Here is a 72,089-nt window from a genome sequence, read left to right as displayed (position 1 = left end):
CTTCCAACAATCAAAATTATATTTTTTCAATGGTTGATCGATTAAATTTTTCTTATTAAAAGAATAAGTAAAAAGTAAAAAAATACTTACAAAAATAGTTTTATACGACAACTTATTATATTAGTTATAAATCATCCGATAAAATCAGTGATGTGCTAACATATCTATAAATAATATAAAAATTTCTATGTTAATTATCACTAGAACCCACATAAAATTTGACTAACCATAATTTAAATTTTACTTTTTTATATTTATTTAAATTTTATTTTAAAATTTATAAAATATATTTTTTAAATATTTATGAATATATGCAAATGTCGGAAGATTTTAAAATATGTATAAATATTTTTTAAATTCGTATCCGGTATCTGAATAATAAATTTATAACAAGTAAATTTTTTTTATTAAGAATCAAATAGTAAACACTGTTGGCATTGGATCTGACATGCTCTCATTTCTATTTCCACCACCTCCTTAATAATATTTTGTGTGCGGAGTAATATTTTCCATTACCACTTCACATAATAATTTCCCTAAAACACAATCATAACTATCCTCGCTTCTAGGTTTGTTCCACACACCTATCCATGCATTTATGATATAAACAGGAAATTAGGAATATGAAATAAATCTCCAACCTCTCATCAAATCATCCAACTCAAACTCAATAGAAAAATAAGTATAACCTCAAACATTAGATAATTGTGACATCAAAGGCACTGGCAAAGGAAGATGAGAAAAAATGAACTTAAATAATGAATTAGCATCAACAAGAACACCATGGAAATCATGAGATAGCAGAGTAAAGCAATAATACATACTAAAAGTAAAGTAGAATAATAAAAACTTATGCTTTTGGTTAATCGAAAAGCTAAAATAACGGTTCACATAACTAGTTCTGGGTAGCATTCACCTTGAATAAATTATCATATTGACTTTATTAGAAATTTCATAAAGTCTCTATGCAGATTTAGTTTCTGCTACAATATTGAGACTCTACCTATATGGAAAAAAAGCTCTATAATCAATCACATCAAAGGGTTTCAGAATACTTCATACTGATTTTTTTTTCATAACTTTTTCTCTGCACGCGTGACCCTACGCTTTTCACCCAATGCGCGTGACAAGATATTAGCATTTCATTTCCAAATAGGTAGCAGAACAAGATTTGTTGAAGTTTATTTAACACAGCTATAGAACACTTTCATTTTGCCAAATAAATAAATAAATAAATAAATAAAAAGAGCACACATTTGTAGTTACCCTTTCAGACAGCAAAAATATGGATCCATTTAATTTTCGTTTTGTTTTTCCTTTTTAATTTTTTTTTCAGATTAGATTCGTTTCGTTCCCGAGTCTTCAGCTCACTGGGCATTGTCTCTACCGTGTGCATCCACTTCCCACTCGTCAAATCTTCTTCTTCTTCTTCCTTCTTTCTTTCGTCTTAAGTAAATTCACTGAACAGTTCCCACCTCAAATCACCCAAATCCACATCAGAACCCAGTTTTCTCACACCCAGAATCTTTCTTGGTCTTTTTCTTGAATTCAAGCACAAAGTTTGGGTCTTTTTCAGCTCTGGTTGAATCCCCATTGAAGGGCAGGCGTCTGGGTGTTAGTCTGCATGCCAGTTTTCGCCCAAGTTTGAAGCTTTTCCCCATTCTGCTGCGACCCAATTGATGGGACTCTAATGGGTTCCTTGGAATCTGGGATCCCATTGAAGAAGGGGAGCTTGTTTGGTACTCAGTTTACTAGAAAAGAGAAGAATCCTTTTTCTCACAGGTTCAGATCGAGCTTTTCGAGGTTGCTCTTTAAGAAGCTCGATTACTTGCAATGGATTTGTACGGTGGTGGTGTTTCTGTGCTTGGTCGTTGTGTTCCAAATGTTTCTGCCAGGGTCGGTTGTGGAAAACTCCGATGATGAGTCCTTGAAAGCTGTGAGAATGCGGTCTGATAATTTGTTCCATTATGGAGAAATTCAGAAGGTTGTGTTGGACATTGGGGAGGATGCCCTTCTTTTGCCAATGATTTTGGAGAAATTTAGGAGAGGTGGTGGTGAGGGCATGGATGCGGGTTTGTTTAACCACACAGCGCAACATTTTGGATACAGGAAGCCTCAGCTTGCATTGGTTAGTTTAACCATTTTCAAATACTTTTTTATCCATTGGTGTTTTTAGGTTGTGCATGTGGTTCACTTCAGCATGGTTTTTATTAATGGGGGTAGGTTTACATCAATTTGGAACTGTTGAAGTTAGAGTCAAGTTTGTTGTTAAGTAATTTTTAGTGCTGTATGAGTTTTTCGTTATGGTTGATCTATGAAAATTTATTTCTCTATTGATGTGATTTTGATTTCTTTTGAAGGTGTTTGGAGAACTGTTGGTTGATTCTCACCAATTACTTATGGTAACAGTTGCAACTGCTTTGCAAGAGATTGGCTATGAAATCCAGGTACTCCGTTTACAGTTTGTTCTCGGCATTTTATATTGTAAAATTGTTTAGGGAAATTACAATGAATGGGGAGCCAGCTAAATCATCAATGTCTCTCTGAGTGCACTAGTGCTGGATGAATGTGGTGCTTTGTTTCTGGAAGAGCTAGAGAGTATGTCGAATTATAGGAAAAGTGTTAGTTTGTTGTATCTGTGTTTACTTGACTATTGGCTTCAACTTTCAAATGCCTCATAGAATCTTGGCAATCACGTATGTGAAAATCGAAGCAGGCTTACGGGTTTAAAAATGTAGATTGACGTCCTTAAGAGAATTGTGACTAGTCAAAGTGAGGCTAAATTATTAAGATGTTTTGCCGACATCATTTTTAACATTTATTTTCAATCAATTTTATGTTTATTTTAGCCCAGGTACTCTCTATGTTTTGCAGGTCTTTTCACTTGAAGATGGACCAGGGCATAATGTGTGGAGAAAGTTAGGAGTTCCCATTTCTATCGTCAGAACTTGTGATAAGCGAAACAACACTGTGGACTGGCTAAAGTATGATTGTTCTTCTAATTTTACTTCTGGACTAAGCGATTTGTATGCTGATAACAAAAAAGAATTTTGAATAGTTTAATAATTGAAATGTGTGGAAATCCGAATCAAATAGCAACTTAGGCTGATAAAATAACTGTTTCTTTAATCTTTTTGATGTTTGTATATCTTGTCAACATTGAAGCTAATGTCTGTTTCCTCCCAGCTATGATGGTATAATTGTGAGCTCTCTGGAAGCCAAAGGTGCCTTTTCATGGTATGATACTTGATTGTTGTTTCCTGAATCCCTTGCTGCCTTTGCATCCATGAATTGTATTTGAGGTTTCTGGCACGGATATCCTTTCAAGTAACACGAATGATTTTATTTTGTACAGCTTTTTGCAGGAACCTTTCAAGTCCATCCCTCTTATATGGATTGTTCATGAAAATGCTCTTGCTTATCGATCAAGGCAATATACCACTAATGGGCAGATAGAATTTTTGAACGATTGGGGAAGAGTTTTCAATCGTTCAACAGTTGTTGTCTTTCCAAACTATGCTTTGCCGGTAATATGTATGGCCAAATTATTTATTTAATGTTTGATACACTGAAATCATACCTGTGACATATGATTATTTTGTAATTCCACAGATGATTTACTCCACATTTGATGCTGGAAATTTTTTCGTTATTCCTGGTTCCCCTGCTGAAGCATTAGAAGCAGAAGCATTTATGGCCTTACATAAAGATAATATGCGTGTCAATATGGGCTATGACCCCGAAGATGTGATTATTGCAATTGTGAGCAGTCAATTTCTGTACAAGGGCATGTGGTTGGGGCATGCCATTGTTTTAAGGGCTTTAGAACCACTTGTGACAGATTTCCCTATTAACAAAGATAATGCCAGTGCAAGACTACGAATCATTGTTCATAGTAGAGAATTAACAAATAATTACAGTGTGGCTCTTGAGGTATATACCCACCTTATCTTTGATTTTTGGCTAAATAATTTGAAGTTTTCTCATCTTGTACTCTGTTACACTAGACCATGGCGCATAGCTTGAAATACCCAAGAGGTATTATAGAGCACATGGCTGGAGATTTGAATGCCGATTCCGTACTTGGCATAGCAGATGTAGTGGTATATGGATCCCTTCTTGAAGAACATTGTTTTCCAGAGATTTTGATCAAGGCTATGTCCTTTGAGAAACCAATTATTGCTCCAGATGTTCCCATGATCAGAAAATATGTAAGTTTGCACTCTAATCTTTTTACGTTAGCCATATCATGGGTCTAGATTGCTGGTTGTTACTTTTATCAATCTTTAATTTGAAGTGTCCTCCAATAATCCAGACTAGTTATTTCTTTTTTACTTTTACAATAACTCCCCTGCATCTAAAATGAAGAGTTAAAGTTTCTCATATCTTGTATTTCTGTGGAGAGTGCTGACTATCTTGTTGACATTAACTAGGTTGATGACAGGGTGAATGGCTATCTTTTCCCAAGGGATAATATCAGAGCTCTGAGACAAATTTTATTGGAAGCGATCTCAAATGGGAAAATCTCACCCTTGGCTCGTAACATTGCCTCTATAGGGAGGAACACTGCAAAGAATCTTATGGTTTCAGAAGCAATTGATGGATATGCATCTTTACTTCAGAATATTCTCAGGCTTCCATCAGAGGTTACTCCACCCAAGGCTGTTTCAGATATTCCCCCCAATGTTAAAGAACAGTGGCAATGGCATTTATTTGAAGCTGTTCCGAATATGACATATAGTCATAGGACATTAAGAAGTAGCATGTTTTTGGATAAATATGAGGGCCAGTGGAATCATTCTCATAAAAATAGATCAACTACGACAGTTGCAGCAAATGATATATTTGTATATAGCATATGGGAAGAAGAAAGATATACTCAACTGGCTCTTACCAAAAAAAGAAGGGAGGATGAAGAGGTGAGATCAAGGAATGCTCTAATTTATAGAAGAGAAATGCTATTTCTTTCTAAAACATCAAATAACTTTCCTAGTACTCGTTATCAATGAAACACCAAGTGTTCAAATTTCTTAAGGAGGATTATTTGGAAGAATGATTAGGGGAATTTAGGATTATTCTTTATAAAATTTGGGTATTAAATCTTTGATGACTTTCATTTCTGGTGAGTTAAGCTTTTAACTCGTGTCGAGTTTTAATGCAGTTGAAGGATAGAACAGAGCAGTTTCATGGAACATGGGAGGATGTATATAAAAGTGCTAAGAGGGCTGATAGAGCAAAGAATGATTTACATGAAAGAGATGATGGAGAGCTTGAGCGTACAGGACAACCACTATGCATTTATGAACCCTATTTTGGGGAAGGATCCTGGTCTTTTCTACATAAGAAAACTCTTTATCGAGGAGTTGGCCTAGTAAGTTGGGTGTTTTTGTATTATATTGTATTCTCATATTAGTCCACTTTTACCAGTGATTATAACACTTGATTTTCTGGTCTTGTGTATGGAAAAAGGCTTTATTTGGAGAAACCTTAAGAGGGATCTTTAGACACCCCTTGTATTCATATGCAATGATAATAATGCCCCAAATATTCTGTAATAGTACTTAGTGCTTTCTCTTCTGAAAAATATAGTGATTGGCTTCTTATTTCAATCTGATGCTATGATTGTGCTGGATGTTTGCAGTCCGGTAAAGGTCGTAGACCAGGGAAAGATGATGTTGACGCTCCTTCTCGTCTTCCACTGCTTAATAATGGTTACTATCGCGATTTACTCGGCGAACATGGAGCCTTCTTTGCAATTGCAAACAGGATTGACCGGTTACACAGAAATGCTTGGATTGGATTTCAGTCTTGGAGAGCAACAGCAAAGAAGGTATAAATGATTGTTTTTTTTCCATATCTCATTTCTTTGGGCATATGCCTCTTGATATCCTTTTCCATCTGTCAATATATTTGTCTATTTAGAGGAATGTGTGTAAGGCTGAAAGATCGAAAGGTGACTTGAATGGAAATGATAAATTGGATTTCTCAAATCTGTCTCTTGTTCTTGCTTCTTGACATCTATTGTGGGGTTTTAACAGGCATCTTTGTCCGAAACTGCTGAAAATTCATTATTGAATGCCATCCAATCCAAAAGGTATGGGGATGCATTATACTTTTGGGTTCGCATGGATATGGATTCACGAAACCCTTTGCAAAAGGACTTTTGGTCATTTTGTGACGCCATTAATGCAGGAAATTGCAAGTATGGTCTCTTAAATCCATTCTGTTTTATCTTGACTACATGAAAGCTTGAGTCTTTAGACCCTTGCTTTCATTTTCTTTTACATTTTTAAAGATGTTGCTTGATTTTCTATACATTTGTGTTTGAGCGAAGGTTTGCTTTCTCAAAAGCCATGAGGAGAATGTATGGGTTAAAAGACGATGTGGATTCTTTGCCACCAATGTCCGTAGATGGTGATACATGGTCTGTCATGCAGAGTTGGGCTCTGCCCACTAGATCCTTTTTGGAGTTTGTAATGTTCTCCAGGTATAAACTAAGTTCATTTCGCAAAATAAGAAAATTGATCTTTGTAACTTGTTTGAGAGTTAGATAACTGATGTAAACCACAATTTGTGCAGAATGTTTGTGGATGCAATGGATGCACAGATGTATGATGAACACCATTCAACAGGACACTGTCCTTTGAGTTTGTCAAAAGTAATTTTCTTCCTCAAAGGATCAAGTATATTATATCGTTGCTACTTATTTTTGCCCCCACTTGTGTAAAAACATGGATGAAATAAAATTGCAGGATAAGCATTGTTATTCACGGCTTCTGGAGCTTCTTGTGAATGTGTGGGCATACCACAGTGCAAGGAGAATGGTGTATGTGGACCCTGAGACTGGTCTAATGCAGGAACAACACAAGTTCAAGAGCCGCAGGGGTCAGATGTGGATCAAATGGTTCTCATACAGCACCCTTAAGAGCATGGATGAGGACTTGGCAGAACTATCAGATTCTGAGGATCCTAAGAGGCATTGGTTGTGGCCTTCAACGGGTGAAGTATTCTGGCAAGGTGTATACGAGAGAGAGAGAAGTTTAAGGCACAAAGAGAAGGAAAAGAAAAAGCAAAAGAGCATAGAAAAACAGAACAGAATGAGGAAACGTCATCGCCAACAAGTGATAGGGAAATATATCAAGCCCCCACCAGACGAGGAAAGCTCCAATTCATCCATGCTTGCAGCAACAGCATGATGATCATTTTAAAACCATTGTTTTGAGCAGTGTTACTCGTAAAAAAAAATCATTTTTTTTTTCTTCTTTTTGTAATATTTATTTGATTTTGCTTAACATAACTATGGTTTTGGTTCAGAAAGGATGCATATTTCTGTTAAGGGTGTTGAGGGTACGCGAGAGTATGCATCCTTCTGCTCATTCCTACTTATAAATAGCTAATGTGTAAAGTAAGTATCTTTTGTTTTTTGACTTACTCTGTAATTCTATTCTTTCATGATGATAAATTCTTTTAGAGAGGTGTGGCAAAATTGTAATGTTGGTGGCTCTTACAATCTAAATGAATAATTAACTCAGTGTTCTTACTTCACTTTTTTCCATGCACTGAGGGGGCAATAGTAGCTGCATCTAGCTCTGCAGAAATAGAACGAAACAGAATTGAATTAATATTAAACTGAATCGAACTTTTTTTAAAACGATTTAATTAATATTTTTCTTTAATTAAAATGAATTATTTTTTAAGAGCATTATTTAAAAGTTTTATTATTATTATTACTAGTGAAAATATATATGCCCATTTACTTTGTGTACTTACTTTTATTTTGTTATGATAAGAAACAATAATAAAGTGTAGTTAAATTTTGTTATAGATAATTTTTGTTTAGATTATAGATAATTATTTTAATTCAAAAAAATAGTTAAATTTAAAATTAAACAATTAAATTGAAAAAAATAGTGAAAATAAAATAGAGTTACTTTAAAAGGGTAAAGTTGATTTAAAAAATGTTATTTAAAAATTAAAATAGGAAATAAAATGTGGACATCAAGAAAGAAACAATTCTTTTTATATAATAGTATGGATATAATGGTGAAACTATCAAAATGATCTAAATATTTACTTATTATATTCAGAAGCATTGTATTTGACAAAATAATATTATCTTTGTGGTTTTCTTAACTTGTTGTCTGAGTCTAATTGGAATAAATGTCTATCTCATTCTTATAACAGTATTTGTGATTTAATGGTATTGATTCTGTTTTCTTTGTAAGCTTTTCTTTTGGATATGTTTTATTTTCCCTATGGTCATTCTTCTAGATAGCCTTTTAGTCTATATCCTTTTCCTTTTCTGTTTTAGTGTTCAATTTTAGTAATTTATATTTTTTATTTTGTTATGTTATTTATCAAAAGAAAAACATTAAATACGAAAATAAAATTAAACTATTAGAATAACACCAACATTTTTGAAAAAGAAAACCAAATCAAACAATATTTTTAACAATCTCTCCCAAACTAATGGAGTTGAATCCCCTGTTAATACATCATAAGTTACTTAAATATTCACTTTTAAGATATTACACTTTTATAAAGAGTGATAGAATTTAAATTTATCTAAGTTGCACACAAACAATTAATCTTCCAACAGCGCCATATTTATCTGGATCCTACCCTGAAATAGTTAATTAAGGTTGTCAAATAACAATATAGATACACTTGAAATAAAATACACAGTCTATAAAATATTATGCATTCCATATTATCAACAAATTAATAAAAAATGAAAACAAATATCTCCTATCTAATTTTGCTATCTATAAATCAAATTTAACTTAAGAAAAAGTATGTGTAACATCCCAAAAATACAGCAATATATTATATGATAGAATAATTATAATTAATAATATTTCAGTTCAGTCTTACACTAAGAGAATGTACGCGCATGGCCGAACGGCCTTACAGAAAGAGTTGTTATAATTAAACAATACGCAAGTACAAGTTTGACCGAACGGTTTACAAAAAAACCAAGTACCGTACGGTCATACATACAAAGATGAGAAAATGGCGAAAGACCGTCTCATTACAAAAACTACTCTACTGACCGAACGTCCTAAGGTTCAGTCTTAACTTCAACTTCGACCAAATTTTCTTCTTCCAGTGTATCTTCCAACAGTGCGTCCCCTTTTGCTCACATCCACACGGATGATCATTGCAACGACAAGACGAACGCACAAGACAAGACAACACAAGAAAAACACAGGGTAAACTTATGTAATTTAATTCGTACGTACACATACATTTCAAATAATCCAACACACAAGATAAATTTCATCATACGAATCATACAAAGCCTATCACTAGACTGACTATCTGGACTGTATGAAATCTGTGTAGCTACAGGCGTTCGTGCACCCGGGTGATGTAGTAACTGGGATGCCCTCAACAGCTACCACCCGAGGTTAGCCCTATCTGTCCAAAGTACCCCTAAGGACTAGGATCTCCTGCCGTTCCCACACATGACCTACCCTCCTCTACGTGAAGACGAGTACTCACGAAACATCAGAATGAACAACCAGCTTAGCATACCCACAGTCATACTTTACAAATTCCAATATTCATACATGAGTTGTTCCTCCCTGGAACGCTCATCCATAATTCACAACATTTCCATATCACATTTTCTTCATCTTTTATTAATAACCATCTCATTTAATCACCTCGTGCAAAGATTCATGAGGATTCCAAATAATGAACGTTTAACTCAAACTCAAAACTAGACCGAACACGTAGAGCGAGACCGAGAGATCTCAAATTTGAGAGTAGATTAAGACCAAGGGTTGATATCGGGTTTAAGAAAGATAACGAGTGAAATCTTCTAACACCAGAAACAAATAGAATGAACGTCAGTTACAACATTGAGCCAATTGAAGGAACTGACTCTTGAGAATTTTATCTGAACATCAAAAGACCTGACCAAGAACGAGGACTCTAGAGTGAAACCAATGAATAAGAATATTTCAAGGCATTCAAAACTAATACTTAGAATAATTCAAATGAAGAAACCGAACACTTGTGAATACTTAGTTTAATTGAATTTAATATCAAGAAATCCAAATGCCAGTCACATACTGAACACTATAGTGAGCGAACCCTAGAGGGCTTGAACGAACGCTCGTATTAGAAAATTTAGCTTACGGAGATAGAACGAGTGCCTGGTGTAAGACCAAACACTTGATTAGGACCAACACTTGGTATAAGACCAGGTGCTACTAACTTATAGAAAAGAGGCTTGATAATTATGCTAAGATACTATTGGAGTTGTATTTTTAAGAATAACTAAATATACAATTTCATATATATATACTTAAATTTATACCAGGATATCAAGACAAAACTATGCTTGGCCGAACGCTCAAACACAGTATTTCGAAGTGTAGACGCTCGTCCTCAACTAGGATTCTTCCTAAATGAAAGAATACACCACTAATCCAAATTCACTAGAAAACCGAACAGTCAAGGACCGTTCAGTAACGTACGTACACTTTCTTAGGGGAATTTCATACCAGAATCATTATTATTCAAACTCAGTTCTTAACATATAGTTTCACAACTTTATACATTCATACCATAATCAATTTTCATATTTCATACCATTCAAACATAGAATTTCATATTTTTCATACATCATAACATAGCACAATCATTTTTCATATCCAATCAAGTCAACGAACGTTCATGCAACACATAATCATATAAATTAAATTAATAAGCTTCCCTTACCTCGATACGTAGACGAACGCTCAAACGAACCAGAATAAAACTTCTCTCTACCACAGAGTTAACGTTCAACAATCATGTTGTTAAGAATACTGAACTATAGAGAAAAACCAGAAACACCAAGACTACTACCACCCACTCAGACGACGAGAACCAAGGAGTTGCATGCAAGACGTAACCGAACGTACTAGCAAAAAGAGACTCACCAGTTCATAATCATAAACCAATCGGTTTAAACGGAAGCCCTTGACGCCGGAAGTGATTCTACGGTGCCTGAACGGAGGTCGGAGAAAAAAAGATGAGTGCTTCTTTAGAGAGAAGATGACGAAGATGTAGTGAGAAGGAAGAGAAAAAAAGATTTTCAAAGTCTGGGAAGAAGGGTGCATGCAGAAGAGAGTAGGACGAAAGTTTCAGAAAATCATTTTTCTTCCCACGTCAAAACGAGCGTCCGCTCTTCTACTGACACCTGCATCCCACTATCTCATTTATGATCCTTGTTGCTTGACACCTAGGGGTGGGCAAATCAAACTAAACTGCACTGCACTACTAAAAACTGTATTGAACTAAAAACTAGTTCAGAAAAACTAAACTGCACTAAAAAATAGTTCAGAAAAACTGAACTGAACTGCTTTTGTTTTATTAAACTGTACTGAACTGAACTATACTTAACTGTACTATACTACACTATAAACTGAACTGAACTACTAACTATACTAATTTTGAACTGAATTATACTAATTTTAACCAAGAACTGCACTAACTATACAACACTAATAACTACAACACTAACTAGTAAATTTGAACCAGAAATATGATTCGAGGAGAGATTAAGGTTCTTGAGGGAGCTTAAGCTCCAAAAATCTGAAGGCAAGCCAGTGATATTGTTGTGGCTAAGATCTAGAGTTTGAAGTTTGCCTAGCTTGCCTATGGTGTTATCAGGTACAGTGCCAGAGAGGTTCATACCAGAAAAGACTAAGCCAACAACATGTTCTCTATTGGCATCACAAGAAACCCCTTGCCATGAACAGACAGAAGCAGAGAAATTGTAGGCTTGTGAGGATGCTAAACTCGTATGCTTCAAGAACGCAGATACAAAAAACTCATCAGTATTTGGTTGCTAAGATTCCAAATGCTTGAAAAAAAGTACCAAAACTAGAACAAAACCAAACACTCCCAACCCCATCAAGGAGTGATGTCGGCTACTTGCAAGAGATGCAAGCCAACAGAGGAAAATGCTCCCTCAGAACTTCAAAACATATCATCAAGCATGGATTTTACAGTAAGAAAAATCTCAGCCAGGGAAACAACTTTTTTACCGCACAAAACAGTGAAAGAAAAACATGAAATGTTGTTCTGTAGCATCATATAATATATTATACTATGCTATAAATGATGATGTTCCAATTCAGTAAATGTGGTGGCTGTACCCATAATTCAAGTAGAACTTTAACTTATATGGTGATTATTACCATTAGAAAATGTAGAATCTGAGTCAAAACATGAAATACTGGAATCATCCAAACGACAAAGGGGAAAGCTTACTTCATTTCATGTTTACAAATGTTACCTTTCTCAGGCACACATAGTATAACTTTCCCACACACATCTCTACTGCAATTCCAATATTTATATTAGACTTTTCTCTAGAAAAAAGGTAATCATTGAAGACTTGAAGCAGCCACACCATGAAAATTTTCCAGAATGTTCCTTATTTTTTATCTAACAATTTAAAATAAAAACTCGGGGATAAAAAGGCACCCTTCTTTGTATTCCTTTGAAAAGAATGCATTACCAACCATATAATCACCATAGATCAAAGAACATATTTAATTTACTCCACTTTTTCTCTAAGGAAAATAATAAACATGGCAGGAACAGAACAACAAAAGTAGATAACAGTTATCATCGTTTGTGTTGATGTGATGAAAATGAAGCTAAAAAAACTGTCACTAACTTTATAAGTATTAAATTATTCAACCCTATTAGAGATCTTATATAATCTTGAATAACCACACACTGTATCTCACTGGGAATAAACCCTCCAATCTCCTCCATTACCTCAATAAGGTCCTCACTCACACCCAACTCCTTGAAACTTCTAACAAATACAAAGATCAATATGTCTCTTCTACTGTAAAATAAGCAAGCACATAATTTCTACCACTCTAGTAAAGGCCAAACTCACAAAATCAACTCCGATGGTGCTTATGTAGCTTTCAATGTATGAATCATCCTGTAGCAAAGCATTGAAAAACAATATTAAGCATTTGTGTACTATTTCCAAGACAAAACAACATGAAAAACAAAGCATTAAGGTTATTGTCTTACGCACATGTACTTTAGATAACTAACAAATTGTGGCAAAACTTCAATCATCCAAATTAATAGCAGCACTTGAAGGTCCCACTTCATCTTGAGAGGTTATCTCTACAAAAATAAAATAAAATATTTCATAATTTTTTAACACTTAAAATATAAATTAAAAAGTATATAAATTTGTCATATAATCTCACCTTGCTCAAATTTATCAAGTTCTTTAGGATCCTCATCAAAAAGTATAGAGAAAGGTGTTCCTTTTAACCAATCTTGTGTGCAAACAAGCACTTCCACTATTTTAGGCGTTAGGCAACTACGATAAGGACTAACCACTCTTCCTCCTGTACTGAATGCACACTCTGATGCTACGGTAGAGATAGGAATGGCTAACACCTCTCGAGCCATGTTCGCAAGGATCGGAAATCTAGTCGAGTTGACTTTCCACCAATGTAAAATATCAAGCTCAACTGACTTCATATAAGGTTCAGGATCCTCTCTCAAGTATTTATCAAGCTCTGATATATAATCAAATCTACGTCCTGTAGCTCTTAGGTAGAAACTCATGCCGTGAGGATCATCATCATCATCATCTAGTTGAGATTCTTGTTGGCTACTTTGAGAACCCTCCTCAATACCTTGATATTGTTCATAAAGTGTTTTTAAAGATGACAATAATTTTGATTTCAATTCACTAGCCATACTAGATTCAAAGAGGTAGTCAATGAAGTAATTAACAAAATCCAACTTACTCCTAGGGTCAAGCACAACAGCAATCAATAATAAGATATTAATTCCATTAGGATTTCCCCAATATTTTTCATACTTGCCCTTCATCCTCATTGCCATCAATTTTATGCTCACATCACTACTCTCAGAATATTGTCGAATCCTTTTACCAATTCCAAACACCTCCTTCATATACATATGACTCGTGACATAAGATGAACCAGAAATGCGTAGGGTAGAGTCATAAAATATCTTTAAAAATGGTAGAATAGACCTCGCATATTCCCAATCTTCTTCTAATGGCACACCATCATTACTTTTGGCCATTTCAACCCCAAATTTCTTATCTTGCATATCTAGCAAGACAAAGGCATCTTTATACTTCAAGCTTGCCTCTAACATTAAGTAAGTTGAATTCCACCTAGTTTCAACATCAAGACAAACAATACCTTTGTAAGAAATCCCCTCTTGTTCAACACATGCCTTGAATCTAGCAAATCTAGCCGGAGAAGATTTCACATATTTAACTGCACTCCGGATTTTTGAAATTGAATCTTTTATCTCTTTTAAGCCATCCTTCACAATCAAACCTAATATATGAGCACAACAACGCATATGAACATATTCTCCCTTCAAAACAAGACAATTCCATGATAACATCCTTCTTTTAAGGTACTGGACCCCAACATCATTTGCGCTAGCATTATCCACTGTGATGCTAAGGACTCGCTTCAACTCCCAGTTATTCAAACAAGCCTCAACATGTTTAGCAAAGAGCTCTCCTGAATGTCCCGTTGTTTGAGAAAAATTCAAAATTTTCTTTTGAAGTTTCCAATCATTATCAATAAAATGGGCTGTTAAACTCATGTAATTTAGGTTTTGGATTGATGTCCATGTGTCTGTAGTTAAACAAACCCTCTCACACTGCTTTGATAGAAACATTTTCAACTTTGCTTTTTCCTCTTCATAGAGTTCCCATATTTCACGCCTCAATGTAGTGCGGGATGGGACTTCAAATCGTGGTTGCAAGGACCATACAAAGTCACGGAAGTCCTCATTTTCCGCAAATCGAAAAAGGAAGCTCAGACTTCACAAACATCTTCACCAACTTCATTCGAGATGCATTTTGGTCAAATTTAGAAATAGTTGGTGAAGGGCTAACACTAACTTCTGCAATTGATGATGAAAGCTTTTTCCTTTTGAATGCTTCTCTATTAGGACTTTCTTTACATCTCGCCAAATGATTCCTTATCCCACTTGTTCCAGCCAAATATTTAATCAAATCACCACAATAATTGCATTTGGCCTTCTTCTCAGAATGTGGTTTTTGTTTAGTAAAATGTCCCCACACATCTGATCGACCCTTACTATTCTCAGTTGACGATGAATCGATACAAGGAGGTAAATAATCCATTCTAGAAGTATTTGGTGTGAGGGTTTCTACCGTTTCTGACATTCACGTCACTACATTAATTAAGAGTTCAATCAAACAAAAGGCAAATTTATCTAAATGATGATGATGATATAGGATATGAAAAAATCTAAATGATGATGATATAGCTTTGTAACATGTTATGTAACCTAAACAACAACAATGATGTTCTTAATTCAAAGTAACTGCAGTGAAGTAACTGCAGAATCCTAAACTGATCCTACATTCAAAGTTCAAAGCGGTTTAACACATTTTTTCTTTTCTTTATTAAAAGAAACGAAGGATATGCATGACAATGGCATCCTCATTATCATAGCTGAGTTCTACAAGCAAAACATTTGAATTCTCGACCGATACATCCTATGTTACGATAAAACAAAACAAAACAAAACTCGTCACCTTTTCTACCATTACAAAAACTGCACACACATTTTTTATTTATTTAATTTATATATAATTATACAAAACTCCTCTATGCTGATATTGGCTAACATCATCCCCATATTGAAGCAGGGTTGTGATGTGAATCCAAGATGAAGGGGAAAACCTTGGCATCACAGTTCTCACACATTCACCACAAAAAGTCCTTCCTCCAATTAACCTCATCATTGCTGAAATAGAACCCATCCTGAGTGACCATATTATTAGCTAAAAAAATAGTACAGGGGCTATTAGCTATTATTAGTTTTTCAATTAAATTACTGATAACAGATGCATGATGGTTCAGTGCAGATAAGTTTAGCTCTTAAAAATTTGAGTTTTACCTTACTGAATCCAAAAAACTAGTTCTTAAAGTAAGAGGAGTACATCATTTATATATTCCATTGCTCATATGCTAATGAATGCATGATTTTTAACACTAACCATAGAATCTAAATCCCTATAGTGAGTTATGCAGTTATGACATGGTTCAAGAAGATAATACCCATCCCTGCTGTAGTGACTACATACATATTCTGTTTAAGGAAAAATAAGGACTCAACTTCCAAAAATAATAAGATCAAAATTTTGGTAACCAAGATATATAATATTCACAGCAATTAAAATTAAGTCCAAAATGCACGACATAGTTACCTGGCAATAACCAAGATCAAAGTTGTAAAATGAATAGGTCAACAGTATATCTGTAGAATATTTGAAAGGATCGATCTATCAGTTCTCACCTTCAAAAGCACAAGATAATTAAAACTGCATTAGCATCTTTTATTTGTTCATTTATAGTCATTCAAATTTAAAATCTATTCCACTAGCTTACCACATCTTTCTCAATAAGCCCTTTCCTTTCCCTGAATTTTGTGAATCTTTTAGCCTGTGCAGAGGATATACTCTACAGAGAAAAAAAAAACATTACAAAATTATAAGATTCTAAAAACTATGACAAATAGAATAGTCCTTTTGGTCGTCTGTCACCTCAATGATGATACATTTAGTGCAATAGCCAATTTGCAGTTGGTGACTCCTACCTACTGATTATCCAGCCACTTAATACCATGCTGTTGAGAGGGTCGCACCTCTCACAAAAGTTGTGCATAAAAGAATGCAGTATAGACTAGGAAGTGACTCCTAGGTCGTCTCTCAAGGACCAAATTGTGGTTCGAGTCTCAGATCAAACACGAAGTGGGGGGGGGGGGAGGGTTGTGAAAGGTTTGTGACTGTAATTGAACTTAAATTGAAACCGAAAATTAAACAAAACCAAATATAACTGAAAGCATCAAAATGCATGAAAACATTAAAGTAAACAATGCAATAGGTAAATATCCAAACGCAATTAAAGCTATCAAAATACAAACAATCAAATGCACACAGCTGGAATAAAACTTCAAAGCAAAAGTGTATGAACTAAATGAAAATGTAACTTTTAGCTAAAAATTTAAAAGGTAAATACGTGAAGAACACTTAAAATTAAATGCTTGAAGGAGTAAGTCGGACGTGGCAGCTGCTGGAATAGAAACCGTGCACCCACCTTTCTTCTCAAAAGCAAAAAAAAAAAAAAAAATTCATTTTCTTCTTCCAAAATGAAGATCACCGTATACCTCTTTGACGTGGCTTCCCCCTAATGAGCGTGCTTACTTCCCTTTTCTTTTTCATTACCGTGACTTACCTTTATTTCAAGCCTAAATAATTCTCCTCTGTTCATTCCATCACCGCCCAGCACAATCCATGTAAAAGTATGTTTGCTTAAAAGTGTGTTTGCTGACACTCCAAACCAACATAGACTAAGAGAAACAAGAATAAAAGTTAAAGAAAAATAAAATACAGCATATAAAATATTTAAATCTTCTATACTTTTTTTACTTTTATCTTTTAAATAATTATTTTTTCTTTTAAATAATTATTTTTAAAATTTATATAATTATTTTATCATTAAGTAATTTAAAAAATATATTTATTTGTTTGTTTTATTGTTTTATTAAATTTAACATTTTTTTAACTAAAATAATTACTTTCAATAAAATTATGAAAAATTATTTATGTTTATTTTTATAATTACAATAACAATAATTTTAATTTAAAAAAATAAACACATATACATAATTAGTGTGACATCCCAATTATATAGAAAACATATATAATAAAGATGTCCACATACATAATATAGGAAAGCAATTGAGAGTAAATAGAATTCCAGTCATCCTCAAAGTACTTCAGAATATAAGCTTAAACCCTAAAGATATCTAAAATGTAAGCAAAAAGGGAAATAATATTTCATACTACAAGATCAACCAATAACATCCTAGGAGACTAGGCAGCAGCATTGTCCTCAACTTCCAAAGCTGTCTCCAAAGGAACCTCCTCGCCATCTGCTCCCATCCAAGTGGATGATCATCGCAAGAAGAAACATACACAAGCAATACAAACAAGCAAGGGTGAGCTAGATATCAAAATCATGTTATTCAATCACACACGACATGTAAAAGCCACTCAAACATGATACATTGACTTCACAAGACTCATTGTTTTATAGACCGACTCGTCCGGACCAGAATGATTGCCGAGCTATGGCGGGTTATGCACTGGTGGTGGCCTCTACTGCTTTGCAAAGCCGTTGCCAATGGGTTCCACCCTACCACACTCACGAGGTTAATCCGTTCCGCGCCCTGGAGCATACTGGAAGCCTCCAAGACTAGGACCTCCTGCTACTCCTCACCACATGGATTAATCCTCTCTACTTGAGAATGAAAGACCATTGGAGCGTCAGAAAAACCCCCAAAACTGAGCTATCATGCAATCATTCTACACTAAGGATCTCACCGAGAGATTTAGTACTTTGAAACATGTTTCCGTTACTCAATAATCACATACTTATACAACCACAATTAACCAACCTCTTCATAGAAACATACACTCCAGTCATACTTCTCAAACCAAGTAACTCACTAATACTCACCGACATACCCGAGTAATCACACTGCAACTTTTATTTTATAACACAACCCACATACTTCATTTAGTATTTTCTCTTTAAAAAAAACATTTTAAATTACAACTAAAATATAATAAAAACTATTAAAGACAATGTGACAGTACGTTCCATTTTATTCAACCTATAAGTAAATTCATACTTTATTAATATAATATAATAATATAGGTACATAAATCCCTGCACGAAAACCATTAAAAGAAAAAAAACCTTTCTTTTCTATTTCTAGCCTGCACATGAACTTCTTAATAAAGGTCACCTTATCTTTATTTAATATTAATTTTCCTTCATAAAATCTTGCGGGACCCACCATTCTTTAATATAAAAACACACCAACAAAGTCTCTAAGCCCTTTTCTTCTTTCTACTTTCCAACACCAAGTCCAAGGCGGGACCTACAAGGTCTTTTTGTTCTAAAACGAACACCAACAACTCTCAATCTCCCCAATTTCCTATTTTAAGCAAAATAAAAGCAAATCAAAGAAGCAAGGAAATTCCCACCTTCTGGACTTAACAATCCCGCGCCACTCGCAAGGTGTTTCAGAACTTAAAAAGGCCAAATTACCAAGTCTTATAACCAAGGCAATACCCAACTAAAAGAAGCCAAAATCTCCTTCTCTGTCACAATGCTACACACCACTTTCATACTCACGAAATCCTTTTCTTCCTTTTTATATTTCTCAAACAAAAAAGTTCTTACAGTACCCATACTTATATAATAAATATGCAGAAAACTCCATTCCTCTTCTCTTCACTAAACCCATCTATATTTTAGCAATCAATTCCATCATAACAACTTACAACAAATACATTTTTACATACACAATTTTCAGCATCATAACACAAGTTAATTTATACTCAACAGGTACATAACAATTTAAATCCACACATCAATTCAGGATTCAACATGCATATATCTCATAAATTAATTTCAAACAAAAATAACTAGCTCCCCTTACCTTAAAGTTGAGTAGTACAGCCAGCTATAGTGCCCTAACAGTGCCTTCACAATGAAGACCCAAACAGTGCCCTAAAACCACCTAAATGGTGATGAAAACAGCTCTCAGAGCTAGGATAGACAAAGAATCAAAATAGAGTACCATACAACCAATAAAGTTGTATGCCCTAAGTTCAAGAAAAGTGGAGAAGTCTACTTACCCGTCCAAACAGAAATCTAATCGGATGGAATGGAAGCTCTCAACTCCGTGAGCGAAAGAATACCACCTAATCGGAAATGCAACGGTTCAGGTGAACGTAATGGTAGAGAGAAGGCAGAGAAGAAAGAGGAAACTGAGTTTAGAGAGAGAAAAGAGAAGCTGAAAAATGAAATCAGAGCTGGAAACTGAAGGAATCCCTTCTAAGGTCAAGGTGCCTTTGGCCCTTTGGGCCTGGCTGCCTCAGAAAATAAGGCCACACAACCCATAAACTTTCAGGACCTTACAATTAGTGTCTTTTCACTATTTTATTTATATATATATATATATGTATATATATATATATATATTTACAAATAAATATTTATAAATATAATTACAAACAAATATTTAAGAAAGATACTAAAATCTAAATTTTAAGATAAATTTTGAATAAGTTTAATATCAACTTTTAAAGTCAAACACGTAGATGATTAAGCGCGCACGAGAACAGTAGTACGCATTGTTTACTCATTAGAGGCTTTTGACCAATTGATTAATAAAAAATAATTTATTTATTGAATATTATAATAAGACAAAAAAAACTATATAAATAATTAATTCCAGCATGTTTTTAAAACAATAGTTTTCAAACTATTAATTTTGACAGCCTAAATCGAATCAAAATTCTTTTATAAAACGGAACAGTGATGTTTTAACACTAATAAATTTTTACTATTTTTCTTTTTATTTTTTTATAACTATACAAGTTTTTTTTATAAGATAATGATAGTTTGAATTTTTTTTATAATGTTAAGTTTAGCCATAAAAAGGATATTACAAGAGGGAAACCAACAGAAAAAAAAAAGTTTGATTTCAATTCAGATATTAAACAGTAACTGGTTTTCAATTGTAAAATTGTGCTTCAATCATGTCACACAAATGGTACCGCCTCGGTACCTACCGCCTCCTTCTCTAACATCGTGATGATTATTCTTGCCTTTTTGTTCAAACCTCTCAGAATTTATTACAATTTTTACAGAGCCACCAACATTACAATTTTGCCACACATCTAAGAACTTATCATCATGAAGGAATATAATTTCAGAATAGGTATGGTTTTTTAATTTTATTCCAGTTTTTTTTTAAATTGTTATTGACCTTTTTTTGATTTAGTCTTTTAATTTTTTTTAAAATATTTAATTTGATCCTTTTTACAGTTGCCAAGAATGAGAATTTTCTGTAGAAATTTGACTATTTGTGTAGAGAAAACTAAATTAGTAAAAATATGTGAAATATACGTAGAGAACTCCCGTTCTTGACAAACGTAAGTAAAAAAAATTAAATTAGATATTTTTAAAAAGAAAAAAATCAAATTAAATATTTTTAAAAACTAAATAATTAAATTGGAAAAACCAAAAGCTAGAAGTTTTTTTCAAAATTTAAATAAAATTAAAAGACAAAATTAAGAATCAAGCCAACATAATAATAATTAAAAACAAAAAACAAAATACATACTATCAGAATCATTAAAAACGCATCCAAAAAACCCTCTGCGCGGACGCTAGGTGTCAATAGGGCTGGGCAGAATTAACTTAAAATACTTAAACTATAGTTAATCCATACTTTTTTAAACTTAAAAAACTAATAATACAGTTAACTAAAAACTAATTAACTAATTAATAGTACAGTTTAAAAATACTAAACTATTTTATATTAAGTACAGTTAACTGCAGTGCAGTTTAGGTTTATACATCCTTTCCCAATCACAGCTTCATTTTGCTTTCTGTCTTACATCTCACTCGATGCTGCTGATGAAGGTTGCCGTTGTTGAAGGCTGCCGTCGAGGTTAACGTTGTTGAAGGTTCGCTGCCGTCGAAGGTTCGTCATCGTCGAAGGTTCGTCGCCGTCGAAGGTTCGCCGCCGTCGAAGGTTCGCCGTCGTCGGAGGCTCACCGCTGTCGAAGGTTTTGCCGCACTCTACCGTCGTCGAACTGTCGAAGGTTCTTCTACATACCCTTTCGGAGTTCCTTTCCACTCTCTGGGTAAAAGAGTGGATTGCTCAACCTCCCTGTTCCCCCTCCACGTGGAACTCTCTACAATTTCTGTGTCCCCTCGTTCTACTTCGAAGGTATCTATCTCATTCGCAATTGTCTCGTTTCATGAATTGCAGAAGACACAATTCACCTGAATTTCAGTCCGTGCTTATGTGAGAGTACTAGGATTTGTCTTGTTAGTTGTCTTTGTTAACTCTTCTAACATGGTGAATTATTCCGTTGATTAATCAAATCTGGTTTCCGGAGGGAATAGAGATGCTACGGAAAATAGAGAAAGAGAATCTATGCAGAATAAAGTTCGCACTGTTGATTTATGTCTTTTATACAAAAGTGTTTAACTCTGGGAACTGGGTAGTTTGTATGTTTTCTAGTTCTATAAAAGCATTCTTTGTGCAAATGGGATAGTTTAGGTGACTTGATATGGTGTTTAACAAAGGGACATTGAGGTAATTATGTGTTTGATGGCATTTGGAGTGACAATAACAGCATGAAGAGGAGGGAAGCAGAGAGGAATGGAGGGGGCTAAAATCTCCTTTCACTTAGTTTATCTCCCTTCTGAAAATTGAGGAATTTGAAGGAGAGAAAAAAACTTTTAATTAATTAGCCCAAGCAATCTTCAATTTAAAGTTTTATTTCGCTAATGTAAGTATATGAATTATGTTTTATGATACGACTCAATGGTCTTTTAGTTCTCATAACTGGGAAATTGGGATCACATGGACAATTTAATTTGGCATGTGATGAGTCGTTATTTCTTGAATTATATTTAGTTTATTGCACTTAAATAAACCAGGGAATTGTGTTTAATTGTTTGTTATTTCCCCGTTTTCCGAATTCTGCTTAATTTGGTCGGAAATTTGTAATTGTGCTAATTTGGGTTTTCTGAGCTGATTAAGTGCATTTTTGAAGTGCAGGAAAATTTCGGAAATACATTTTGGGACATCAGGAAGAATGCCAAATAAATCCAAGACTCTCCATACAGACATTTTTGAATTAATTAAATTGTAATTCAGTAGTTTAGAATTTTTGAATCAACTCTTATATTTTGGGTCAATTTTTGGTAAATTAGATTAGACCCAAAATTAGAAATTAATGACTTGGCACCCTAGGATTTTATTTTGTGTGGACCCTACCCTAAAAAGGGACACACGGCCCTTAGAAAAAGAGCACAGCCGCCACTTGCAAAGGGAGCCCCACTCACTCCCAGTCTCTCGGTTTTGGGGTTCTGAGTTTTTGCTTTGAACGTTTTTCATTATGAATGAAGAGCTCATGTTTCATTGCCTTTTTCATCTTGGTTTTGTGCACCTTTTGATTGCCTTTTGATTGAAGCTTGGGTTCAGCTGCTGCTGCCACATCCACACTCATTTTCATTTTTTTTACTTTGTACGCTATTTTGCTGGAGAGAATGGAGAGGCACAGTTGTTCTTTTTTTTTTTAGAATGAACTCTGATGCAAATTTAATTTTTAGCTTTGTTTAGTGCCCGCTGATTCATTCATATTCATCTTGTTGGCTTTGGATAAAAGAAAAAGAAATATTCGAACACTAGGAAAAAAGAGTGTTTCTTTCTTTAGAAGATGCTACCAGTGATTGAGTTTTGTTTTATGGAAGTTAAGCAATGTGCTTGTTGAGTTGGAAGAAGACATGGTGATGAGTTGGAGTGAGCATGGCTGCTACACGGTGAAAAGTGAAAAGTAGGTGAAATAGTGGTGTGCATAGAATGAAGCGGTGTTGAATGGTGCAACCTGCAAGCTGCTGGAACGTGGTGGAAGCTTTGGGGTGTTACGGCTGGAAGGCTTTGAAAAATGGAGGAAAAGGGCTGGAAGAAGGTGGCGTACAGGAGCTGGGAGATAATGGTGTGCACGGTAATTAGAGAAATGGGATAGGGTCACGGAAGCATTCCAGAAGCACACAGGGGCAATTGTTCACGTGGAGAATGAAATGGAGGCAAGTCACGGTTGGAATGAAGAGATGATGGGACGCTTGGCAGCTGTATAAATGCAAGTGTTTTATTTATTTGAGAGGAAGATTAAGTGGAAGAAGTGATGTTTCGGCCTGGGCAAAAGAGAGTTGCCATCTAGTTACGGGAATGGATGGATTCCAGCAGGGATTTTTAATTGTTTTTAATCATGTTTTTCAAGCAGAGAAAGCAGGGTGCACACGGAAGCCAGCTTTTGGGGTTTTCATTGTTGATTGAAGATTAGGATGCGTTTTTAATGATGGAGAGAAGTGATGGATCATTCCAGCAGCAAGTAATTAGATCAAGTGGTGTCACGGTCTCAAAAAAAAAAATGGTTCACAACAAATTTTATTTTACAACTTCAAGCGTTTATTTTTTTTCCGTTTCTGTGATGAATTATTTATTTTATGTTTGGGTTACAACATTGTGCATTTAATGTTTTAGTTTGAGTGTTTCACTTGAACAACTTGAATTGTGTTTGCATATTGATCTGTTGTAGTTTCCATTTTAATGCTTTTATTTATATTCAGTTGTGTTTACTTTTCATTTTTTTTTAGTTCAATTGAATGCACAAAAACATTCTCAAACCCCCCCCACTACGTGTTGATCTGAGACTGAACCCAATTTGGTCCTTGAGAGACGACCTAGGAGTCACTTCCTAGTACTATACTGCATTCTTTTATGCACAACTTTTGTGGGAGGTGCGACCCTCTCAACAAAATGGCGCCGCTGCCGGGGACCAAAGGTTCGGTTTTGGGTCTTTTGTTGTTTTCTGTTATGTGCGTTTTTGTATGCGTGTCGTATGTGTTTTGTCTTGTGTTGTGATGTTCTGTTTTCTGTGTGCGTTTTGCATGTATAAATGTGTTGTGTTTTATTTGTTTCGTAATTTTTAGTATTTTTATTTTTCCATGTCTACTTATTCTGGTTTTGTGAATAGTGCTTATTCTGCCGATACTTATGATTCTCCTTCTGCATGGTACTCTAATTATTCTGCTGATTTCTATAAGGAGAACAATATTGCGCATCCTTTGGTGAGGGGCATACATGATGATGTTGCCCAGTCTTTATCAGATTTTGAAAGCAAGTTGGAAGGAAAGATTGACTCTCTTGCGAAGTTGGTGACACAGTTCACTACCAACCAGAGATCTGCATCTCCATCTGCATCTCCATCTGCATCTCCATCTGCATTTGTTGCACGACTATGTGCTATTTGTCCTTTCAGTGACCACTATACAGATGCATGTCCTTCTTTGCAACACCATGCTGCCTTTGATGCACCTCAGGCTTATGCTACAAACATCTACAACAACAGGCAACAAAAACAGCAGCAACAACAACAAATGCAATTTTATGATGCTCCTGCTCAAATAGCTCCTCAGCCTTCTACTTCTAAACCTACATTGAAGGAGTTATTAGAGCAGATGACCATGCAAATCTTCTGTTCAAGCAAGAAATAATGGAGTTTCAGCAGGAAACAGAAGTTGTCATTCAGAGTTTGAATGATCAGATAGGGCAGACAGCTACTCAGCTCAATCAGGAACAGCCTCGTGATTTAGAGGAATCACCATTTCAGACTGTTCAGATTCCTGATGATGATAGTGTCGTTCACATAGGAGATGGGGAACAGAGTTATGAGCTTGCTACTGCACCACATACCTTCCCACCTTCAGATGGTCCCACTCTTGCACCTGAGGAGAGTGATGAATATTTTGAGGAGCAGGCAGAAATAAGCAGTAATCCTGAACCAGGTAGACCACCTTCACCTTCCCACACTTTAGCAATCTTCAAGGAAGAGGAGGTAAGCATACCTCAATTTGATTATATTGATGATTATGTTGTTGAGAGGTATGCTGATGATTATATTGTTGTTGAGTCTGATTTTAATTTTCCCTCTATGCATGATGAGAACCAATTTTTGTTGTCGCATCCGAATGTTTATTCTCCATGCGTTGAACATGAATCTGAGTCTGTAGTTGATATTGCTTGTGATTTTGAAATTGATTCATGTTCTGAGGATGTATCTGAGGTTCAGTTTGATAAATTGGGATTGGGTGTTATACCTCTGCATGTCATTTCTTTGGAGCCACATTGCACTAACCATGTTGCAGGAGGTACACATGAATTTGACCAACATACACCCACAGTGGAAGGAAAAGGTGCTTACATACACACTAGTTTCAACATCAATAGGCACCAGCTGAACTCGCTCATCAACAATCACTTCTTAGATCCAGCTATGGAAGACATTTCCCTGCTCGATCAAATCTGGAGGATGAAGAAGTTCTTCCTCAAAACTTCCTTGCTGGATCCTGTGGTGGAAGACATCTCCCTGAAAGTCCAAAATTGGCAACTGCCACCATGATCAGGGGAGTTTCCTTTCTCTCTTCTCCCCTTTTCCCTACTTTTATTACACTTGTCCATGATCTTTTCACTGTTTTGATTTTCGATCTTATGCTTATGACACATTGAGGACACTGTGTAGTTTAAGTGTGGTCTATTGGGGGAGATTCTGATTTTTCTGTTAGTTTTTGTTTTCTTGGTTAAATTTTTTTTTCTTTTCTAGGTAGTTTTTGTTGTGTCTTGTGTACAGTTTTGCATGCTTTTCGTGAATTCTGGATTGTGGTTAGGTTGTCAGTTTTCCTTCACTTCATTGATACTCTGATTTATTGGATTCCTTGCTTTTCTTTGCTTGGAAGATGATCATGATGTTTGAGAGTTGAATTGATAGTGACCATACTACTTGTGTGAGATTTGAGCCATTTGATGTTCTTTCTTGTGTGTGATATGTCTCTTGATTGCTTGCACATATGCCTTGGCTTGACTCTTGTTGATAATTCTTGATTGAAATGCATGTTTGGAAGTGATAAAGGCAGTTTTGTTCTTGAGCCTCTCTAGCCAAATAAGCTTACCTTGTTCTAATCCTTTGAAAACCCTTTTTGAGCCTATACTTTCCCCCATTTCTTTGTTTTGAATGCTCATACACTAGCCCTAAGTGAAAAACCATGATTACCTTAACCTTAGGGAATTTTGGAGCTTTGGAAGTGTTTTGGGAACAAGTGTGGTCTCTTGGGGGTTTCTGATGAGTTGGCTAGTTGGTTCCTCTTCTTGTTTTGTTTTGGTAAATATATGTGTATCTTGTCTTTTACAGTTTTGTTTTGAAAAGAAAGAAAAGAAAAGAGACATGATGAAAAAAAAATGAATGAAAAAAAAATTGTGAATAATGGAGTCAAGAAGAGGATTGAATTAGAGGTTTTGGGTGTATTTGATTGTGTTTACACTTGTTCCCCATTGCTCCTCTGTTCCTTATGGTTTGTAGCTTCTTATCCAGATATATCCTTCCTTGTCCTTGGCCCCTTTACAACCATGAAAAGACCTTTTGATTTGAACATGCATATGTTTTGAGTGTTGATATTAGAGGCTTGCCAAGTCTATTGTTGTTTGCTTTCTTGAGTGCATTGAGTTGAAATTCTTTACCTTATACACTTGAGAGATACAATGATAGTGCATCTGTGAGGTTCTGTTGCTTTTGATTCACCTCTTGAGCTGATTGATCATTTTGTCATGTCTTGAATTGCTTGGATGATCTCATGAGTATCTGCTTTCTCTGATTCATTTTGTGTTGGAATTGTCTACTTCCTTTCTTGTTCTAGATTCCTTGAGAACTGTGTAATTCTGTTTCTGTCCTTGTTGAGTCTTTGTTGTCTGTCTGTCGAGTCCGTGTCAGCCCCCTGATGTTTGAGTAGTTCCCTGGTTTTCGTCTTGGTTTTGCCCAGGAGTGCAAAAGACTAAGTGTGGTCTATTTTGATGAGTCGTTATTTCTTGAATTATATTTAGTTTATTGCACTTAAATAAACCAGGGAATTGTGTTTAATTGTTTGTTATTTCCCCGTTTTCCGAATTCTGCTTAATTTGGTCGGAAATTTGTAATTGTGCTAATTTGGGTTTTCTGAGCTGATTAAGTGCATTTTTGAAGTGCAGGAAAATTTCGGAAATACATTTTGGGACATCAGGAAGAATGCCAAATAAATCCAAGACTCTCCATACAGACATTTTTGAATTAATTAAATTGTAATTCAGTAGTTTAGAATTTTTGAATCAACTCTTATATTTTGGGTCAATTTTTGGTAAATTAGATTAGACCCAAAATTAGAAATTAATGACTTGACACCCTAGGATTTTATTTTGTGTGGACCCTACCCTAAAATTAGGGACACACGGCCCTTAGAAAAAGAGCACAGCCGCCACTTGCAAAGGGAGCCCCACTTGTTTTATTTTCTCTCGGCTTATGTTCCAGGGGGTCTCTCGGATTTGAGTTTTTGGGGGTTACTTCTTGTTTGTCTGGAATGAATGAACAGTTGTAATTCCTTTTTTGCTTAATTCTAATTGAACTTTCCATTTGGCTTCGGTGCACCTTTATTAATTCGTTTCTCGCATTATGTGAGCTGGGAACGAGAAAAGCTGGCAGCAGAGAGTACATGGTCAAATCATGGGACTTTATTCCCCTTGCCACGGCTTAGCATGGATGCACACGGTGATGAATTTTTACTGGAAAAGAATCGGAGCACGTGAAGATGAGAAGTAAGCTGATTTGAAAGGAGTTGTTGGTGTGCACATGGAGACAAATGTTGATTGAGTAGGAGAGAATGGTCTGTACGAGAATGGCAGCTGGAAGAACCCACGTGAAGATGTCACGTCCAGGGGAGAAAAATGCATTTTAACATTTGGTAGAAGCACGTTAATAGGTACCGTGATTGAGCGTTTTAATCACTTTGCTTTTCAATTGAAGAATGAGAAATGAAGAGTAGATTAGGTGGGAAATGATGAGACGTTGGCAGCAATGTTTAATCATTTAGGATGAAGAAAAGGATGTGGTGTCACGGAGGCATTCCAGGAGCACATGGAGATGGAAAGAAGGGCACGGTTCTGTGTTCGTTTTAAGGGAAGTTTCAAGGGAACGTTTTTCAAGGGAACGTTTCAAGGGAATTCACTGTAGTGATTTGAAGGAGCTAATGCTGCTGGACGTGTTCGCGTTGATTATCAACGGAAAGCGATGTACACGATTTTATCATCTTTGGTGGGTAGTCGGTCCCTCTATGAAACTTACGAGAGTCCCCTGTAGGAATTTTCGAGGAAAGGAAGATAAATATGCACGTAGACTTACATACACTCGCCTTTATATATTTTTCACTTACATTGCAGAAGTATGCATATCCCTTAGCTCTTGTCTGTCTGAAATTTTTGGCCTTTTGAAGTGTCAGCAGCAGCAGAAGTTTTTCATGGCTGATGTTGTAAGGCCAAGACCCGCTGTTTTCAGAGGTAATAGAGTGACCTTTAATATAGCATACATGACAGTATTTAACACAGAAACCAATTCTGTTCATGCCCTTGTTGTTTTCATCTTCTTTGTTCTGCTTGGTTTTCTCCAAATCAGATATGCACAAAATCCCAACCCTTTTCTCCTTCATCCAAAGACCATTTGGCTTTCCGTTGCTACCTTTCTTCTCTATTGCTTGGCCTTCTTGGGTACCCTCAACTTTGGCATTAGGATTCATCACCTTCGCACTCTCATGCACGCCTTTGCTTCACTCTCTTTGATTTCTTTGCTGCTGCTCTTGCTACCTGACACTTGGGAATCATTACGTTTTTCTGTCTACACACTCTGGTTCGTCATTCATCTCTTCATCATTTTCAGAAGCCGGTTCAGAGACACATGGCTGCAACGTCAACGCAGAGGGACGCATCCACTGTTGCCAATCACTTCAATGGATTTCAATTGACTACTTCAGCATGTATACTGAATCTCTTGAAGATTGCAATTGTTCTCCTTTTCTGATTCAGCTTAGCTTCTGTTGTATTATCTTTTTTCCGCAGTTCAAATAATATAGTAATATAGTAAAAATATACTATATTATTACTACCACCAGAATATTTGAAATTTACATTTTCATTGGATAAAATGTTTCATTTTCACTCGTTTAGAATTCACTTCGTTAACGTTTCCTTCTATATTTTTTTATCTTATCTTTAGGATAATATGTTTTCCAACAAATTATTGTAAAAAGGCTAAAATAAAAAAATAAAACAAAATTTAGATTTCTTCTTCAAAAACTTTAGTTTTTATTATAAAACACTATTTAAAATAGTCTCAATTACGAATATCCATCATAACTTTTTGTGAATTAGATTTTTAATTTAGTTTCTAAAATTAGTTATTAAAGTTTTACTTACTTCTTATTTTTAATTTTAAATTAAAGACCAATTTAAACATTAATTTTTTAATAACTAAAACTTTAGTAATTAATGTTAATTCAAACTCTAATTCATAAATAAGTTATAACTTTTTATTTATAAATTATTTTAGGTACCAATAATTTTTAATTTATTAAATGATATCTAAATTAATTTATATATATATATTGATTAATTATTTTTGTTTTTGAAATTAGTTGTTACTTTTAGTGTTTTTTCTTAATGTATAAGGATATTATTAGCATTAGACATCATCAACCTAAAATTTTTCAACATATAGGAACTTATAATTAGGTCTTCATAAAATGAACCAAAAATTTAATAAGCCGTTACCTACTTGTACTAAACAAAATATGGTATTGGAGGTTATTTTACGGAAACCTCCTCAAACTAACATAATTTAAAGTAATTATAGTAAATTGTCTAAAAGTTAATAATAAAAATAATAATAATAGTAGAAGTTTTAATTTCTAAGAAGTTTATATACAACATAAATTATAATCTTTCTAACTTATTATCATATTTTCCAATTTCCTCCACCGTTTTACACTCACCAAATCTTCTCCCAAATCAAAACTCTAAAACTTCATCCCAAGTAGAAAACGTAAACACTAGTGCATGTGACTAAGTTCCGCAACCATGACCTCCTTTGCCTTCCTCTCTGCTGTCTCTCCACAGTGAGACGAGTTTATCTTCCCACTCTTCACCTCCACTCTCTTTCTTTGTCCAACCGATGGTGAATCCGGGAACGGTTGTTTCAGGTCTGCACGCGGCCGCGATAGATTCGAACGCTCCGCGATGGAGGAAGCCCTTGAAATCCCACGCGCCAAGGACGCAAAGGAGAGAGGATGGTTGGTGTGGAGCGCCTCCCCAAGGTTCTCGAAGCTTCTAGGAGGAGCTTCAGTTCTGCCTAAGTCACTTTGCTCGTCAAATGATGCCTCAATCTCTTGAAGGATAGCAGCTTCAAGGTCTCGCAGGGCACGCTTCAGGCGCTCGACTCCACCGCCGTTCGAGCTGGCGACCACTTCAAGCTCCAATTCAATGTGTTCGCTGCCGTTGTCGTTGAAAGGTTAGGCAACGCTAAACAGCCCATCCGTGACGCCGCTAGACGCCTCTTGCTCACTCTCATAGAGGTAATTACCTTCAATTCTTGGAATTGTTATTTATGTATATGGATGTCAGTGAATCGTGAGTGCGAAACCTCGGAAGGAAGAGAGTTTGGTAGCTGAGGTTTTTGCAAAAGTAGAGAATCTCAAATCAATTATAACGAAAGTGAAAATAACGATATTTTATCCCAATCTATGATACTGCTTATCAAAGTTTGATGCTTACTCCAAATTCTCTGAAACAGAAAACATGATCTGATCAAGGACGCCTATGGGAAAACTGCAATTCTAAGGAAACTACTTGCCCAGATATGTATGCCTTTCGATCTATCCAAAAGGTAATTTCTTCATCACTATTATCCGCTTAAAATATTATAATTTATTATTTTTGCATTACAAGAAAAATGTTGTACCCAGCTTCTATAGTTGGTCTATATATGTTATTGAAACATATCTGTTTGATAGCTTTAGTGGGTTTTTTCAGATATGCTTCTGAAGGAATTGAAGCCGCCTGCAAATGAGCATATAAAGATGCTCCTGAAGGTTCAGTGCTAGAAGTTAAGATAATAAGTATGTGAAGTGTAGGTTTCATTGACTTTTATAATTTATATATCATTTTAATGATTCTAACCGAGGTAGTGAATCAAATTTGTGAGAAACAACTAGCTTGAGAATAAAAGAATGGGATAACAGTGATAATAATAATATAAGTAGGGTGATGGTTGAAGAATCCTCCTTTTGAAGAGTTGGAATAATTTGATTGAGTGGTTGTAAATGTTGTGATTTCTCTGACCGTAAAACCATGTTCTCTGTTCTGACCTTAAAACCCTATCTTATTCACACATTGGTGTTCTCATAATTTATTCATAATTAATGAAAAAGTGTGAGTTTTTTCCACTTTGGTGACTGCAGCAACTCAAGCCTGGGTATACTACACCTCCACTACCTACTGTATTGCATTTCACTCTCATTTTAGTTATCATCATATAAGTTGCTTTCTCCATCAGTTGAAGTCTTATTTCATGTAAAAAGTGTTTAAAATATTGAAAGTATTGCACGATATTCAGTGGTGTGCTACTTTCTGCAGGTGTGGAAGTTCTTAATAACTAATGCTAAGTGACAATTTGAATGATAACACTATACTGTTGATTGTTATTGGATTTTTTTTGTTCTTATCTCCCTTTTTTATTTCTTGTCATCCAGGTGAAGGATTGACATAATGGGAAGATAGACAGCATGGAGGGATCACATAAGGTGAAATGAAAGGGTTCTTACATATAGTGTCTGAGTTTGTAGGATGTTAGTTTGTGATTTAAGGTAGTGTGGTGGAGTTTGGTAGAGACGCAGAACTGATATTTTATTGTGTGGTGGTGTTTAGCATTGAGGTAAGATAAGTGATGGCATTTTTACAAACATGTGGTGCCCTCAGAAAGTGGGTGGGAATCTGACTTGGTGGTGGTTATGAATACACAATCACTTCTGTCTAAATAGTTTTTATGAATTTAGGTTAACTTAAATTTTGAAGCACTGTCATAATGATTTTAACTATTATATTACTGAGAGACTGACTTGTAAATATTAACACAGTCATAAACTTATACAAAGCTGAAGATAAAGCCAAACACAGAATATTTGAGTTTTGGATGAATAACCTTAGAAAGTGATGGTCATGTTTTTGGACATAATCCAAAACAGAGAGAATCACACGAATGTTTTTTGAGAATACGACGTTGCAAAATTATCTGACAAATCACACCGTGAGATACGAACTCAAACTTTTTATATTTTTAATTCAAAATTTTAAAACAATAAATTTATACATTTTAATTTTTATATATTTTACATAATTTTTTAATTTTATTCAATGTTTTAAATTCACACTTAAATTTTATATTAAACTTAACGTCCTTATTGAAATACATCTTTCAGTGACTTATTTTGTGCACTTTACTTAGTTGTCGAGTCCAGGCTAATGCAAAAGTAATTTTTCTTTTTATGTTTAAAGTTGTAACAATGTTGAGTTTTTGCATCTTCTTTTGAATGAGTGGGAAAACAAGACATATGAGTAATGAAGAGTGCTTATTCATGGTAAAATGAGTTAAAAATAAAACAATGAAAGTATTATCAAGATATAAAAGGTATGAATAGTGTTAGCTTACTTTTAGTTTTGTTTTCTTAACTTAAAGCTCTAGCTAATATTCTGCTACTTCTTTATCAGTTCTGTTTTGTTTTCTTCCTATTTTGTTCAATGGTGGATTCCTGAATTAGATGTTTTAATTTTTTTTAGTTGATTGGGTGGACTCCATTGGTTTATCTTAACAAATTCACTGAGATGTGGAGCATATGTTGTTTTCAAGCAAGAGATGATGCAACCTACTGCCAGCATCAAAGACAGGTAAATTCCTTTTCATATATTTATCTTGTTTTTTCGAGTTTGCATATTGTCATAAATTTCTGTTGTATGGAGAATCTCAGCTTTGCAGGTTCAGAAATGGATGATGAATCCATTGTTCATCTTGTTTATCATGCTTACAATCTCACAAAATTTCATATGTATATCATCAATCAAAGATTAGAAGCAATGGAAGCAGGGGAGTCTACTAACAATGACTTGTTGAGCATATACATATTGTTGGTATCAAATTATAGGGAGTTTTGAAAAAGGTAGTGGTGGAGGAATGAGTTTAAGGGAAGTAGTTGATGAAGTGAAACTCTTTTACTTTGCACGACAGGAAGAAAATGCAGAGCTATTGGTCTCATGTTAAGCTTTTATCTGTGTTAGGGATTTTGTTTAGGTCATCAACATTAGTTTATATGTTTTTAATTGATGTAGTAGTTTTTGACTGTGTTAGTTTTTTCTTTGTCAATCTTAGCAATGTTATTTAAACATTATGTATTTCTTTTTATATTTACCTTGTAATTGTGAATGAATGTATGATATTTTAAATTATTAATAAAATTATTTTTGAATTATTTTTGTGTATTTTACAATTTTATATATTCTATCTATTTCTTATTATAAAAATTAGATTTTATTAAATTAAGAAATTATGGTGGACAATTATAAATAAAAGAAGTGTTAAACCTCTGTAAAATAATAGTTACTAATAAAAGAGATTAAAACTCTCCATAGAAAAATTTCCAAAAATTAATTTGCGAAAGGTTAAAAACTCTTCAAAATGGAAAATAAACTACTAAATAATCATTTTTTTTGTATACTTTTGATCTAATAAATATTTGTGATGTGAATTTATGAGTAGAAATAAATTGTACATGTCAATTACCCTTATACGGGTTTGGTAAAATTTTATTGGGATAGAAAGACTAACCTGCTGATGTGTCTTCCCGCTTCCAAACTCTGAAATCGCTTGCCTTCCTACTGCCCAAGCCGTGCGGTCGTCTTTAACTCCTACTATTGGCCAATCGGTATTAGAGTAAACCCGTGCGGTCGTCTTTAACTCCTACTATTGGCCAATCGGTATTAGAGTAAACCGATCGGTCTCCTTCGGAGCAAGGGAGGAGGTACCTGCAAGAGAATACACACTGAAGGATGATCACTATTTGAGTATTTGAGAATGAGAGAATGAATAATGAGTAGGCAAAAGTATGAGAGAAGTGAATTTAGCATATGAGAGAAACTTTAGCCCTAGCTCTCTATTTATAAGTTGTCTCATGGACTTTAAGCTGACATAAGCCCAATAAAATATAAACAGAATATAAACAGACTTACCTTTAGATTCGGTCAGTTGCTCGTAAATAGCTTATCAATATCTTTAATCAGATATCTTTGGTTATTTTATTATCTACTGGACTATTGGCCCAATAACTTAAATGTTGACCCAATTATGGCCCAACATCCATAGAATCCATTTGACTTGGTTGGGACTTGGTTGACCATTATTATGGAGGTGACCTGGTGGCCTTGAGTGGATGAACCGAATGGTCCTGGATGGTAACCGTTCGGTCCTGAATTTATACGATACAGATCGGTATCAACTATGTGTCTTTTTTTTCAGTAAAATATTTATATGAATATAAGTTTGTTAAGTTAGACAGACGAGTTGAGTTGAATATCATGAAATATAGTCGAGTTGGGTATACTTCGAAAAGAGACAAGTCAAATGCTCCTTAAATTGAGTCACCTTAAATACATCTCTAATTGGGTCGTGAAGAGTTAAGCACACCTTAAATTAAATCTTGTCAGGTGCACCTTTATCTTAGTAGAATAAAACTCACATTAAACTAAATAAAATGGAACACTTCCTCGTGTCTTTTGGTTGAAGAAAAAATTTAATAAAATTATTTACAATTTTAGATTTGATTTCCTATTTAATTAATTTGGTAAATTACAAGTACAAATATATGCTGATAAAAAAAGTACAAATAAGTAACAAATTAAAAAAAAGTTTTCTAATCGATGATTTGTAGGTTTTTTTAGAAGTTCCTTGTGGTGAAAGCAACAGTTCTAGATTCATAGAACTGTAGGAGTTTTATAAGGTAAGGGAAGCTAGAACCTTTATTTTAGTTTGTGATTATATTATAAGAATTTATATCTATATGTATAGTAGTTAAATTTTGAGAAATTGCTATGTTTGGATATATGAAGATTATATGTAATTGATGATTTGATAGTGTTTTGTTGGTATGTTGGAATTGTATGTTTGTGATGTTTAAAAATGTATTGATTATGTGTAATGAAGTTATTCTAATGTTTGGAACTAAATGCAAAGTGATTGCTTTAAAGAAGTGTTCTTTCGCTTAGGTTTTAAGGTAAAAAATGGGGGGTTTTATATGCATTTTGGTGACATAGTGTTTGGATGGAAAAATATGGTATTGTCAGTATGTTTATATGTCATTTGAGGTTTGTTAGCACCATGAGTTGGAATAAATCTGATAAGGAACTTGGTATGGGTCAATGTGATGGTTTTAGAAAGTTTTAAGTTCAAATAAGGAGGTTTTGACATGTGAAATTTGATATAAGTGTTAGGTAGGAAAATCAGAAGTTTGGGGTTTAGTTATTTGGTCTTTTAAAACTGGTTTTGATGTTGAAATGGGGGAAATCTGATGCAAGAGTGTTTGGTGGTAGATAGGTTAAGTTTAGCTTGGTTTGAAACTAGTTTTGGGGGTTTGGACCAGTGAGATTTTGAATTTTTGGTTATGTGTATAAAGGGTCATTTTAAAGAGTGTTGGTAAGTCATTTGTGACTTGTTGTAGTCTCTAAGTAGTTTAAAAATAAGCTATGACTTGTGGAATTCAATTTGGGTCTCTAAAGTGAGGTTTTGGTTAATTTTTGGATTGGAATCTTGTAATCAATTACTTTAAAATTAGTTTAGGTTGGTTTAGATATATTTGGTTAGGTCAATCTTAGTTTAGAATACAATCTAGGACTATTAGAAGTTGGGAAAGATGCATATGATAGGTAATGAAGGGTTGAGGGGTGTAAATTCTTTAGATGATACAGGATTATTCAGTCTCGCTAAGCGAGTGTAACCGCTGAGCGAAAAACTTGTTGGCTGCAAAACCAATGACAAGTGCACCGATCGCAACGTAGGAAGTTATAAATATTGTTCTCTCCCAAGGGACTCTTGCAACACATGACAATTCTTCCTTTTATAACTCAATTAGACATCAAAGGGCACACAACAATACAAGAAACTCTTTTTAGTATTTTATCGAACAATTGGTGTGCAAGGAATTTAACATAGCGTATTTACAATTTGTACAAACTAGAATTCATCCATTTCATTCTCATGCATTCACAAACATTTCAATTCCATCCAATATGTATTCAATTTCAATTCTAGGTTCAAATCATATTTCTCAATTCATTAAGAACCACAATTTATGCTTGGACGATGAATCCAAGGCAAACATTAAGCATAAAAATTGAATACTAACATGAATTGGAAAAGCATATATCATTAACATCACAAAATACATAAGAATTCCATGTTTTACAATTAATCTCAGCAAATAGAAAAAATCCTCCATGGTGAAGAACTTAGGGTTCTACAAAATTGAAGAGATATGGCAGAAATTGGAACCAAAGAGAAGATGAACAACCTTCCTCAAGGTTCTTAGCAGCTGCTCCATGCTCCATTTGCGCCTCCCCTTCGCAATTCCATCTCCAATTCGTGACCCATCTTCTTCCTCAATCCAAAAGGGGCAAAATCACCATTGATGAAGCTTGAAGACCCAAAGAGGAGTGGGAGAGCTTCCAAACACCCCAAACAACATCTAAGGGCCTCTCCCAATCTCTCTAGAAGAATGAAGTGTAGGAGGAGAAGAATCACCAAAACTCGTGAGAACCATGCTTAAATAATCCATTTTGACATGTCAGCGTCGCCATTGCTCAGCGGTAAAACTCTGGCGCTCAACACCAACCTTCGTGGCAACTCTCTGGAAATGTGGCGCTCAGCGGTAGAAAGTGATGCTCGACGCCAGAACCACTGGGAGCTCTCTGTTAGTGTGGCGCTCAACGCTGGAAAGTGGCGCTCAGACCCAGACAGTTATGACAGCATTCTAAAATTTGAGTTCTTGTGCAATTCCAATGGCATCCAACATGGGTATTTGCTTCAAATTGATCTTTTATTATCCCAAATCACGTTTCCTTGAGTTCCTGCTTGTTTTGCTCCAGTAGAATTGCTTCCTATTTATTTATTTCACACACTCAAACAAAGAGATTAAAGGTAAAAACAAGCATATACTAAATAAAACACAAGAAAACTAGAAAACATACTAAACTTTAGGATAAAAAAGGTAAAAGCTATGAAAGAGTTGATTTATTAACAAAATATACACACAAAAACACGTAAAATCAACCATTATCAAGCGAGTGGAACTATGTCTAGCTTAGCGAGAGGGTAGCCACTGAGCGAGCAAAACCCACTGTTTCTGTATTTGCACAACGAGCTTGGACGTTGAGCAACAAGTCCAGAAAATGTGTTCTTTCTTTTTTTCATTGTTTTCTTATAACTTTGAACTATGATAGTACTTTGATGATGGAGTAGAAGCATCTGTTATATTTTATGATGGTTTATTCTTAAGGTTATATATATATATATATATATATATATATATATATATATATATATGCGTTAGAAGTATGGTTGATGAATGTAATTCCATGACTTGTGAAGAGGTTACATGGTCGTGCCTGTTGTTGTTGTTGTGTATGAACGTACGAAGCTTTGTATTTGTGGTCTATTTTGACACTCTAATGATCATTTATTCTCAATTAGAGATGGGTCAATCATGTGGTGAGAGTAGCGGGAGGTTGTTGTTTATAGGCTTTGATCATGACCCTAGGCTTTCATCCAACAATATTACACTTAGAAGTGCGCAAATTACCAATAGTTCGACATTCATATCTAATCCAGATGAGTCTTGTCTAGGTTATGGCATATATAGGATGAATGGATTGTTATGGTTTAATTTTTGAACTAATGCTTGAATTTGTAACATAATATATATGAATTGTCTTATTTATCTAGCTTACCCTTCTTGTGTGTGCTTGGTTATATGTTCTTGTATTACTTCTTAGCTATGATCATCTAGTGGGTATGAGCAGAGGGCGAAGAGATGTTTGCGGAGCAGGCCCCAGAGGAAGGACCAGTAGATGCTTAGTTGCTTTTGTTTGAGTGAATGTATATAGTTTTTGGTTTAAACGTTGGGTTGTATATAAAGTTTATATTATGATTATCATGATGACTATATTAACTTTATATTTCCTGTCTGTCGACTATGCTTGCTTTATTCATTTTGTGATGATTCTATTATAGTATTTAGGTTCAATCATTTCGGACGTCCCTATTTGTGCAAATTCTTCTCAAATAGGTCCTCGTATTTTAATTGATCTCAATTAGGTTTTTTTTTTTGTAAAATTGACTCAATTAAAACCTTGTCGTTAATTGGATTAGACAACGTTAAAATTACTCTGTCATGGCTTGCTGACCGTGCAATTTTTAATGACGTGGCATAGTGTGGCTTGGTGAGTGGACGACGTAAAAAAGGGCATGACGTCGTTTCCTCTTTCTTCACCTCTAATTCCTATTGAGCCTCCGGCGTGCTACATTCCATTGTTCAAAACATTTCTCATTCTTTCATATATCAGAAAATGGATCTTCACCTTTTTCCTTTCGATTCCAACTTCCCAAACATGAAACTTATAGAGAATATCTAGCTCAAACCCGTTTTTCATCTTTACACAATTCAAAGCCCTAACACTCCAAAAATGTCATCACCGTTAACCTACCCTGTGGTGGTCGACGAGAAGAACCTTGACGCCGCTGCACTGTGGGCCATGATTGACTCCGCCTCCGCCTTGCACTGATAGCACAGTATAACATACATGAGTTGTTATGCTCCTTATAATGATTCGTAAAAGTAACTTTGTGAACTTTAAATCATAATGGGCAGCATGTTTTCTTAGATGGCTAAGACAAAGACAAAAGATGTGCATACTATTAGAAAACATAAGTCAATTTTACTTGTTTGACAGTTGTTGTTACTACAACAATACAACTGTTTTTTTATTACTGTATATAACCAGACACATGTACGCTTACCAAACAGTTTTTTCAATTCATACAGTTTTCAGTGCATTCAGTTTTTCTTGTATTCTCTCTATTCTTTCTCTGTCGTCCGGTTCAAGCTTTCTGCCATTTGGTGCACATATTTCTCGGTTCCATCAGTTCTGTTGTTTGATGCAGAAGGTGTTGTTAATTGTTTCATTCTGCCGTTCGGTGTAGAAGTTGTCGTTGTACCATCAGAACGAACCTTTGGCATCCAAAACAACATCACTTTTTTTTAACAAAGATTACCCCTAAATTATTAACAAATAATGTTTCAAAACTATAATCACAAACGCCTGTAGAAGAGTATCCCGCTACTGCGAATTCTGCTCCAAACGTTTAGATGAAAAAAATCCTTCCAAATCACAATCATTACTGAGTTGAAACTCCATTCCGACAACCTGAGAAAGTGAAAAATGTGATAGAAATATGAATATAAATAAGATTGAGAAAAAAGAGAGTAGATAGATGACATTTTCCAACAAAATCGAATGTAAGGAAAGAGGACCCATCTAGTGACATAATTACATTCAAACACGAAAATTTTCCAGCAATAGTGGGCCACCTATTTCCCAGGCAAACGAAAATGTAATATGATTTTGTGCTGTGATAAAACTTCTTCTGTCAGTTTCCGAAAATCAACTTCTAGACAAATTTTCATGTTATTTTTTAAGAAAATGATGTATGAAGTGATTTCATAATTTTTGTTTGATTTTTTTTATATTTCTTTTGAAGGCAATGGTTAGAAAAATTGAGGACAAGTTGGAGATCGGGGAAGGGGGTTGGCATTGTGGGGGGTTTGGAGGCGATGTGGGCCTTTCTCTTGGAAGAGGATTGCGAGGCGGAGCCGGAGTCGATCATGGTCCACAGTGCAACGTCGTCGAGGTTCTTGTCGTCGACCACCACAGGGTAGGTTAACGATGATGACATTTTTGGAGTGTTAGGGCTTTGAATTGTGCAAAGATGAAAAATGGGTTTGAGCTAGATATTCTCTGTGAGTTTCATGTTTGGGAAGTTGGAATCGAAAGGAAGAAGGTGAAGATCCATTTGAAGATCCATTTTTTGATATTTGAAAGAATGGGAAATGTTTTGAACAGTGGAAGGTAGCATGTCGGAGGCTCAATAAGAATTGGAGGTGAAGAAAGAGGAAACGACTGTTGTGCCCCCTTTTGAGTCGTCCAGTCAGCCAACCACACTGTGCCACGCCATTAAAACTTGCACAATCGACAAGCCAAGACACAGAAATTTTAACGTCGTCTAGTCAATTAACAACAAGGTTTTAATTAAGTCAATTTTACAAAAAGAGAGACCTATTTGAGCTCAATTAAAATACGAGGAGCTATTTGAGATGAATATGCACAAATAGAGACGTCCGAAATTATTAAACCTAATATTTATACTATATTTGGGATGTTAAATTTTTGGTATCTATAGGAACCTAGAAAATAGAGTATTAGAGTAGATAAGTGTATTAAAATAATGAGACCAAATTATTTATTTAAAATAAGTCGATAAAATAAATAGAAATTCTTAAACTTGTCTCATTACCTAAAACATCATTTATCTCTCTAAAACACTATTCTCTTAACCTTTCTACAATCTCTCTAAGATTTCTGACCCCTCAGTCATTTATTTGACGATCTGGAGGTATTTAGACAATCCTTGCGACAAGGACTACCTATCTAACTGATCAATTCGCTGTTTAGAGCAAGTAAGTTTTAATCTTTTTCTTGGTATTTTCGGTTCATGATCATTCAAAGAGAATCTGTTTTGCATGTGTCAAGAACTCCCCTTTTTCAATTCTTGGTCCAATTAAGGTTCTAAGGTTTATCTTCAAACATTAATCGATGATTTATAGGTTTTTCTAGAAATTTCATGCGATGGAAGCAACAATTGGGGGTTCTTAGAACTGTAGGAGATTTCTAAGGTAAGGGAAGCTATAACCTTTGTTTTAGTTTGTGATTATATTATAAGAATTTATATCTATATGTATAGTAGTTAAATTTTGGGAAATTTCTATATTTGGATATACGAAGATTATATGTAATTGATGATTTGATCATGTTTTGTTGGTATGTTGGAATTGTATGTTTGTGATGTTTACAACTATATTGATTATGTGTAATGAAGTTATTCTAATGCTTGGAACTAAATGCAAAGTGATTGGTTTAAAGAGGTGTTCTTTTGCTTAGGTTTTCAGGTCAAAATGGGGGATTTGATATGCATTTTGATGAGATAGTGTTTGGATGGAAAAATATGGTATTGTCGGTTTATTTATATGTCATTTAAGGTTTGTTAGCATCATGAGTTGGTATAAATCTGATAGGGAACTTGGTATGGGTCAATGTGATAGTTTTAGAAAGTTTTAAGTTCAAATAAAGGGGTATGACATGTGAAATTTGATATAAGTGTTAGGAAGGAAAATCAGAAGTTTGGGGTTTAGTTGTTTGGTGTTTTAGAAGTGGTTTTGATGTTGAAATAGGGGAAATCTGATGCAATAGTGTTTGATGGTTTATAGGTGGAGTTTATCTTGGTTTGGAACTAGTTTTTGGGGGTTTGGATTAGTGAGATTTTGAATTTTTGGTTCTATGTATAAATGGTCATTTTAGAAGGTGTTGGTAAATCATTTGTGACTTGTTGGAGTCCCTAAGTTGTTTAAAAATGAGCTATAACTTGTGAATTTCAATTTGGGTCTCTAAAGTGACGTTTTTGTTAATTTTGGATTGGAATCTTGTGATCAATTAGTTTAAAATGAGTTTATGTTTGTTTAGATATGTTTAGTTAGGTCAATTTTAGTTTAGAATATAATCTAGGAGTATTAGAAGTTGGAAAAGATGTATAGGATAGGTCATGAGGGGTGCAAATTCTAAAAATTTGATGATGCAAAATTATGTAGTCTCGTTGAGTGAGTGGAACTATGTCTAGCTGAGCGAGAGGGTAGTCGTTGAGCAAGCAAAAGTGACATGTTTTCTTTCGTTCTTTCTTTGTTTTCTGATAACTTTGAACTATGATTATACTTTGATAATGGAGTAAAAGCAACTATTATATTATATTATGGTTTGTTCTTGGGGTTATATATATGCTTTTTAAGTATGGTTGATGGATGTAATTTCATGACTCGTGGAGAGGTTATATGGTCGTGCTTGTTGTTGTTGTTGTGCATGAATGTATGATACTTCATACTGGTGGTCTATTCCGAAACTCTAATGATCATTCATTCTTAATTAGAGAGGGGTGAGTCATGTGGTGAGAGTAACAGGAGGTTCTTGTCTATAGACTTTGATCATGGCCTTAGGCAACTGAAATAGACTAACCGCTTATGGTAGCTTGGTTTCAGCCAGTAGTATTACCATTGCAAATGCATAAATTACCAATAGTTTGACATTCATATCTAATCCAGTGAGTCTTGTCTACGTTATGACATGTATAGGACGAATGAATTATTATGGTTTAATTTGAATTAATGTTTGCATTTGTAATATAATATATATGAATTGTCTTATTTATCTAGCTTATCATTCTTGTTTGTGCTTGGTTGTATGTTCTTGTATTACTTATTTGGTATGATTATCTAGTAGGAGTGAGTAGAGAACGAAGAAATGTCTGTGGAGCAAGTCCTAGAGGAAGGACCAACAAATGCCTAGTTGCTTTCGTTTGCGTGAATGTATATAATTTTTTCTTTAGACGTTGGATTGTATATAAAGTTTATATTATAGTTATCATGGTATTGTATTAACTTTATATTTCCTGTGGTCGATTGTTCTTGATTTATTGATTTTGTGATTCTGTTATAGTATTTATATTATATTTGGATACTACAATTGGTTTTTCCAATTTAATTATTTAGTTTTTTTAAAAGATTAATTTGATTTTTTTCAGTTTTTAAAAATATCTAATTTAATTTTTTTTACTTGGGACTTTTTTCAAGAAGAAGAGTTATCTACATAAATTTCACATCATTTTTACTAATTTAGTTTTCTCTACACAAATAGTCAAATCTGTACAGAAAATTCTCATTCTTAACAACTGTCAAAAGATCGAATTAAATATTTTTAAGAAATTAAAAGACTAAATTAAAAAATTTCAATAACAATTTTAAAAAAATGGAATAAAATTAAAAAACCATACCTATTCTGAAATTATATTCTTTCATGATGATAAATTCTGAGATGTGTGGCAAAATGGAAATGTTGGTGGCTCTGTGAAAATTGTGATAAATTATTTGAGAGGTTTGGACAAAATGGCTAGAATAATCACCACGCTATTAAATAGATCTTTTATTTATATGAAAAATTAAAAAGTTAATGATAACGATGTCGTTATCTTTAATTTTTTAACGCCTCAAATTATATTAAGCAGGTTAGAGAAGGAGGCGTAGGCTCAGGCTCGGCCCTTTTTCTATGACGAATTATATTAAGCAGTTAGGGAAGGAGGTGTCGGCTTGGCACTGTTTCTATGAGGTGATTGAAGGACAATTTTACAATTGAAAAACAGTTACTATTTAATTTCTGAATTGAAATAAAAAAACTTTTTTTTTCTTTCAATTTACAACCTTTTAGTTTCCTGTTGACTCTTCCAACCCTGACAACAACGATGGTTTTTTCTCTTGTAATATCTCTTTTTATGGCTAACCTTATCATTAAAAAAAAACTTGTATAGTTATAAAAAAAATAAAATGCAAAATAGTAAAATTTTATTAGTGTTAAAACATCACTGTTCCATTTTATAAAATAATTTTGATTCGATTTACGCATTAGATTCTCAAAATTAATCGTTAGAAAACTATTGTTTTGAAAACATGCTGGAATTAATTATTTATATAGTTTTTTTTATCTTATTATAATATTCAATAAATAATTATATTTTATTAATAAATTGGTCAAGAGGCGTCTAATGAGTAAACAAAAATAAGGTCAATCGTGTTGTCGAGTTGATGTTGCCGACTCTCAACAACGTGACAATATTTGACTTAAAGGTTGATATTAAACTTATTCAAAATTTATCTTAAAATTTAGGTTTTAGTATCTTATAATTCATCAGATTTCTCTTAATTTTCACTTTAAATGTCTTTGGCTATATGAGAAATGTGATGTTATCTTGGCGTTCCTTAAATATTTATATATATATATATATATATATATATATATATATATATATATATATATATATAATATAGTGAAAACTCACTAATTATGTATATGTGTTTATTTTTTTATAATAAAATTATTATTAATGTAATTATGAAATAAATATCAATAATTTTATTGTAAATAATTATTTTAGTTTAAAAAATGTTAAATTTAATAAAACAATCAAATAAATAAATTTTAAAAAATTACTTAAACGATAAAATTGATAAAATAATTATTTACATTTAAAAATAATTATTTGAAAGATAAAAATAAAAAAATATAGATACTAAAGGAAGAATATATATATATATATATATATATATATATATATATATATATATATATATATATATATATATATATATATATATATATATACTAGTCAAACAACAACATTTAAACTCGATCAATAGGTATCGGTTAAAGAGAAACCGAAGCCTATATGAACGTAATGGCATTTCTGTAGTTTTATCGAATTTATCTATCTCGATTCAAGGGGAACAGAGACATAAAAGTTATATTACCTCGGTTAAAATATAAATCGATGTCTAAAATCGTAAAAAATTCCCTCCAAAACTAACTTTTTGCTTGACTACGTTTTGAACTTAACCTACTGCTCCGGTTCTGTGGGGAGTCGAGACAGTATCTTCTGTTAGGCACTAACATCTCTGATCACTGAACGTTCAATTCTTTTTGTTCGAACCTTATGACATCAGTTGGTTCAGAACCGATGTGAAAAGGCTTTTCTGCCACGGATCCTAGTACAATCGAGACGTATAGGCATTTCAAAATTTCTTTTTTTTTTTGAGGCGTATAGACATCGTTTTCCTTGTTAATCGAGGCATATAGTAGTCTATTACCTCGGGTAATGGTAGAACCGAGATAGTATCGTTTTAAATAACTGTTTCAGAGTTAAAAATTTTATCCTACTATTCAGTCTTCTTCCTCGCACTCTTGCAGTGCAACCTTCTCTCTCCAATGCTTCTTCCCTGGCACAACCCGCTTCTTTCCTAACACAAGCTTTTCTCTCATTGGTGGTCCAAGGTTCGTCGCGCGTTGGTGCCTCTTCCTCCATTGCTCTCATGTTGGTGCCTTCATTTGACTCGTCGACGTCGTTTATAATTAAAAATAACCGCTGTCATTTTCTCTGACTCCACTAGTGATATATATATATATATATATATATGTATGGGATGGTAGGTAGTTTTGCTGTAAGTATTTTATGTCATTGTTTTTCTTTGACTTTTATTGTTGTTTCTCTTAGTTTTATTATCTTCTTTTCAATTTATTTCTTTTAAAATATTTAAAGTTTTACTTCGGTGTTACATGTGTGGTCGGTCAAGTACGAACTTTCGAGGAAACGAGGAAGATATGCATGTAGACTTACATGCAGAAGTTGCCTATATATATTTTTCTCCGAACGCGTTGTATGCATATTCCTTAGCTCTTCTCTGTCTGAAATTTTTGGCTTCTTTGGTACAGCAGCAGAAGTTTTTCATGGCTGACGCTGTTTTCAGAGATACTAGAGTGACCTTTAATATAGCATACATGGCAGTATTTAACATAGAAACCAATCCTGTTCATGCCCTTGTTGCTTTCGTCTTCTCTGTTCTTCTTGGTTTTCTCCAAATCAGAACACAAAATCCCAACCCTTTTCACCTTCATCCAAAGACCATTTGGCTTTCCATTGCTACCTTTCTTCTCTATTGCTTGACCTTCTTGGGTACCCTCAACTTTGGCATTAGGGTTCATCACCTTCGCACTCTCATGCACGCCTTTGCTTCACTCTCTTTGATTTCCTTGCTGCTGCTCTTGCTACCTGACACTTGGGAATCATTAGGTTTTTCTGTCTACACATTCTGGTTCATCATTCATCTCTTCATCATCTTCAGAAGCCGTTTCAGAGACACATGGCTGAAACGTCAACGCAGAGTGACGCATCCCTTGTTGCCAATCACTTCAATGGATTTCAATTGACTGCTTCAATATATATACTGAATCGCTTGAAGATTACAATTGTTCTCCTTTTCTGATTCTGTTGTTGTATTATCTTTTTTTTCGCAGTTCAAATGGTGAGTTTTGGGAGTCTTTACATACTGTAATGCTGCATATGCTTTTATCCTTGATTATCACTAGCACCAGAAATTTAGATATTTACTTTTGCAGTGGATAAAATGTTTCATTTTCACTTGTTTAGAATCCACTTCCTCAACTTTTCCTTTTATATTTATATCTTATTTTTAGGATAACATTTTTTACTACACATTATTGTAAAAATTTTAAATTAAAAAAACAAAACAAAATTTAGATTTTAAAATAAAAATTAGTTTTTATTATGAAACAGTATTTAAAATAGTTTCTGTTTTTATTGATCTGTGAATTAAACTTTTAAATTGGTTTGTAACATTAATTATCTAAATTTTACCTATTTCTTATTATTAATTTTAAATTAATCTTTTTAAATTAAAGATAAATTTAAATACTAATTTATTTTTTATGGTTAATATCAATTTAGATTCTGATTGATAAATCAATTATAATTTTTTATTTATAATATAAATTATTTTAAATACTAATAATTTTTAATTTGTAAAAACTTTAGCTTTTATTATAAAACAGTATCTAAAATATGAATTAGACTTTTGTTGTGAATTAGACTTTTAAACTGGTTTCTAATATTAGTTATCCAAGTTTTACCTATTTCTTGTTTTTAATTCTAAATTAATTTTTAATTTTAAATTAAAGACTAATTTAAACATTAATTTTTTAATAACTAAAACTGTAATAGTTAATGATAATTTAGACTTTAATTCATAACTAAGTTATAACTTTTTATTCATAAATTATTTTAAATACCAATGATTTTTAATTTAATAAATGATATCTAAATTAATTTATATATATTGATTAATTATTTTTGTCTTTAAAATTAGTTGTTATCTGTAAGGTCTCGAAAATTTAAACCACTGCCACCTGTCAAATCACGTAATTATTACTCACAAATCTTGTCCAGAAATTTTATTAAGAAACGCACCCACACCTCTCGTTCTTGACGCCATTTAATGCACCCTCGTCACACGTGCAGTGCCATTAAAACACACTCACACTCATTCTGCATGCAGCTGCCAAGTGTCACTTTGGAACATTCGAAAACGTTAGTGGAATCCAAGGGGCACCAGGCGAATGGACGTTCGTCCTACGTGGGAAAAGAAATCACTTTTCTGGAAAACACTCTCCCACTTCTCTGCATGTTTCATCTTCTTCCCCAAACTTCTGATTTCCAAATTCTCTACCTTCTCTCTAGAACTTCCACCTTCTCTCTACCATAACTTACCTTCTTCTTCTCCGATCAAATTTCAGAGACCGTAGAAGCAATCCAGACGTCATAAGCTTTCCACCAAACCGAACAAGTTCAAGTTTTGAGTTCTGGTACGTTCGTCCCTTAGCTGTTCATTATTAGGGTTCATGCAAAAAACCAAATATGGTTACATGCATTCTCTGTATCTGAATCAAGTTTTGATTCTGGACTTTTGTTTTAGTTCCAAGAGTTGAGTGGTCTGAGGATAGAAGTGATAGTTGGGCGAATACGGATTTTCACGTTAGGACGTTCGTTCACTACTGATCCAGGTAAGGGAAGCTTATTAAGTTTAATTCATGTGTATGTGTTGTGCCGTATGAATTGTATGAAATTATAAAGTATGAAATGTGTATTTTTGATCCTTGATGTATGATCTGGATGATGGGATGATATATGAAATTTATGAGATGTGCTATGATATGAGTAGTTAAATGTATGAAGGTTTATACTGAAAAAAAAAATGAGTTACTGTAATTGAGACTGGAAATATGAAATACTATGAAAATGAACGTTCGTTATCGAACGGTCTTTGACCGTTCGGTATTTTGTACTTTACTTGAAAACAGAATTCTTTCATTTGGAAAGAATACTGTGTTAGGACGAACGCCCTCTTCTATTAGTCTTACGTTTGAGCGTTCGGCCAAACAGAGATACTCTGAGTATTAAGCGAGAAAGTGAGAAGCTTAGATAAATACCATCTTATATACTTAGTCATTCATAAATAATTCCCTTCACTATGAATATCTTATACAATTTCCCTTTCTATTAATATTTTGCCTCAGCGATGGGTCTCGACCCAGAGCGTACGTCCTAAGTAGCGCTCGGTCTTATACCGAACGCTCGTCCTAAAAGTGTAAATGATAAGTAGCGCTCGGTTCTATACCGAACGCTCGTTCTTTCCGTAATTAACAACGAGCTGAAATAGCGTTCGTCCTGAATGAAAATAGCGTTCGTCCATAAAGTTAGTTAGCGTTCGTCCAAACAGTAAATTTATATCCGCTACCGCGCTCGGTCATTGACTGGCGGTTAATACCTTTTATAAATTCGTATCCATTTCAATATCTAAAAGTCTTACGATGTCTTTATTCATTTGGATTAATCTAAAGTCCTTGAATTTAAATTATTCTAAAGTATCAGTTGAATCGCTCTAGAGTCAGTCCATTTAATTGATTCAAGTGGTCATAACGTTCGTCCTCGGAAAGACGTTAGTTTTCCTTCTGTCAGAAACGAGTGTCTCTCGGTATCATATTAACGTTCGTCCTCATTATGAAGGGGGCTGAACGCTCGTCTTTTTATGAAAGTGGAACTAAGAATGAAAATGTGATTTAGAGGGAATTATATAATGTGCGAACCGTATATGAGATGAAACTATGATTTTGGAATTTGAACGAGCGTTCCAAGGAGGAACGTCTCTATGATTTGAATATGAGAAGTTGTGTAGTATGACCATGGTAAATTTACTGATGGCAGTTCATCCTGATATTCCGTGAGTGCTCGTCCTCAAGTAGAGGGGGTAGGTCATGTGTGGGAATGGCAGGAGGTCCTAGTCCTACTGAGTACTTTGGACTGATAGGGCTAACCTCGGGTGGCAGCTGTTGAATGTGTACAGTTATCACATCACCCGGGTGCACGAACGCCTGTAGGTACATGGATTCATACAGTCCGGACGGTCTGTCTTATGAGAGTTTGAACTGATTTTATGTGTTGTGATATTTTATGAATGTTAAAATGATATGTGTATGAATTACTTGTGAATTAAATTCAATAAGCTTACCCTGTGTTATTTCCTTGTGTTGTCGTTCGTCCATGAACGTTCGTCTTGTCTATGCAATGATCATCCGTGTGGATGTGAGCAGACGGAGAGACGTTACTTGAAGAAACACTGGAAGAAGAAAATTTGGAGGACGCCAATCTGGTCGAAGTAGAGGTTAAGGCCGAGCCCTAGAGCGCTCGTTAAGTTGTAGTTTGTATTTTCTTTCCGTTAGCTTTTGGACGTTCGGTTAAAGTTTGTAAAACCGTTCGTCTCTAAACTTTGAAATACTGCTGTATGGTATTTTATCCCTGTATGTAAGTACGTTCGGTTATGAAATTTCGTGATTAGTGTAAGACTGCATGTTTTAACTGTTAATTGTAATTAATTCTAAATTATGGTAATTACTATATTTTGGGATGTTACATTATCTAGTGATTCTTTTTAATATATAAGGACATTATTAGACATAGTTATGAACCTACAATTTTTCAACATACGAACTTATAATTAGGTCTTCATAAAAAATTATACATGTAAACCAAAAATGTAATAAGCACTTACCCACTTGTAATTTTCATCCAATAACTATTTGTGATGTGAATTTATGAGTACAAGTGAATTTCCCGTATTCATAAAAGTAAGCGACATATAAAAGAAAAAGTTTACAAGATCAACGGCTAATGAGAAGTTTAGTTAGTCATCACTAGTGGAAAAATGACTTTTTATAACGTACAAAAATGACATTTTATATCGTAGTTACTGGGGATATAGTTCTGGGCGATATAGTAAGTCTGCACATTTTATAACGTAGCAAAAATTTACGTTATAATATGTTCAACATATTATAACGTAGTTTCTGAAGTACGTTATAATATGTGCAGTTTATTATAACAAATTCTGCATTTGTCCGTTATAATAGGTGGAAGATATTATAACGTAGAAAATTTTGTACGTTATAATATGTTATATATTATTACGTATATATTATTGTACGTTATAATATGTGATCAACATACCATATCATACATTACTTAGTACGTTATAATAAATGTTTTTAAAAAACAAATTGATTATTAAATTTGACATCCAATGAAATTATAATAATATTCCTGTATTATCATCTCATCCAATCCATTTATAATAAATATAGCTTTAAATAAACAAATTTATTGAAACTAACACAATAAAATTCATTTCAAATATTAAATAGTCTAATATTTAATAGATCATTTATACATGAAACTATATATTAAATCCAAATATTACATTAATGTACATACACTATGAAACTATATATTAAATCCAAATATTACATTAATGTACATACACTATTTAAGTGTAGCCAAGTTTCTACTAACACTTAAAATAAAAGAAGCCCAGTTCCTTCTAATTTCTTCCATGTCTGCAACTTCCATGGGAGATGAATCATTAAAGATCTACAAATAAAATAATAGAGTTAAAACAATATTGTAATGAATAGTTGGATAAGTATTCATGATTCAATAATGTTTGTACAAATTTTTCAATATTGTAATGAATAGTTGGATAAGTTTTTCAATTTCTAGTTCCACTAACAGGGTTAAGTTCTTCAGATATATGACGCTGACCAGCTTCACTATGCTGGTCATATTAAATTATTAATCATCTTATTTATTATGTCACCACTAATTTTGGGTGATCATAAGTATAAACTAACGGTTTGAATTAACATACCTCCAATTTAGTTAAACGTGCAAGAAATTCCATTTTAGTATTATTATGTTTCTGCTTTTCTAACTCAACAGCTTCCATCGTTTCCATTGCAGTGCTCTGAAGCTGTGAAGCCTAAAGCAAGGAACAAAAAGGATTACATAAATAACCAATAGATCATAAACATTAAGTTACAAGAAAATTCTATACTATGGTAGCATTTGATAGACGTGTTAGAACAGGATATAACATAAAATGTGGTTTCGTTTTTTATACTAAACCAGCAACAGGAAAATTTACTTAGCATTTCTAATTCATTCCCTTCTCCACACAAAGTAGCTTGCCCTCGAAAGTAACTTCACAGTATTGGTCTCTCACATACCCAATTAGTTATTTATTGCATTCTTAGTTACTTCATTGACAGAAGATCCAGCAGAAGATATCATGTTCCAGAGCAGAATTTGAATATAGATCAATGGCTTTAGACACTTGTAAACTTGTATGAATTAAACAACTCCTTCAAGAATTATAAATTTGTGATTTAAGAAGGTGAAATTGTACTATAGGCAGCCCTTAATATCACCTCCAATCCAGTATGTATATATAAAACACTTTCAAAAGAGGAAGATTTTTCAAATAATCTTGGCTTCACAACCAAATTAATCCCCCTTTTGAGTTGTTGAAGCCATTTAGTTAACATTAGCACTCCATCTAAGATCTCAAACAACAAAAGAAACAAACAAACATAGTGAAGTAAGAAAAGAGTAGACAAACAACCTAAAGTCCAGATTATTGACTAGATCAGCACAGATTAATAGACAAGCATCAACCCTCTTACTTTCTCTCTTTTGCAAATAATATTATCAAGTAAATAATGGTGAGTTTCGTTCCCAATCTGAAAGTGAAAGACCAGAAATGTGTCCTATATTATATGAGCAGTGAAGTTGTAGAAGTTGTAGAAAAACGTTGACAAAAGAGCATTGAACTCACCTATTAAAAACTGGTGTTAAATGCATTATTTAGGAAGAAAGAGACAGGCCAATCGTGCAAAATGCATTATTTATTCATAAATAATTTTTCTGTAAAGTAACTATATTTTGAGAGACATTACATTTATTTAAAACAACACATTGTAGAAGAAATTTTCTGTAAAGTAACTATATGCATTAGACAATATTATATTATGCATAGAAGAGAAATCCCAGAAGGGTAAAGAAAGATCCCATCAACAGTGCATTAGGGTGCATATGTGTAGTGGTATCTAGTCGTGCTCATCAATCAAAGACACCAACTTTAGACACCAACTTTATTCTGTGATCTGTATCTTTCTGCTATGGATATATACTATTCTTTTTGCTTCTTTCTATGGACATCCATCAGACTCACTTTTTCTTTTAAGAGAATCCCTGTCCTATGTGCTTGTCTACAATATTCACATTTTCACACTCACACTGCCTTAGCCTTATTCTATCTGTGTAAAACACATCCATCACACACATATATACCATATTTATCTCCCACTTTTCAGGAAACCTTTTCTTTTGCTTCTAGAAAAAACGATACTATGTCAAAATATGTCTTATAGCTGTGTATGACTCTTTTTGAAAAACTTATTGATGTATGATGAGTGATTGTAGTTGTGAAGGAATATTAAATTTTTACATATATTTATGCAGTTCTTGATTTCAATTGATCTGCCTAGAGCTGGTTTCTTGATTCGAATATGTTTTGTAATAATTTATTTAACTATTAATTATTTAATAATTTATTTATTAAACAAAATATTCTTTATTGATTTCATGCACCAGTTTTCTTAGAAGCACCAAAACTTTAACACAAACTGAACCATAAAAATATAGTACACTAACCTTGATCACAATTTATAGCACTCAAACATCAATATGAAAAGAGTCATTTACATCTTCAGTGTGATTGTCCAGATGCTCATCATGGTGAGGAACTTTCAAGTGACTCACTGTGCCCTTTTATTAGCAGATCCCTTTGATAACCACTCTCTGGATTCTTTGGGTTACCTGATTATGTGAAGCTTCAGCTATCTTCTCTCTAAACTGAGGTGGTCGAGAAAAATTACGAAGGGTTCCAGTACCTTGTGATCCACCAATACTAACGTCCCATCCAGCACTTTTCAAGATTTTACCTTGATCACTGCTAATTAGAAATAGTCCATAGAAAAAATCAATATGGAGTGAGCAAATTGATTTAAGCATGGGCAGTTGAGAGAAAGAGTAGCAGAGATAATGGAAGAATACAGTTCAACATTACTATGCCCAATACACACGAGACTTAAAACACGATTTTTTGTTCTTCAAGAATCAATGAAAACTAAATTAACAGGATAAAAAGAGGGGAAAAGTGTTACAGAGAAGAATGTGAACTATAATTACCTTCAAAATTCTCCAATCCCCGCTATGGATAAGGCTCCCTCCTGCACCTCTCTCTCGTGTTAACGCCGCTAATTTCTCCACCAAACGAAACACAATCCCCACCAATCTAAGAAATTAGTGAAATTAATAGAAGAAAAACATAACAAATTAGGGAAAAACATAAAACCTACTTGGTTAGACTTCAGAGAATTCGAGGAAGAGGCAGCGGAGCTGCATGAGCGGAAAGAGGCAGCGGAGCTGCGTGAGCGGAAAGAGGCAGCGGAGCTGCGTGAGCGGAAAGAGGCAGCGGAGCTGCGTGAGCGGAAAGAGGCAGCGGAGCTGCGTGAGCGGAAAGAGGCAGCGGAGCGTCGTGAGCGGAAAGAGGCAGCGGAGCGTCGTGAGCAGAAAGAGGCAGCGGAGCGTGAGAGGAATGAGAGTGAGAGGGAACGTGAAGAGAGGAATGAGACGAACGCAATGAGACTGAGAGAAAACGTAAAGAGAGAAATGAGACGAAGAGGAAGAGAGGAATGAGAGTGAGAGGGAACGTGAAAAGAGGAATGAGAGTGAGAGGGAGTGTGGAAAGAGGAACTAGAGTGAGAGGGATCCTGAGATATTATAACTGATTTCTAAAAGTCCGTTATAATACATCAATAATAGGTTTTCAACTTATTTATAAGTTTGCCATCGCTTTTCATATTATAACTGATTTTCAGAACTACGTTATAATATGTCTTAAACTTATTTACAAATTTGCCACCGCGTCTCATATTATAACTGATTTAAAAAACTACGTTATAATATCTCCCTATTATGATGGATAATTTTTGTCCGTTATAATAGGTTTGTTATAAAATGTCATTTTTCTACTAGTGCATGGACCGCTATCAACTTGAAAAACTTATATTTAAGTAAAAAAATTATTTAATATAAGATTTTCAAGTCCAACGAATTGATGTCAGGTGTATCTCTTATTGAGCAGAGAAGAATAAAGCACACTTTAAATTAAGTCTTCTCAGTTACACCTTTATTTTGAGTCGAGTAAATCTCACGTTAAACTAAATAGAACTGAACATCTCTTATGTCATTTGGTTGGAGAAAAAATTTGATAAAATTATTTACAATTTTATATTTGCTTTCCTATTTAATTAATTTGGCCAATTACAAGTACAAATATGCGCTGATAAAAAAAAACAAGTACAAATATGTAACATAAATTTTTTTAAAAAAAAGGTAACAAAGATTAATATAAAAATATCACTTTGCATGAAACTTAATTAAAACACCTAATTATTTTTTAAATCATCAAACTATTCATCTTCAAGAAATATACATATTCAACATATATTAACTTAATATACATAATAGTAGCTACGAAGAATAAACATGTTTATTTGTTTTTATATTACCAGTCCTACCAGGGAAAAGGGTGTAGGGGTAGGTGTTAAGCATTAAATATAAAATGGAGTAAGCATTAAATTTCATAATAAGTAAAATAACTGTTATAAAACAATACGTAACAACATCATCCCATAATATAATGTATCGACGAAAAAGAATACCAAATAGAATAGTACTTGTTTCGTTAGATATTTTTGGGATCGAGAGACTAACTTGCTGATGTGTTTGAACCGCTCGCTCGTTTTCAAACTCCTACTGTTGGCCGATCGGTGTTGGCGTAAACCGATCGGTTTCCTTCTTGACGAGGGAGGATGTACCTGTAAAAGATACTCCGACGCTCAAGTTAGGTGTGTGATTTGAAGAGCCTCGGCTCTTAGTTAAATATTTAGTGAATGATTATCACTATTGAGTATTTGAGAGTAGCGTAGAGTGAATAATGTGTAATTGGAACGTACCTGGCTTTCGGCCTTGGCTTTGTATTTATAATTTACCTCATGGATCCTAAGCTGATATAAGCCCAAAAAAATATAAACAGAATAAGATATAAACATATTACCTGAATATCCGGTTGGTTGTTTGTAACCACTCGGTTAATATTTTATACTGTACATTATGCCCCCCAAGTCCGAGTTAAGTGGTTGGCTTTAGCCGTGGTTAACTATAGGACTGATGAGTTTGAGGGAGGCTGCGTTTGCAGAACTGAAAGCGTTTTACCGCTCGACCTTCAACATTAACCGAGCGGGATTTACCGCTCGTCCTTCAACAGGAACCGAGACGAATTTACCTCTCGGTCTTCAACATTAATCGAGAGGGTTTTACCTCTCGACCTTCGACATTAACCGAGCGGGATTTACCGCTCGTCCTTCAACAGGAACCGAGAGGAATTTACCTCTCGGTCTTCAACATTAACCGAGAGGGTTTTACCTCTCGACCTTCGACATTAACCGAGCGGGATTTACCGCTCGTCCTTCAACAGGAACCGAGAGGAATTTACCTCTCGGTCTTCAACATTAACCGAGAGGGCTTTACCTCTCGACCTTCGACATTAACCGAGCGGGATTTACCGCTCGTCCTTCAACAGGAACCGAGAGGAATTTACCTCTCGGTCTTCTACATTAACCGAGAGGGCTTTACCTCTCTGCTTTGATCGAGGAGTGCTTCCTAGTGAACGGGCTTTATCGTTCGGCTTTGAGAGGGATTTACCTCTCTGCTTTGAGCTAGGAGTGCTTCCTAGGGAACGGGCTTTACCGTTCGGCTTGGAGAGGGCTTTACCTCTCTGTTTTGATCTAGGAGTGCTTCCTAGTGAACGGGCTTTACCGTTCGGCTTTGAGAGGGCTTTACCTCTCTTCCGAGAGGGATTTACCGCTCGGTCTTTGACCTAGGAATGCATCCTAGGGAACGGGCTTTACCGTTCAGCTTTGAGAGGGCTTTACCTCTATGCTTTGAGCTAGGAGTGCTTCCTAGTGAACAGGCTTTACCGTTCGGCTTTGAGAGGGCTTTACCTCTCTCCCGAGAGGGATTTACCGCTCGGTCTTGGACTTGATCGTTAATTATGAACTTTGCTGTCGAAATTGGCAATCAGTGATTACAATAGGAGACTTCCCCTTCGTTAATTGAATTCCATGAAGTCCGTTTATGACTAGATCTTAGTCTGCACTTGCATAGTTGATGGCGTGGATTTTGATATATACTTCTTTAAGATTTTCATTGCTGAAATTCTCATGATGATATATATTATGGTATATAACCGTATAATAAATGATTCGGTTACCAGATATTATGAATTGCATCGAATAAATCACAGATAATAAACAAGGTATCAAAACTGTCTTGAGATTTTATAATATTGCTGTTGATAATTATCTCTCACACAACAATTTCTTTGACTATTTTAATCATGCCAGAAAATGTTTCGGTTATAATAATTAGATAACTATATTTATAGTTATATACTATATTATATATAATATATCATATAATATATTATGGATTATACTATATATATTTAAAATATCTATATAAAATAGTTGTTATAATATCTATTAGCAATTAGATATTTTATGAAATATTCATATTTCAAAAAATACGTATCTTGTTGATGACGTCTCACGTAAAATAGTTTTGACTTTGTCGAAAGTTTCTGGTGTTGATCTGAAATAGTGATGTCGAGACCGAACGCTCGTCTTGGTTTCTTGTGGTTTCTAATCATCTTTCTGGTGCTCTGTGTTAGCAAAATGATGAAGATGAAGTTTTGATGATGTCCAAATCAAGTCAAGACCAATCAAGAATCAAGATGTTATGAAGACTTGTATTGATATGGAAAGCTTTTGTAATACTCTTAGAAATATGTATAGGACTTAGATTAGAAAAAGAAGTGTTTTGTAAAATTACTGTAGCAAAATACTGTAGCAACATACTGTAGCAAAATACTGTAGCAAAACACTGTAGCAAACCTGAAAAACCAAATTGCCTCTGGAATAAAATCCTGAGATTAATCGATTAAAACAGTCCGTTGGGGGTTTCAGAGTTGAAAACTAGCTGTTACACTGTAATAATCGATTAAAGCTTGTTTTAATCGATTACATAATCGATTAATCCTGAGATTAATCGATTAAAACAGTCCGTTGGGGGTTTCAGATTTAAAAAACTAGCCGTTGTACTCAGTTTAATCGATTAATACTTGGTTTAATCGATTAAAATAGTCAGATGGCTCATTTTCGAAGAATGGAAGAGCCTTTGGATGAGTCTATAAATAGACTCTCATTTCCTCTCAAGAAAATAACTAGAGACACAGAAACTCTTCCCTTGTGCTCAAAATACTCAGAAATTCTTGAGACTTGTGTGTTCTTGTTCGGCTTGTGAAACTCTTGTCTGTGGAGCTGGTGAAGTGCTGCTACGGTGACAGAGGAAATAGTCGGTTCATCCTTGGTGTGTCTAAGGAGGTGTTCGGAAGAGAATCATCCTTCGTGAAGTATTCGGAGGAGGTGTTCATCCTTTGTGAAGACTCAAAGGAGGTGTAGTTTCATCTCTTGTGGTATCAAGAGAGGTGTTTTCTAAACTCTTACAAATTGTATCTTTGTGATTGTAGTTTGTAATTGTTTTGTGTTAGTGAAAAGGTTTATCTTGTTTGAGATAAATGACTGGACGTAGGATTGGTAAGATCCGAACCAGGATAAAATCATCTGTGCAAATTTCTCTCAACCTTACTCTTGCTTTATTTGTCTTTGTTAATTGCTAAGTAAATTTTAATTGAGTAGAAATTAAAAGGCACACGTTAGTATTAAAAACCCTCTTGGTTTGTTATTCCACGCTAACCATTCCGCTGCAGCCGCTTCTGACAATTGGTATCAGAGCTTGCTTTGATAGTCATTCAAATGGCGGGATCGTATCAAAAATTCGCAGAGGGTGCTTCTATCAATAGACCACCACTATTCACAGGTGAAAATTACGCATTCTGGAAGGTTAGAATGCAAATTTTTATGGAATCTATTGATATAGATATTTGGGATGTTGTTGCATTTGGTCCTTTTGTTCCAACTAACAATATGCAGGAACCAAAGCCCCGTGACCAATGGACTGCTGAAGATAAGAAAAAATTGGTAATGATGTAAAAGCTCGTAATATTATTTCATCTGCTTTAACTGTTGACGAGTTTTACAGGATTTCTGTTTGTAAAACTGCACAAGAAATGTGGGAAGTACTTAGAGTAACCCACGAAGGTACAAATGATGTTAAGAGAGCTAGAAAGAATACCTTAATCCAGGAATACGAGATGTTCAGGATGAAGCAAGGGGAGACAATAGTAGATGTTCAGAAACGCTTCACCAACACCGTAAACCATCTTATTGGACTAGGTAAGTCTTTCGATACTGATGAGCTTAATATAAAAATTTTGAAATCTTTAGACAGGTCTTGGCAACCAAAAGTGACTGCAATTTCTGAGTCACAAAATCTCAACACAATGACCATGGCTGCATTATTTGGAAAGTTGAGAGAGCATGAACTTGACCTCGGAAGACTAGATGAAGAAGAAGCAAAAGCAAAAACTAAGAAAAAGAGTCTAGCCCTGAAATCTGAGGTAGAAAGGAGCAAGAGCAAAATGGAAGATGAAGATTCAGAAGATGAAGAAAATTTGAGACTCATGATAAAAAGGCTCAACAAGTTCATGAAATCAAAAGACAAAGGAAGATTAAAATTCAAAAAGAAAGAAAAACAAGGATCTTCCTCACACTATAAATGTTATGGTTGCGGAGAAATGGGTCACTTAAAAGCAGACTGCCCAAATCAAAAGAAAAAGAAAGTCTACATCGCATGGGACGATGACAACGAAACAATTTCCGATTCGAGCGAATCTAATGAAGAAGCAAACATCTGTTTGGTGGTGAACGACGACGTTGGAAGCCAAGTAAGTACATCTAGCGATTCTGATAATTATAATCAAATTAGTGAAGATGAATTGCATGAAACTTATGCTGCTTTAATAGTAGAATCTGAAAAATTAAATAAGGCTCATAAGAAATTGAAAAAGGATTTCAAAGAGTTAAAATTGAATTTTGAAAATACTCTTGAAGAAAATCAAAATTTAAAAACAAATTTTGAAACTATTATTGATGAAAATAAAACTTTGAAAAATAAAATTTTATTTTATGAAAAAGGTAAATATACTAGTAGTGATGAATGTGCATCTTGTGTTAATTATAAGAAACTACTAGATGAAACAACCTGAGGAGAATGTAGTAAAAATAATGAAAATAAGGTTGTTAACAATAAGTATGTTCCTAAAATTAAAAATAAACATAATAATAGAACCCGTAGAACATGGGTAGAAAAAGGAACAACTTATAGGAACACAAACTTTGTATCATGCTTTTATTGTATGAAAAAGGGTCATACTTCAAATAAATGTAAAATTAAGCATTATGGTGTTCCAAGTGGTAGATATGTTTGGGTTATAAAATGATTTCTTTTTTCTAAATCTAACCCAAAGGACCCATACAAGTAGTTGGGTACCTATTGTTTAAAATTTAAAAATTTCTTTAAAACAAAATTTAAGAAAATTTTTATTCCAAGACCGATAAAACTATTTTTTGGATATCTTCTAATATATAAAGCATATATAGTTTTAAATCGAAAAATTTTTATGTGTGCATGTTGTCTTTGATGAAATTGTAGACCTTGAGGCAAAACCTCTTGAGTCATTTGAATTACATGCAGGCAATGACGAAGATTTGTAGAAGACAACAAATGAAGCAAAGAATGATGACAATCCTCAAGATGAAGATCTCAACAATGTTTTATAAGCTCTTTCTCCTAAAAATATTTGCTTTAAATATCCTATTGTGCATGTTTGAATGAATCTTTAAATTTGAAATATTTTTAGCTCATATGCATACATGCTTTTATTAAGGGGGAGTATTATCTTAGGGGGAGAACATCAAACACAACTTTTTAATTATGATCAAAAAGGGGGAGAAAATGTTTAAAGCTTATTTGCCTATTTGTGCTATTTGTGCTTATTCACTAATGCACCTTTTCTTCCTTAAGTTGTGTTTTAAATACAGATTATTACCAAAAGCTTTAAATCAAGAAGTTTTTGATCATCATCAAAAAGGGGGAGATTGTTAGCAAAATGATGAAGATGAAGTTTTGATGATGTCCAAATCAAGTCAAGACCAATCAAGAATCAAGATGTTATGAAGACTTGTATTGCTATGGAAAGCTTTTGTAATACTCTTAGAAATATGTATAGGACTTAGATTAGAAAAAGAAGTGTTTTGTAAAATTACTGTAGCAAAATACTGTAGCAACATACTGTAGCAAAATACTGTAGCAACATACTGTAGCAAAATACTGTAGCAAAACACTATAGCAAACCTGAAAAACCAAATTGCCTCTGGAATAATCGATTAATCCTGAGATTAATCGATTAAAACAGTCTGTTGGGGGTTTCAGAGTTGAAAACTAGCCGTTACACTGTAATAATCGATTAAAGCTTGTTTTAATCGATTACATAATCGATTAATCCTGAGATTAATCGATTAAAACAGTCCGTTGGGGGTTTCAGATTTAAAAAACTAGCCGTTGTACTCAGTTTAATCGATTAATACTTGGTTTAATCGATTAAAATAGTCAGATGGCTCATTTTCGAAGAATGGAAGAGCCTTTGGATGAGTCTATAAATAGACTCTCATTTCCTCTCAAGAAAATAACTAGAGACACAGAAACTCTTCCCTTGTGCTCAAAATACTCAGAAATTCTTGAGACTTGTGTGTTCTTGTTCGGCTTGTGAAACTCTTGTCTGTGGAGCTGGTGAAGTGCTGCTACGGTGACAGAGGAAATAGCCGGTTCATCCTTGGTGTGTCTAAGGAGGTGTTCGGAAGAGAATCATCCTTCGTGAAGTATTCGGAGGAGGTGTTCATCCTTCGTGAAGTATTCGGAGGAGGTGTTCATCCTTTGTGAAGACTCAAAGGAGGTGTAGTTTCATCTCTTGTGGTATCAAGAGAGGTGTTTTCTAAACTCTTACAAATTGTATCTTTGTGATTGTAGTTTGTAATTGTTTTGTGTTAGTGAAAAGGTTTATCTTGTTTGAGATAAACGACTGGACGTAGGATTGGTAAGATCCGAACCAGGATAAAATCATCTGTGCAAATTTCTCTCAACCTTACTCTTACTTTATTTGTCTTTGTTAATTGCTAAGTAAATTTTAATTGAGTAGAAATTAAAAGGCACACGTTAGTATTAAAAACCCTCTTGGTTTGTTATTTCACGCTAACCATTCCGCTGCAGCCGCTTCTGACACTCTGTTCTTCCTCCATGCTCCTCGTGGTCACCATTGGGTTTGACGCTCGGCCCCACGGTGGGCGCCAAAATGTTTCGGTAGATATTTTTGGGACCGAGAGACTAACCTGCTGATGTGTCTGAACCGCTCGCTCGTTTCATAACTCCTACTGTTGGCCGATCGGTGTTGGCGCAAACCGATCGGTCTCCTTCTTGACGAGGGAGGATGTACATGTAAAAGATACTCCGACGCTCAAGTTAGGCGTGTGATTTGAAGAGCCTCGGCTCTTAGTTAAATATTTAGTGAATGATTATCACTATTGAGTATTTGAGAGTAGTGTAAAGTGAATAATGCGTAATTGGAACGTACCTGGCTTTCGGCCTTGGCTTTGTATTTATAATTTATCTCATGGATCCTAAGCTGATATAAGCCCAAAAAAATATAAACAGAATAAGATATAAACAGATTACCTGAATATCCGGTTGGTTGTTTGTAACCACTCGGTTAATATTTTATACTTATCAACAAATTTTACTTATAGAAAACAAATTGTTTATAAAACAAAACTTACGTACGAATTTTACAATTTTAGTTATCGAAGAAGATATTATTTAACAAAATTTATTGGTGATTCAAAATTTTAATTATTAATAGATATTTGTGTCAATAAATTTCGCTGGTAAAATGAGTATTAGAGTTTTCACTCTAATTTTAATTATTTTATAGTAAAATATGTTGGTAAAATATGTTGATAATGGTTATTTTTTAAAATTTGTCGATAATTAAATTTTTAAAAATTTATTAATAGTTGTATTTTTTAAAATGTGTTGATAATTTTGTTAATAAATTCGTAACGAAATAATTAGTGTAAAAGGTTCATTTAATGTTGTCTAAGATGCCTTGGTTTTAAGAAACCAAAGTACATAATATAATAACATTTTTTGAATTATTCATTTAGGCATGGCTCTAATAAAAATCAAAGCATGGCTCTGGTTGTCTTAGAATCAGTATCTAAAATTTCCCATTAATTTAAAAAATTCTATTGATATTTTTTATTTAAGTTTTTAATTGAGATTTACAATTCAGTTTTACAAATAATCAAAGCTTGAACATCTGTTTAGGGTTATTTTTTCTAAAATTTTACATTTGCACAAAGCATTTCGTTCCTGCAAAAATTGTTTTCTTCTTTGTTTTTGAACACAACCTAGCAGTGTTGAACACGAGTCATTCTCAATGTGGAGTGAACGGTGAGTGCTTTTCTTTCTTTCCCATTCAATTTATTTTCTTGTATTTTTCATTGAGTTCGTTTTTTTGTTGAGACTCCACAAAATGAAGGTGATCCACATGGGTCTTCATTGAGATTTCTAGTTCTAGTTATCCTAGTATCCGTGGATTGAGATTTTTTTGTTGGGTTGATTGTTGCAAATTGGAATTTTTGGTTGAATTGAGATTTTTGCAAATTGGGAGTTTTTGTTAAATTAAGATTTTTGCAAATATGAATTTTTATTACATGAGCTTTGCGCGACATGTTTTTTTTATGTATGATGGAGAAAACGAATGTTAATGATGATGAGGAACTAAATGGCAGAGGAGAATCAAAATAATGGAAAATGAAAAAAAAGGAAGGCTCAAAATATATGTTTAGGCTTTGATTCATAAGCAAAGCCAAAAACCTATCTATTTTTATCTCGGATATGTTTCGATTGCTGAACCGAAACACAATATCCAAAATAAATAGTGTCAAATCCCTTTTTTTCACAAGTGAATAAAAAAACATTCACCAAATTTAGTTAGATATTTGTTATAAGTTAATTCAAGATGAGTGTAAAAAAAAGGAGAGAAAAAGGAGATAATAAAGATGAAAAAAACCTAAAGTGACCGACACAATAATAATGACAATGACCATAACACAGTAGGAGAAAACAAAATAGAAAAAAAAAAAAAAGAGAGAGAAAGAAAAGACGAAGAAGAAAAAAAAGAGAAAAGAAAATGATTAAAAAATCTAAATAATGATATTTATTCTTAAAAAATTATTGATAATTATTAAAAAGTATTTAAAACAATAGATAATAACCGATAAATTTAGGTCATCAAAATTATCAATAGATATTCACAATTTTTCTTTACCAAGATACTTTAGTGATTACTATTGATCTGTCAGTAAACTTAGTTTTCTGTGTTTATACATTTTTATTCTTTAATATAATGTAACATGGAAGTAACTAATTACTTCAAATTATTATAAAATCTAATAAATAATAAAATTATAATATATTAAAAACTTTAATTCAAAAACTATAAATATTTTCTAGCTTTTATTTTAAATTCAAACATCCATTTTTTTATGAACTCCAAATGAAATCTTATATCATTCTTAAATATAAAGTTTTATTTATTGTACTAGTAAGTTATGCAATTAAGATTTTGAAACCAAAATGTCCTTTTTAGATTATTGGAGAAACGAGGTACAAATCCACACACCATTAAAATTAGCAAGAAGAAAAAAATCAAACCAAACAATTTTCAAGTTTAAATAAAGAGGAAAAAACAAAATTCAACTAACAATATTAACAAATAAAAAGAAAAGAGAGAATGAAAGAAACTAGCAAAGAAGTTTACGATATCAAAATTGTAGCCACATAACACGCATTAGATAGTGAATTGGATCTTTGAATCGAAAGTGAACTAAAAAAGTATCTTTATATATTAAAATGAGAATGCCACAATGAAACATTGAAATTGAATGACATTTAAAATAGAAAACAAAAATATAATAAATTATTTGTACTAATTTTTTTTTTTACATGAGAGACGTGTAACTCTTAACTTCATATAGAAAACAAGGTTACATGAGTTTTACATATAATCTACTGTATTTGTTTTTTTGTCCAAACCCAAATTTTTTAGAAGAAAATAAACTCCAAAAACGTTTTCTAGTATATAAATTAAATTGTTTTAATATTGCTATAGACAACTTTTAACCTATTATAATTTTCTTATCATAATAAGCCAAAGTAACAGCCAGGGGCAAGCCTTCTGGAATAGCAACTACCAGAATTCTAGCAGACACATTGATAGTATCATTGAACTTTGTCTACAATACTTCCACTGAAATACTATACCTTATATCACGTAGCTTAACTACAACCTTATCAATCATTTCTCTAACATTCTATGATTATCATTTTTAGAAACTAAAGAACATATATCATGTTACAGTTACCATGTTCTCGTTAATGACTAAAAAAAAACTATAGTAAAACATATATAATAAACAAATATGTTTATGTATTACTATTATTATTATCTTGAAAAGAAAAATAACTGAATTTTTTTTTCATAGTCTCAAATAAACTTATATACGAAGATGCAAAAGTATTATTTTGGTACAATTATTTTTAAAAATTACCGTAGATTTGAAAAAAAGTTATGGATATAAATAAATTGTGTCATTGCACAATTTTATTTGAAAAAAAATTGTGTTAAATTAACATAATTTTAGTGTAAACTACTTTTAAACTGAAGTTATGCTAAAATGACATATTTTTAATTTGATATCTTTTAAATTAAATTGTATCAGATAATATGATTTTAATTTAGTTTTGATAAAAGATTTGAAAAAATGATATGAATTCAATTAAAAATATTTTGAATTAAAGTAGTGGTATCAGTTTAATACGATTTCAAAAAAATGACTTAAATTAAAGTCGTATTATCTTAATATATTTTCTTCACAATAAGTGTAACATCCCAAAAATTCACCCCTTAAAAATTCAAAATTTAAATATGGTAATAATACATTTACGGTAACACCTCGTAACCTCATACACAAATCTATACATAAGTTTTAAGCTTAGAGTTAACTCCAAACATAACATTGAATTCCTCTAATTTGTTCTTCCATCTCGTCCTTCATCTGTACAAGATCACGTGACGATTCTTCATCTGCTCCCGTATAACAAATACGTTATACGATCATCGCAAAAATATGATTTTTCCAATACATGCACAAATAAGTAAAGGTGAGCTAACATGCAACACATCATTTATAAAACATGCATAATTGCTTAGATATAACCATCATATAACATTTATGTCAGACATCCTCATATACCATCATACCACAAATCCTACTAGACACTCATCCGGATGATACGTTGATGAGCGGTCACGGGAGGTTATGCACTTGTGATGACTTTTACTTTTTCTTACAAATACACTTCCAAAATACTTCATACCATTCACAAGGTTAGTCCCCTCACTATGTCCAAAACAGGCACATAGACCAGGACCTCCTGCTCCTCTCACCACATAATTCATCCTTCTCTACTTGAGACTGGATGAATTATTAGAGTATCAGGATCACCTCCAACTACGGGACCCTCAACATCAACATATACACTAATACCATAACCTTTCAGAATCTCCCCATGAGATTCATACCATACTCATATTTCTCAACTCACATTATACCATTACAAAACCTCTCCATAATACAAATATCATGATCAGATGCATAATTTCATGCCAACATCATAAAATACATTCATCACAGTAATTTTATCATATCTCATGCATTCACATACTTCCACGTAATTCATGTCATACTATGCTTAGTACACTTAATTCAACACCAACATAAAAGTAACTGAAATTGGAACCAAACACTAAGAACTCTGACCGAACGTTAAAGACCGAACGCTAATAGCCGAACATTATTTGGACGACTACTGTTTGGACGAACGCTATGGACCGAACGCTATCTGTCGAACGTTATTCGCTGAACACTATTTGGTTGCATCCTATTTGAACGAACGCTAGGGAAACATGTACTATTGAGCCGAACGCTAAAACTCTGGACCCTATATTGACCGAACACTCTTAGAACAAACAGAGATCAATCACTAGGCCGAACGCTCAAAGCCGAACGCCAGATCGAGCCTAGTTGAACGAACGTTCAAAGTTCAAATCTCACCGAACACTGCCTATGATGAACACTATTTGAGTGCAACATCATCGAGACCGGACGTTCCTTACGAACGACCCCTAACTATTAACGATCCATACCTGAGACAAACATTATCCAAACCGAACGTTACCTATGAATGGTCTCTACCCGAATCATGCATCATTACGACTAATCACTACTTATTAATCGATCGCTACCTAGGAACAAATGTCAAGGCCAATCACTCCCCATAAACGATCGTCACCTCAGAAAAACATCAAAAATAAAGATCATTCCCTATAACGCTCGCTTTGAGACGGAACACTATAAGACCGAACGCTAAGGTCGAAGCCCATTTAACCGAACACTATAAGGACAAACGCAAATCTTGAAATTCATTTAACCGAACACTTTAAGGACGAATGCTTCGAGTCATACCTGAACGCCTAGAGCATTTTGCCGAACACCTAACGTACTGGCCGAACATATTTAAACTAAAGCTCAGGGTACCAAATTAAGACCAAACACTAGCTACCTGAGAACAAACGTCATCAAAACCGAATGCTCGTTACTACCTACGCACGTTCGCTATAAGAGTACAAGGAACATCAACGCCGAACGCTCATTACCACCTGTGGACGTTCGCTATCTAAGAATAAGGAACATCAAGACACAACGATAAAATTCAAACCTAAGAATAGTAGGTCAAGGTCGAACGCTACAATAACTAAAACCCCAAGACCGAACACTAGAATCTAAACCTCAGAATACCTGATTCAGGTCGAACGCTATCAATCACTAATCACATAATAATACCGAACGCTCAAGATTCAAACTGAAAACTATCAAATTAAGACCGAACGCTCAAGATTGTTACTCGAGAATACCAAGTTAAGAACGAGCGCTTATAGTCACTAATACACTAAGGCCGAACGTTTAAGATTCCAACTTAGAATATCAAAAAATTGTGTTAAATTAACATAATTTTAGTGTAAACTACTTTTAAACTGAAGTTATGCTAAAATGACATATTTTTAATTTGATATCTTTTAAATTAAATTGTATCAGATAATATGATATTAATTTAGTTTTGATAAAAGATTTGAAAAAATGATATGAATTCAATTAAAAATATTTTGAATTAAAGTAGTGGTATCAGTTTAATACGATTTCAAAAAATGACTTAAATTAAAGTCGTATTATCTTAATCTATTTTCTTCACAATTAGGTTTCACTTTAACACTATTTATCTACTTTTGTGTGTATTATATATATATATATATATATATATATATATATATATATATATATTTGAAATCTATGAATTTTGATATTTTTTCTAAAAAATTTCACCAATGCTTTTTCCACATGAAATGTAATTACGAAGAGAAAAAATATTCAGTCGGCATTAGTCAAAGAGAAGGTCTAGGCGTCCAAAAATCGTGGAATAAAACGCGGCTTCAATGTGTTAATTAAAAGTATTTTCTTTTTCTTCTTCATTCATTGTTACACCAGCGACAGACTTTTGATTACTACTATAATACGATGGAGACACCGTTTTTGAATATAGAGATTGGTGTTTATTTGATAATGACCAGCAAGAATTTATTTTGTTTTTAACTCATTATTAATTGTAATAATTATAACCGAAAACCTCTTAAAACATAATTTTCAAACACAATATAAATATTTGAGTTTACGTAAAGAATGACTATTTTAATGTTAACAAAAATCAATTAATTTTTCATTTATTTGAATATTTAACAAACCTAATTCATTGTCTATCTTTAAGGTCTTATGTAATACGAATTTTAACATGAAATACAAATAACAAAAAATCTAAAAGAGAAGAAATAACCTTGAAGAATTGAGATTTAGGAAAAATGATTGAAAATATAAGTGTTTTCTGATGTGCCTTCTTCGAATGTGTCTACTGTATATCGTATTTATAATATAACAATGTAGTCCTTATAACAAGTCTCATTTAAAAATAAATAACTTCCCATTTCACTTTTCTATATTTCCTCCTACCCATTTATGCTCCTCTTTCTTTAGCAAATGCTTCTTAATTTCATAATATTCTCCTTTTTATGCATAATTTGGAAACTCACTTTTTTTTTTCTCTCGACACATGTTCAATGTTTTTAATCTTTCTCAAGTTTTACCTATCAATCCCTTATATTTTCAATATTTTTATACATCCACTTTCAATATTTTCTTTTGACCTCGCTTTATGATTCACATTCCTCTGTAGTAATTTTTTACTATATCATTATAACATCAACGTCGCAATGATATTAAAAGTATTATGGCCGGAAATAGGACGAAGGTGGTTATAAAAACAGTCATATACATAGCTCTGATCCTCATAGATACCCATCTCAGTCCTTAATCTCTCTGTTCGTTTAGCTTTCCTGAAAATCACGTTTGAAGTTCTTGATGGGTGATCGAGCTTTTGAAATGAGAGGAAGTACTGGAGTAACTTATAACATAGGTAATATCCAAATACGTAACATGGTAACAGAAAGCAATCCTCTTCATGGCCTTGTTGCTTTCATCTTCTTCGTGCTTCTCGCTTTCCTCCAACTCAGATATCCAGAAAGTCCCACCCCATTTCACCTTCATCCAAACACCACTTGGATTTCCATTCTTAGCTTTCTTCTTTATTGCTTCGCCTTCTTCGGTAACCTCAAGTTCGGAATTAGGGTTCATCATTTTGAAACTCTCATGCACGTGTTCGGTTCACTTTCATTGCTTTGCATGGTGGTGCTGTTGCTACCCGACTCTTGGGAATGGTTAGGTTTCGTTATTTACATTTTGTGGTTCATCATTCATGTGCTTCCTGCTATCAGAACCCAGTTCGTGGAAACAAGGGTGCAACGTCAAAATATGAGGATGGTGCGTCCAGTGTTACCAATCACTTCAATGGATTTTAATTAACTGCTTCATCACTTGGTATTCTTTTCTTTGAGTGTTGCAATGCTTCCTGTTACTGCTTTTTTCTGTGTGTGGCGTAGGGATAGTAATTTACATAAAATTTTACTGTAAAATCACAAGATAGAAGGAGAATTATCCATCAGTTGTACAAATTTATCATCCAGATTTACACTAACAATAGTTATGTAAAAGTTAATAACTTTTATTTACTTCAAAGTATTTAGAGAGATGATAGAAATTATTAATATTTTATTACTCTTGATCTTTTATACATCCAAAACCGTTAAGCACTTGAAACACGAAGCTTCGTGATCTTGTGAGTAGTTAAGAGATAAAAATATATTTAAATTATTCTTGATTCTTAAGTGATATATGATTATTAAGTTACGTGTGATGGTTTGAAATATATATATATATATATATATATATATATATATATATATATATATATATATATATATATATATATATATTCTCAAACACTTTCAAAAATTTGTATCTTATAATGATTTTATGTTAAAATGAAAATAACATAATATTATATGTTGTTAGTGTGAACATAAAAATTATTATTATTTGTATTAAAATATTTAAAATTAATTATAAAAAAACTCTTATATTTTTTCATCAATTGTTTTAACAAGGATAATTAATTAGACAATTTATGATAAAAATAGAAATAGAAAATAGATTTTCTTTTTTAAAAAAAAATTAGAGTTATCTATATTAAAATTAAGTCATATATATTTTCATGATTATTATTCAACTAATTTAATATTTTGTTATATCGTATTTATTAAATCAACTATAAAACTTCTATTCACTTTTTTACACTTATTTTTCAATCTATATAACTTTACTAATTACTTTATTATGTTGTTTCTTTCTCGATTCTTATCACCATCTACAAGAAGCGTATAAATTTATTAAGTAAAAATAATACATTATAAAGAAATGTAGATACTAAGATGATGATGTGATGAGGTGGTGCTGACAAGAAATACTTATAAATGATATATTTTTCTAAGATAAAATTATAAATATAATTAATTTTTCACTCAGTTACGACAACAAAAAAACTATAATATTTCAATGGCATTTTACCTTGCGAAACAAGACAACAGGTTAACGGCAATAAGAAATGTCAGTTTCAGTCGGAAAAAGTGTGGGAAGTTGTACGAATGTTCTGTTGTGTTGTTCACACCGCATACCCCAAAACACACACAAGATAGTTTAACGCAAACGCCGTTTGGATGTAAAAAACAAAAGTTGTCCTTGCTTATAATTATATGGGTAGCGATATTCCAACAACGCAAATTTGACAAAAATTTGACAACGCCACGTGTCAACTTTTAAGTGGTCGAAATTTGAATGTTATTTGTAATTAAAAATCTGATGCTGAGGGGCTAGAAGTTAGTTTTCCGAAATTGCCCTCTTCATTTTCGAACTGTAAGTTCTGTCCTTATCAAGCTGTTCTCTCTCCATTTTAGGGATTTGAAAATCATTTGAAGTTGTGTGTTCATAACAGTGTTGTTCGTCCTCCATTGTAAGGGTTTCGTTTGTTTTGAAGATCTCTCTGTCCCGCTTCCCTGTGACCATTTTTGTTGGTTTGAATGTGTGTGGAGATTGGGTATGTTTGTTTGAGTTGTAGATCACCGTTGTCTCCTTCGGTGTCTCTGTGAACTCGTCTTCTTTGTTTGAGTTAGAGATTAGCGTTGTGTCGTTGGGTGTGGATTTGGTCGAAGTTGTTAATTTTATTGTGCAATGGGTTCGTCCGGTGACAATGGTTGTTCGAACAAGGTATGAACTTTTTCGTCTCTCCGTATTCGTATTTTGGGGAGGGGATTTTGGTGCTGCATGTGTTGGTAATTTTTTTGGTGTGTGTTGGTTTTGGGTTGTGACTTACGTTGGTTATTTGTACCAAAAAACACTTTTTTTTTGCAGCTGTTTGTTCGTCACTCATTGAAAACGAAACGTATTGCTTCTTTGAATGACATTTTGAGTGAGGAGCAGAA

The 72,089-nt window shown here is 33.7% G+C and overlaps 1 protein-coding gene and 2 long non-coding RNA genes across 4 annotated transcripts; 2 read left to right on the top strand and 1 right to left on the bottom strand.

Annotated features, from left to right (window-relative positions):
- The first annotated feature begins 1,239 nt into the window (after nt 1–1,239).
- LOC108347510 (uncharacterized) lies at nt 1,240–7,540 on the top strand. The gene is made up of 14 exons (XM_017586794.2): nt 1,240–2,128; nt 2,361–2,447; nt 2,875–2,984; nt 3,187–3,237; nt 3,356–3,527; nt 3,613–3,933; nt 4,008–4,211; nt 4,434–4,919; nt 5,162–5,371; nt 5,642–5,830; nt 6,039–6,202; nt 6,335–6,487; nt 6,580–6,658; nt 6,753–7,540. The coding sequence occupies exons 1-14, from the start codon at nt 1,691–1,693 to the stop codon at nt 7,194–7,196; spliced, it is 3,108 nt and encodes a 1,035-aa protein (XP_017442283.1). The 5' UTR covers nt 1,240–1,690; the 3' UTR covers nt 7,197–7,540.
- Nucleotides 7,541–30,545: 23,005 nt separating this feature from the next.
- LOC108347005 (uncharacterized) lies at nt 30,546–34,097 on the top strand. The gene is made up of 5 exons (XR_001833829.2): nt 30,546–31,151; nt 31,370–31,462; nt 31,609–31,694; nt 32,328–32,378; nt 33,412–34,097. It is a non-coding gene; the product is annotated as an uncharacterized LOC108347005 (long non-coding RNA).
- Nucleotides 34,098–51,229: 17,132 nt separating this feature from the next.
- On the bottom strand, nt 51,230–54,581 carry LOC108347200 (uncharacterized). Of its 2 annotated transcripts, none has more exons than XR_001833848.2 (5): nt 54,205–54,581; nt 54,035–54,140; nt 53,498–53,795; nt 51,654–51,764; nt 51,230–51,376 (listed from the first exon to the last, which is right to left on the bottom strand). It is a non-coding gene; the product is annotated as an uncharacterized LOC108347200 (long non-coding RNA). The 2 variants fall into 2 exon arrangements; XR_008245354.1 differs by having other exon boundaries at nt 54,035–54,109.
- Nucleotides 54,582–72,089: the final 17,508 nt, after the last annotated feature.

Source organism: Vigna angularis, chromosome 9, assembly GCF_016808095.1.
Source record: "Vigna angularis cultivar LongXiaoDou No.4 chromosome 9, ASM1680809v1, whole genome shotgun sequence".
NCBI classification, from domain to species: Eukaryota; Viridiplantae; Streptophyta; class Magnoliopsida; order Fabales; family Fabaceae; genus Vigna; species Vigna angularis.
Note: the sequence above shows the minus strand (reverse complement) of the source record. Positions and strands in the feature narration are given on the sequence as shown.

Coding starts and splice junctions, on each gene's coding strand:
- LOC108347510 (XM_017586794.2), top strand. CDS start 1,691: ATGGGTTCCTTGGAATCTGGGATCCCATTGAAGAAGGGGAGCTTGTTT. Junction 2,448..2,874: donor AGATTGGCTATGAAATCCAG/GTACTCCGTTTA, acceptor TATGTTTTGCAG/GTCTTTTCACTTGAAGATGG. Junction 3,238..3,355: donor GCCAAAGGTGCCTTTTCATG/GTATGATACTTG, acceptor TATTTTGTACAG/CTTTTTGCAGGAACCTTTCA.